A 72089-nucleotide genomic window follows, 5' to 3' on the forward strand; every position below is an offset into this window, starting at 1 on the left:
GCTTTGACATGTACTTAGAAATCAGCTGACTTTCTTACCAAAGTTCAGATTTCTGATACTAGATTGTTTTGATAAAACTTTATCAAAATCATACACCTTCCCTTAGATAGCACACTTGTGTGTCTAAACAATTATGAAGAGGGATGCCGTAATCATAATGGTTAGACCTTTTTGCCACTTCTCATAAGTCCAGGTTAGTGTGCCGGTAAACCACACACGCTCCACTAACGACTTTGAGAATGCAAATATCACAGTTGCTATCTAGATAAAAATCTACTTAGTGAAAGTGTTTCCTCACCATCATTTTCATGAATCGGAGAGAAACCTTATGACACTTAGATTTAATGGTGTATGTGTTCTTATCCATGTGAATTGTCAAAACCATAGTCACAAGACAAGGATAATGACAAATCCAAACTCATATGGATTTAACTCAATCTTAATTTCTTGCCACCTGGCAGCTCAAGGGCCTGCCATTGCTTCCAAGTTTTTGTGCAACACATTGAGAACTCTAAGAACTCATATGCAAAGCCAACTTTAACTGGAATGGGCACAGAATATTTCATCACGATAGGTTATAAACCTCAAGTCGTGTGCTAGTGAAGAACTTCAGGTTCTCTTCTTGATTAGTTCTTGAGACTTTCAAGACCTTTAAGACTCCCACTGTCCTCTTGACCTATAAGACTCACTTGTCAAATATCCAAGAGATAGTGTGGATTCTAATCAAGACAAACACTTCACACAATCGGCCTTAGTTGGTCTTTGTTTTATCCAAAACATCACAACTTACCAATTTCAAATGTACAAGAGTAGAAAACTTTTACTCTTACATTTGACTTGTGTTTTTAAACCTTCTCTAAGACATGTCACTCAAGTTACAATCTTGGAGTATGACTCTAAGACTTGTATTGGAACGAAGTATGACTCATCTTCTTGATTTAACCACTTCAACAATTCAAGTTCCTCTTCTTAGTCATAAGAATGCACTAAGATTTTCCTTAGAGAACTAATTTTTGATATGGTTTCTTAATCATTAAGATGATCACAAAACTGATTCTAAAGTACTCTCCCATCTTTTCAAATTTGAGAAACTTCTATCCTTCTGCCTAATTTGATTCTTCTTATTCGCTCTGCCATACATTGGAACCTTTTCCAATGTCTCAGAGTTACACTTAAGCTTGTAAGTATAATCATATTTACTGAGCTTTAGTAAACTATGACGAATAGTCTTATCAATCTTTTGTGGTGGACTTGACCAGTGCACAAGAATGTGTACTCGATCCCTTAGTCCTTCACTTGACTCACACATCAATGTGAACAAGTAATTAGTCTTAATTTTCCAATACTTGAAAGTTCTCATTTATCATGCTATACAACTTGCATGATTCCAAGTTCCGGTCCAATTGAAACTTGGGTGATGGGAATCTTTTCTTACTTGGTAAATTTAGACATTACCACAAATGAAAGAATCAATTTCATATTTCCACTCTTGCTATTAATGGAATCATATAAGCAACAATTTTTCCTCAAATGTCATTGTAAGGATATTTTAAAATAAATAAAATCAAAAAAATTTCTTTTATTTTAAAACTTTGCGGAAAAACTTATCCTTACAATCCATATGAAACTTGTTGTTATCTATTCCTAAGCAATATCTCGTAACTCCTAATAAGTAGCTCAAGAATCCGATCTTCAAACTATGCGATAGAAATCCATCTACGCCATCATATTCAGCATATTCTTTCTTTAAGTTTCTTCACTTTTATTTGATTCTTAAAACATCACCATGTGACCCAGTCACATCATGTATCAAGAATCTCATATTAGAAACTTAGCAGAGTTAGATAGTGGACTTTACCTGAAGTAGAGTCAAACTTATTGACTTCAACATCCTTAGGTAAATTTGGCAGATTCGTAACCAATGTCCCTTCCTTTGGCAATATAAACATATGGACCCTTTGATAATGGTACACGGGACTATCACAGACTTAGCTTTTCTCTTTACCATTTGGTCAACCCAGTTGACTATGGTCGATCCCTTTCCATTGGGAAGAGAGAGTTTTACTAGATATCCAATGTCATCATTGTCAATGTCTATAAAGTTTTAGGAAGTTGATCTTATCAAATAGATAAGATCATTAAGGGTCTTGTCATAGTCTATTTCATAGGTGTCCCAAAGGAACTCACTATGTGACTTAGAAAGTGATTGAACCACCAACTTTCTCAAGACTTTGACACCCAACTCTCCCGGCTTGTCAATATGTGACTACATCTCCAAGATGTGACCACACCTAGACCTTACCTTGCCAATAGGGCTTGAGTGACCTTGAACTTGTGGGTTAGGGAGAATAATTGAAGGAGGTGAAAGAAGTATGATTTCCATGGGACATTATCTTCATTTAGGAAAGCTTGTTTCAAGAGATTTGGGAAGATCATAAGTGTCTAAACCAGATATCTTTTGGGAGATATTCAAGATAGTTGATCTTAAGTCCTTAATATGACACCCAATATGAAATATTAAGGCTAGGACCCAACAAACTATTTTATAACTTAGAAGAGGTATGCCGTAATCCAAGCTATAAAATATTTGAAGGTAGGTGAATGACGATTCACCAATTTCCACCAAGATAAACGAAATGTATTATTAGGTTTTAATTGGTTTTGAAACTCCTAGATCTTTTGAGATTCATTGAACTGTTCAATGGCATGTTTCAATCTCGAGTGTGCCCTTCAGGTTTTGTGACTGGGATGCCGAGGATCACAAAACAAGGTGTGAAGTAACCGTGCAAATTACTTGGTACCCTTAAGTGTTTTACCCTCAATCGATGTGCCAGTTAACCACACACGCTCCATCGATACTATGATAAACATCAAGTTACCCTTTGCCTACCTTGTTAAATACGAGTTAGTGTGCCGGTTAACCACACACGCTCCACTAACCGACTTAAACAAAGTGCAAAGTGTAATTTCATGGATTAGCACCTTATTCACATTTTCCTAAGTAACTAAGATTGGGTATTTATAAGAGTTTAGTTACTTAGTATTTATCATTAATACTTTTAATGAAGGGAGAATTCTAGTCCTGTCAAACCCGTTCGGCTAACGACCCTCCACCAGTCAAGCAAGCGGTGGGTGAGAGTGGACACCCATTAAGTTGCCATTTTATAGGCAACAACCTTATACCCACCTTATAGACCGGCTTCGTGAATGAGGCGTACTAGCGGTAAGACTGACTTTACTCTTATACATATATATATTATTAACTTATCATATTATAAAGTATAAGGGTTGAATTTTAACTTTTAAAATTCTAAGGTCTAACTTGGAATTAAAGTATTCATAAGTGAAAACTTTTCAAATTCCAAAACTTGAGGGCAAGTTTTGAAACTATTCAAAACTAATTAATTCCATAACTTATGTGTTTAAAGTAGTTTTAATCCAAAAACTCTTCAAGTTCCATAACTTGAGGACAAGTTATGGAAGACTTTAAACTAATAAAAGAATTAACTTTTCTTTATTTTATAACTTACGGAATTAATTAAGGTTACACTTTTTTATTTATTTATTATTTAATGAAGAGACTCTTGGTCCTCCATAACTTGAGGACAAGTTATGGAGTCATAAAACCATTTAATTAGAACTAGACTCTTCATTTTGTAACCTTTGCCAACTTTTATGAGTTTTATGAAACTTAAGTGTGACTTTTCATATAACTTGAGGACAAGTTACAAAAACACATTTTAGAATCAACTCTTAGATTAATTTGGATTGAAAACAACTATTTCACTTAACTTTTCTATTAATCTAAGCAACTCATAAGAACAAGATAATTCAAATCAAACTTTTTCATGTAATTAGTCTAAACCTTAAACTAATACAAAACATGAATCTATTGACAATTATCTTTGAAATTGGATTAGCATGAACATTACCACATCAAAAACAAGTTTATAAGTTCAAAAACATCTTAGGGTGATGTTCCTAGTCCAATTCCAGCCAAAAAAGTCGAATTTATGCTGTCTGGGGTCCCAACTCGTCGAGTGCACGAACCAACTCGGCGAGTTGGATGCTTTTTGCCTTGGACTCGGCGAGTCCATTCATGGACTCGGCGAGTCTGCTGGGCAGACAGCATCAAAACTCGATTTTCCAGCTTCTTTTGCAAGTATAACAAGAAAACAAGCCTTGGCTCTGATACCGCTGTTGGGTTTTGAGCATTCTAACACTCCTATGGTGTACATGCAACCCTATAAACCTTGGATCTATGTTTTCTCTATAATACATGCAAATAAGAACTTTCCAAGGCTTTAATCCTAACTAGCATATTATGATATTCTTAATCTACAAAGTACTAGTTAGAAGACATACCTTTTGATGTAGCTTGATGTCTTCAAGCTTTAAGAACTTAGCCCCAATAGTGTGGAAGCCTCAAGTGGAATCACAAATCACCAAGACACCTTGGAAGACTTTAGAGAATATGAATACTTGGTTCTCTCTTAGTGAAATCGGCTAGCCCTCTTAGTGTATCCACACTAGTGCCAATTTCACCAACCAAGGACATCTTTATATAGTGTGGAGGATTAGGGTTAAACCCTAATACCCATGACCTTTCATTTCCTAGGATCCATGGGTTAAACACTCCATGGACTATCCATGAAAGCTTAGCCCAACCTAAATGAACTTGGCCCATTCCATATAAGAGTCCATATTTAATTAGTTCCTTTTGATCACTTAATTAATTATAAATTAATTCTTGATCAATACTAATTAAATAATATGATTCCATATTAATATATTATAACTTATAATATATTAATATTAATCATAAACATACTATTCTCAAAAGATTATCCATATAAATTGTGTCGGTGAAGTGCAACCCAAATGGACCATGTCGGGTCGGGTCAAGTACATACCAAATATAGTTATGGATTTAGACATTAATCCAACAAGAAATGCTTGAAAGCTGGAACAGTCAGCAGGTGCCCCAGGGCACGACAGAGTAGTTCGAAACCCACTATCTTGTTTATAGCGATAGGGGTCAACTCTCTCACCGAAAACACGTATTCCCGGATGATCAGGTTGAAGAAATCAATTGTGGGCAAGCACAGACCTGCCTCGAACAAGGTGATTGGGATGACGACTTTGCCTTCAGGCGGATTGTAGAGTGAAGCATCAGGCAGAGGGATTTGCAGTCCGTGTTCGGGAACGAACCCGAACCGGAACTCAAAAGATTCCCATTCTTCGGAGTTCATATCTCTCCCCAAAGCGCAAGTGGCAACCATGGAAAAAATATGAAGAAGGGGTTGAAAGGGTTTTTTCTCACAAATAGGAAGTAAAGAGGAAACGTCATGAAGAACAGAGCCTTAAATACCACAAAAGGGGCAGCGAACCGTTTCATGATGAAAACGCGTAATGAACGACGATTTCGTCATGCCAATCGCGTAAGCTGTCAATAGCAGCCTGCCACGTGCCTGTGAATAGTCCAGAACAACTCTGCTACGTCACGAACGCAAAAGCCTACTGGCCTAAGGGACTTGTTAACGTTACCATAAATGGTTCCGTTAAATGTAATGGACATCATAAATGAGATGTTATCTCGTCAAGACTTTGGCCAAGGTCGGCCTTGGCCAAGGCAGTCTAACACCGGTGTGGCAGCTCGTTTCCCTCCGTGAAGGACGAATATCCCCCGCAATCTACTCATACACTCACGACCAATCAGAACGTGACAGAAAGCTTAGGTGATGCTCAAAGTTGACGTCACCAGGCAGTTAGTTAACATGGGCATGATTCTCCCAGTCAGAGGAGGCCACGTTTCACGCTCATCGGACGAGGTCCCCACGATCCGTTAAAAGCAGGTATAAAAGGATCTCTTCCGCCTCAAGTAAGGGATCCCATCTTCTTTCTCAAAAAGATTATCCTAAAATTACATGTCTCATAAATCTAACTTGATCGTCGGAGCGACGTCCTGGAAGAACACCCGGACGTCCTCTAACAATTCTTCTATGTGTTGTGTTCTCAGGAAAACTCTCAAGGCATCACAATAATATATATATATATATATATATATATATATATATATATATATATAGAGAGAGAGAGAGAGAGAGAGAGAAAGAAAGAAAGAAAGAAAGAAAGAGGTTCCGTTGAGATTAAAAAAAAAAAGAAATTAAATATTCTCCTACCTTTTCTTCCTACTTATCTTCCTACCAACATGAAATTGTGACAAATGTCATATTTAGATAAAACTAATGATATTTTAGGACATTTGTCATCATTTCAAATAGGTAGGAAGATAATTAGGAAGAAAAGTAGGAAGATATTTAATTTCTCTAAAAAAATAGAGATCTTGTGATTCAACCTCATCCAAATATTTCACATATGTCGCTCTAACACTTTGGCATACCGGTACGACAGGTCTGTTATAATCATAAATAATTATATAGCGTCGTCTGTTCCTTTTCTCCTCCACCACCACAACTGCCACTGCAACCACCACTATCACCATCTCTGATACCAGTCGGCCCCACCATTGACACCTCCATCACTTATACCACCACCACCTCTTCTGCCACCAACTGTTATTACCATATATGATTACTCAATCTATAAACAGACATATATGTATAATCATTTACATATATGTATAAACATGTATAATCATATATGATTATACCTCTTTGTCATATAATAATTTATGATTAGTCATACCTCACTGTTGTCGGTATGCTGGAGCATTAGAGCGGCAAATGAGAAATATGTGGTTGAGGTTGAATCTTAAGATCTCTATTCTTTTAATCTCAAGTAGCATGTATTTGGTTTCAAAAAAGAAATTGATTATGGTATAGGGAAAAATCCTAGAACAATTGACTATTAGGCTGGTGTATAGCGAAAAAACGATAATGTGAACTAAAGAGATCGAACAATAAGGTTTTTGAAGGAACACAAGTATATGTTTTATGAAGGAAAACATGTATATGTTTTGATCTTTAAACCATCCTATGATGCCTGTTATGAAATTATAAACGTGCAACAAACACAAAGATTGCCAACAATATATATGATGATGCTTAGAATGCATGAAATTAACACGAAGAACATTTGAACACCGCGATATAAGTGGTAACCTAAAATCGTAAAATAAAATATGAAACAGTCACTACTTATTGAACAGTTACGTTGCTAATAAAAATCCAAGGAGAGAGAAGTGAAAGAAAATTATAACCAATTTAATTATGACAATGTAGAAAATGACAGCACATTTTATTCATGCTACTAATATAGATAATGTTTTATTTTTTATTCATACTAACAAGTACTTATACCTTTTTACCAAATATTTTTCCCAACGTGCTTTCATTTTTTAGAATAGCAACATGTTACACAAAAATTGTAAAATTATTATAAGTTGTGTTAATGTGTTCTCAGTTTTTAGTTTAATCTTCTGTCGTGTGGATGTGTGTGTGAGTCACCATATATTGGTGTTGGTTGGATCTTTTGGTGGGCCTCCTAAAGGTTGGTGTGTGTTCATTATAACTAGGAAATGCCCAGTCGCGCCAAATGCGCGTTTTTTATTTGTAATAGTAAAAGGTCACAACGTCATTGGCGTGGGTTCGAATAAATTTCTTTCACAACTAAAGCAATTGTTGTTTGAACCTCGAGAAGCTTTTGTTTGTGGTGATGGTCAGACTAATCCAATCAGTGGAAACCATATCCAAAGGCATGTCTGCAATGCGTTCGACATTCCTCCAATCCCAAGTAGCTCCTTTGTCACTCTACAATCCTCCTAACTTTGGTTATCCAATATTCGCCTTCATAAATCAACAGCAATCCCCTTCCAACGTTAAAAGTTTTTGTTATGCAAACTTGTAACAAAATAAGAACTATTAAATAGTTTTGATTCTTATAATTCACAAAATTATGGAATTCTAAATAAAATTGAAACTCGCTTGAACATAATGGTAAATAGAACATAAAGGTGAAGATTCTACTTAAACCTTGATTGATTAGTTTTAAACTAAATAAATTTTTTGATAAGCTTGAAATTGGTAATGCCAAGCAACTTTTTATAATGAATATCATATGATATAATAAAAACATGACAATAAGTCAATAATTTGTATGTCATTATTTTAGAGATAATTAAAAGATTTGATAAAAATGTATAATAATAATTAAACTAAAGTTCTAAATATCTATAATGACTTTTAAGAAACATAAAATGACAATTTTTTAAAACATTATAAAGACAACTGTGTGGGACATAGAGGCGTGTAGTGATAATAATAATAATAATAATAATCATAATAATAAATTATGAAATATATAGTCCAGGGACTGTATTGTAATTTTCATAAAATAAGTTTTAATAAAGGAAATTGTGTTTATGGTTAAAATCGGCAACATGTCAAACCTAACGGACAAAAACTGACAATTTTTGAAAGTCTTAATTTTCTTCCCCATGTAAAACTGGAAAAACTTACGTGGCAAATTTGTAAAGACAAAAAACTCATAAAACAACAAATTTTAAAACACTATAAAGACGAATGTGTGGGACATAGACGTGTGTAGTGAAATAGTAATAATAATAATAATAATAATAATAATAATAATAATAATAATAATAAATTATGAAATATATAGTCCATGGACTGTATTGTAATTTTCATAAAATCAGTTTTAATAAGGAAGATGTGTTTATGGTTAAAACCGACAACATATCAAATCTAACGGATCAAAACTGACAACTTTCGAAAGTGTTATTCTTTCCAAAACTGGAAAAACTTATGTGGCAAATTTGTAAAGACAAAAAAATTTATGTGGCAAATTTATAAAGACAAAAAAATATATTGTTCTCTAAACCTCAGGAAAAAAAAATTAGAAAAAATATTATTAAGAATTTAATCCACATAACAATGACAATGGTGGTAAAAACTCAAAAACTCTAAACTTCCGCCACAAGAACAAAAGAAAAAAAAATATTGTGGCGAAAACAATAAGTAAGAAAAGTTCATTGTTCCCTTAACCCTTTGGGAATTAATTGTGGCAAAAGTCTAAACCCCACATGAAAGAGGAGTAAAAGCGACAATCTCTACAAAATTTTGTGCCAAAACTTTGAAGCTAATAAAGTATAATGTTCCCTAAACTCTTTGAGAATTAATATATATATATATATATATATATATATATATATATATATATATATATATATATATATATATATATATATATATATGAATTTTCCTCTTTCATGGTGTGAATCTTGGTGGAAAATTTGTTGGTCTTGTGTTTGGAGTTATGTTCCTTAAAGGTATATTTAAAAAAAAATAAATAAAAAATAACTCCTAAAAAACTAATCTAAATGACTTTTTAAAAAACCAACTTATAGGATATTTTTGGTTTATCAAACATTACAACTTAATAAAATTCGAAAAATAAGTTAGCTTATCAGCTAGCCGTAACAAACCAAACACAGCCTAAATTTTCACCCGGACTGTCCCTAGGGTTTGGCTTTGTTTTGGTTGTGGTCCCTCACATACATAAAATATCTATTTTACCTTTATCTAAATAAATTTAATGGGTTGAAATTGTTTTTTGCCAAAATCTACTAATGTACATCACTAAACTGCCAATCTCACTTTTTGTGTCTGATCATGTAATCAACAAATTTCAATCAACAGTCTCTCTTTGACTAATGAGTGATTTCAATCTCTTACAACAAAAATTCATGGTATATTGGTATCGAGTTTGAAACTAGTGTGATGCATTTGCATACGTTTCTCTTTTTCGTCTCTTGTTTTTCGTCAACAATCCTTTATCAGCCAAACTCTTCATCTTCTGTGCTTTTCTTGCTTTCGCCTTTTCTTCAAAACCATCATCCATCATTTTCATTGTCGCCACACGTTTTGCTTTATAAACCTGTAAATTAACACAATTCAATTCAATTGGATACATATTTCAAAGTATAATAATGCCCTAATATAAAAAAGCTTCAAAAGTGCAATTTCTTTCATAAATGATAATACAGTGAACATGTTTGAAGAGAAGAATGAAAACTTACCTTTGTAATATCTTCAAGCACCTCATTCTCTTTACACTCAAACTTTTCCAATTTTTTTCCAAGATCTGCTTCTATCTCATGAATAAGATCTATGTCATTCTGCCAAATATCAACTTTAAATATAAATAAATTGTGCATTTTATACAAAAAAAAAATCATGCAATTTCTTTCCAATGTCAGTTTCTATATCATAAATAAAGATATCATGCAAAGTTATCAACTCATAATTTCTTGAATAAACTACATTTTTTGCCCATGTCTTATGAGTGTTATTTTATTTGCTACAAAAAGGAATCTTGTTACTTTATTAGTCCCTGTGGCAACATTTTTTTCACGTTTTGGTCCTTGAGACTCCGTAATGGACGGAGGGCAAAAAGGTCATTTGACATGGTTTAACCGCCGAAAACAGACCATGAACATGAGAATTTGGTGCTACATGGATCAAAAAAGAAACAAGAAAAAATCACTATGCCACATGGGCAAAAATGTAATTTACTCTAGTTTTTATTCAAATGGGTTTGTTTAAAGACGCTCATTGTTGTTCAAACCTGGGTGATGAAACTTATTGCTAATCCTCCTCTACCAGCTCTAGCTGTTCTTCCAACACGATGAACGTAGTCCCTTGGATATCTGAAATAGTTTATCAACTTTTTTATCAATTAAATTAAAATATATTACATATTTTGTAGGGTTTAGGGTTTAGGGTTTAGGGTTACCTTGGAATATCATAATTAATGACAAGATCAACAGTAGGAATGTCCAAACCCCTACTAGCAACATCAGTTGCAAGCAACACAGGGACTTTCCCAGATTTGAATCTATGAAGAGCAGAAAGCCTTAAAGACTGTGATTTAAATGAATGTAATGCAGCCACTTCCTGATCAAGCTCTTCCATCAATAATCCCAAAAGATGACAGCTCCTGAGAAATTACTACACTTTATTCTCTTTACTTTTAAATTAAAAAAAAAATTCGAATTTGAAGGAATCATAATACCTGCATGTGGAAACAAAAATTATGGCAGATCGGATCCCCATATCTTCCATTCGTGACAAAATATGAAGAAGATAAACATCCTTCACATTTTTAGGAATAAATATATACTGCTGTTTGAGAGTATCCACTGTTTGAAACCCTTCATAAGCCTCATAAAAGTACGCTTTATTTGCAGAAACCTCAAGTAATGATTGAAGGTTGCTTGTCATTGTTGCAGAAAATAACAAAGTCTGTCTGTTTTTCGGTAAGCAGTTGAACACCACTCTTAACTCATCTTCAAATCCAGTATCCAAAACCCTATCTGCTTCATCCAACACTAAGAACTGAAATTATGTTAAACTTAACTTCCATATCACATCACATATTAAACAAACGGTATGTTTTGTTGGATGGAATGGAATGGAATGAACCATTCCATTCCCTTATACCTTGGTGTTAGAAAAGACAGGAGGAATATCGGGATTCTGCTCGATAAGAACTTTAATTCTTCCAGGAGTTGCAATTACAACATGAGGGCGTTGCATCAAGGTCTGTGATTGGCTAATCATATCCATCCCACCAACTATAACAGCACATCTTAAATTCAAGCATGATCCAAGGGCCCGAAATTGTTCTGCCAGCTGGTATGCCAGCTCACGGGTGGGAGTCACCACCAGACAAAACACACCAAAAGGATCCTCTGCAAGGCGGTGTAGGATAGGCAATGCAAAAGCTGCGGTTTTACCACTTCCAGTCTGAGCTATACCTAATACATCTTCACCAGAAAGGATACGAGGGATGCAGTGTTGTTGAACAGGGGTAGGTTTTTTCATGCCCAATTCTTTGCAGGTTTGAAGGGCCCAATCGGAAAGATTTAGGTCAGAAAAAGTGAGGCGAGTAGTGTTGGGGTTGGGGTTGGATGATGTGTCTTTGACCAATTCGTGGTGGGTGGGGGGAGGGGTATCAGCAATGGTGGTGACAGGTTTGGAGGATCTTTTGATTGGTTTTTGAGAAAATAAGGGGAAGTTTTCATCAATGAGAGCTTCTTGTTCAGCCATGGTCGCTGCAGTTAAAATAATTTCATGCTACTATTACAATAATAGAATTAACATCTAGGTTTTTGATAATTGAAGCACAAACACATACACAATTGCCGTTTGTAATTAGTTCTCATTTCACATTCAAAGGTAAACTACAAATTTAAAGATATTTCATTCGAAATCAGTTCTGATGTGAGGTAAACTACACCTTTAAATCAAAAAAATCGACAGCAACACAAAATTCAGATCAGATACGAGTTCAAATCAGTATAGTCGATGGCAGCACAAAAAAAATCGACGGCAGCACCAAAAAAATCGACATCAGCACAAACAAATCCACAATTTTTGCGTTCCAATTACCAGGAAACAAAGGGAAAAAGAAAGAAGAATGCAGAAGAATGAAAGCAGACAGCAGGAAAAAGAAAGAAGAATGCAGAAGCAGGAACAAACACGAACCTTAGCTGTGGGGTCGAAGGTCTTCGATGTTGCTGTGGGCGGCTGTGACGATATCCGACCGGTGGGGAGGAGATGGCTACCGGCGGTGGCTTCACAGGGGAGAACTTGAGGAGGCAACGATGGAGAGACCAGCAATGGAGTATGGAGGCGTTTGCTGTTTTTGTGTCGATGTATAAGGGTTAGGTTATGGGTATATTTGTCGATTCTTTTAATAGTGAAATAATGAGTGTAATAGTGAAATTACTAGTTTTCGGTATTGGGTCTATTTTCGCTATAATCCAACAATGTTTTTGTATATTTGTTTAAATGGTTTCTCGTGATTTTTTTGTATTTAAAGGGTACGAACTTGTGTTTTTATGTTTTAAAAGATCATTATGAAAATTTTGAAGGGGTCACCCGGTGACCCCATCCTAATCATCATGTTTGTAAGTGTCACCTATTTGCCACGAAGGATTTTGAGTGACAGCTTGCAATTATATTCATTAAATTGTCTAATGGCTTCATACAAAGCTTTGAATTTCCAACGAAGGATATTTTGTTTTGATTGAAGAAAATACTGGATTTCGGGATTTATCCAGTAATATTTATAAACGACAAATCAACGGTTGCATTTGTCAAAATTTTGTTCGTGAATTCTGGCGGAATCTTCCCAGAGATATTATTGTGTGAAACGTTAAAGTAAACATGATCTAAACAAGATCATCACTCCCAAAATCTTTAGGTAATGACCCACTGATGAAATTCGCAGACAGATCTAGAAATTTCAACGAATCAAATCCAATCGTAATCTTCTCATGAAGATAATTATTCTTCAAAGAAACCACCGTTAAGTTCCAAAGACCACCAAGACTCTCCGGCAACTCCCCCGTAAACAAATCCCCAAACCATTAAGAAACTGTAACCCCACCCACCATCTAACAAGCTCCTGAAGCGTGCCACAAATCAAATTATTCGAAAAATCAAGAAATGTAAGCTATGAATCATTATACAACGACAAAATAAACCCATTGATGGAATTATTTGACAAATCAAGGTTCCTCAAGTACTCAATCAATCCAAGATCGGCGGTGGAATCGTCGACATTCCCACAACATACAACTTTCCATGAACATGGTGAGTCATCAGAGTAATTTCCATGTGTCTAAAACACCTAAAGGATCATTGAAAACAGAGTAATTGAAAGAAAGCAAAAGAACCCCATTTGTAGTTATCGGTTAACAAGAAACAACACAATAATCGAAAGGCATAAATGGAGTTTGACCTTGGAGATTATGGCGATTTACTATAAATGTTGGGTAGTGTGGAAGCAGAGGAAGGGATTACAACTTCTATAGATCGTGGATCGGAGGTTACAATATTGATGGCGCCGGAAATTGGTGCAGATGGTGGATCAGAGGAACACAACAACATGAAACCTTCTCCTCCAAGGGTTCTAGTGTTCTTGGGTGTTCTTGATTTTGTGCCGATTTTCTCTCCAATGAAGAATACAAAGGAACCAAAGGTTTGGGTATTATTTCTTTTCTCTCTGATGAAGAACAGTGAGTCGACTCACCGAGCCATTGTTAACTCACCAGCTTAGTTGGCAGTTGACAAGGCAGTGTAACCTTCAAAATGGGTAAAGGTATGAAATTAACCGGTAAAACACAAGTTTAAACTCTTTAAATGCAAAAAAAAAAAAAAAAAAAAAAAAAAGATCGCAAGGGACCATTTAAACAAATATACAAAACATTGTTGGGCTACAGTGACAATAACCCTAAGTTAAATTTTGATAAATTGTATCGATAAACTAGGCGAATGCCTGCGCGTTGCACATAAACACCTATATAGTTGAAATCTTTATAAATATATGTTTTTTTAATATAATAATAATGTTGTTGTTAAATTTGATAAAATAATTTAGTATACTAAATTGATATAATATATTGATTATTTTGAATTATATGATAATATATACATCTATTATAATTGCATAATCTCAATCGTTTGAATGACTTCTACCCGCGAGTTACTCATGAATAAAATTAAATATAATATATGATTTAATGTTATTTATAGTTGTTGTTATTGTTAATTAATTTTTTGAAATTTATTTGTTTATCGTTTTAATTTCTATCATAACAATTATTTAAAATATCAAACATTGTCTTTTGATTTTAAAGGTAACAATATAATCATTTATATAGAGTTGTATTTAACTATTGTTATTGTAAGTTATTTTAAACTACTTGTTTGAAAACTTTTAACGATTATACAAATATTTTTAGGAAATATTTTAGTTAAATCGAGATTATAATTCAGTTTTTGCATTTGGCACTACAATTTATCACTTTTAACTATTCACAAAATATCCATTGGGTTTTTTAAGTGGAACTGAAATTTATATTTAAGTTGACACTGTAATGTTATCTTAAAAATTAACAATTTAAGTATTTTGTCAAAACCGTTTAAAAGTTGTAGCTTTAAATTAATAATGGTTTACATACAACAACATCTTAATCTAATAAATTAAGTATAATATGTTAAAAATTAAAGACATAACTTTATAAGTAGAAGTAAATATGTTATTTTAATATTGAAATTTAGTTTATTTTTTGTTACACTTTAGGTTTGATATTTATTTAACCTTATTAACCAACTTATAATCATTATTAAAAAGACACTAAAATTTATCAGTTTTAACTATTTACAAAATATTATTTGGGTTATTTAAGTTAAACTAAAATTTATATTTAAGTTGGTCATGTAATGTTATATTTAAATTTATAATTTAAGTATTCTACACAAATTGTTCAAAAGTTGTAGCTTTAAAATGATAATGGTTTACACCCAACAATATATTAGAACTAATAAATTAAGTATAATATATTAAAAGTTAATAAACATAACTTTATAAGTAGAAGTAAAGATATTCTTTTAATATTGAAATTTAGTTTGTATATGATTACACTTTATGTTTGATATTTATTTAATATTATTAACCAACTTATAACCATTATTATGAAGAAATTGAAAAGTCATGGGAGTTTCAAATGAATGTGGTGAAAGAAAAAATGCATGGGAGTTTCAAATGAATATGGTGAAAGAAAAAATGTTAGTTTTATAAGATATACTAGGCGAATCCCCGCGCGTTGAGCGAGAATAGAATTATATAGTTAAAATAATAACTTTTACCAAATTATTATTTATATTTCTACTTTGAAACAAAATGTTAGTAGTAAAGCAAACATATAGTTAACATATTAGTTTTATTAAACATTATAGTTTAATTTTTAATTCATTGTGATATATACAATTATTTAATAATTTTATAAACCGTTTAAAATTGTGTAAATTATATATCAAATGAATGATAATATAAAGGGTAACAAAACGTATAAACAAAAATATGAACTACAACTTTTAGTAACATAAAAATAGAAAAACATATATTATAATATTTATATTAAAAAAGATATATATACAACGAATAATAAAAAATATGAAAAATAAACACTATAACTTTTAATAACATAAAAACACTAAAACATCTATTATAACATTTATATTAACTCTTCATATTTAAATCACAAATCTCTTCAAATACATTAATGTTTATAATGAGCAAAATTTTACAACCTTATAAAAGAAAGGCAAGTAAAAAGTTATTATTAGTGATTACTAATTAATAATCATAAGTTAAAAACTCTTGAGTTGTAACTAATAAATATACATAAATTATAAAACTCTTGAGTTGTAGTGTGAGTTTCAAATGAATGCGGTACATCGAAATGTATTATTATTATTATTATTATTATTATTATTATTATTATTATATTCTTCTAAACAATTGGTTTTGATGCATCATTTTAACCCCTTCAATTATTAAATATAAAGATATTTAATTATAAATTTATAACATACATAGGTGTATATACATGTTAAACAAATCACATATAATATATATATATATATATATATATATATATATATATATATATATATATTCGTAAATATCATATGTAATTATTGTCGTAGTAACATGGATAAATTACTTTTATATGAAGAACATATCATGATAAGTCTATCATAATTACATATCAAATATTCAAAATTATGTTATCTTTTAAATATGTTGTGCAGGATAACACAACAAAAAAGTAATATAAAATAAACATAATCAAAATAGAAAAACTACGATCAAATAAATAAGAGCATTGGGTGGTTGAATATATAAATAAAGATGTTACATAAACATACATTTAAATCAAAAGAAAAAACCAACATTCGTCAACTTTTCTCAAACAAAAAAATCTATATCCATTTTATGAATTTTCTTTCTTCATTTAACACCATTCAACCATAAAAACTTGATGACAAATCTTCACTAACCTGCAATCAAAATATTTTTCTTGAAAAAGAAGAAGCAGAAAGATATTCCAAGCAAAACATTGATATTTGGAGAGTCACATTCAAGATTGAGTAATACACACAAATCACATATAAATATTAAATGAAAAACTGAATATAAAGAAATAATATAAAAGTTTCATTTGTTTTGGTTAAAAAAATCATATTTTAATTACCATCAATGCGACATAACCTATTTCTTCAAATCATCATATTTGGATCGTGAATGTTTCAACTATATGAAAACTTTTGAATCACAATATCTTTAAATTTTTATTACATGTAAGATTTTATATAGCACAAAAGACACAAAAGATTGGTCTTTTTATAGTAAACTTTTCACTAAATGCTAATTAAACATAATATAAGTTATAAAACTTTTGAGTGTTAAATCATAATTAAGAAAATTTTTGAGTTGCGTTAGTTAAAAAAAGGGGTTCCAAATGAATGTGGCTTGAGAAAGTTTAAAAAATGGGGTTTTAAATGCATGAGATTGAATAAAAAATGCTAGTTTTATAAGTATGTATGATATATGATAGATAGATATAGATAGATAAATAGATAGATATATAGATAGATATAAATATAGATATAGATATAGATATAGATATAGATAGATATAGATAGATATAAATATAGATAGAAGTTAGATATTATTACATTTGTTGGTAGATTAATATAGCAGGTCCGTATCATTGAATAACTTCAGTTTATAGTATATGTGACCGAACTCATACATAGGAAACGTACATAAAAATAATCACGGAAATGTATAAAAAAGTTACATCAAAACGTAAAGAAACTTGAATTTATATAGACACATATATAAAAGGAAGCAAGTAAGACTATTTTATTAAGTTAACGCATGTAAGTTCAAATTTAAAATTAAAAAAAAAAAGAAAAAGAAAAAGAAACGTATTATATGTGATAAAATGATACGTAAGAAACATATATAAAAATAAGCATGAAAAAAAAGTTAGGTCAAAATATAGACAAACTCAAATTTATACTAATACGTACATAAAAAACAAATATGATCTCTCTAATAGACAAAAGTTTTTTTGTCACTTGTCGCACCCTCATTCAATTTGTCAAATGTCATTTTATGGTTATTTTGAATTAATTTTTATTCCACATATTATTTTATGGTTTTTCTATTTTATTAATTTTACATAACATTTAAATGCATATTAATTTCTTTAATGAACTTTTCTTTTAATTTAAAAATTACTAAATTAAAACTTCATTAATTTCCTTTATTTATTTATCTAAATTATTTGTTTAAATGTAGAGAACAAAACACTTTAATTCCTATAATTCAATATTTTCTTATAAATTTAAACTTTTTCAAATGTTTAGAATTTTATATTTAGTTTTTTTCTTTTAAATAAACTCATGTAACACATGGGTCTCATACCTAGTTGGCTTATAAAAAAATAATTTATAGGTTTTAAGAAAAAATAGACAAAAAGGAAGTCGCAAGAAAAAACGAAATGTTGGAGTCTTGATTAGGTTACACTACCCGTCGCCAAAGTAAGAAAGAAATAAAAAAAGCTTCACATAGGCTACAAAATAGCGGGCTGGCCCATAAGAAAGAATTGGATTTTATTTTAGAATACCGAGAACCATTTCATATTTTTAAATTCGGTATCGGTTCTGGTACGGAATCGGAATTTAGTACAAACTGTTTATCCCTACAATTAGCAATATGCAGTTTGGGACCCCCATTTTGGTACAATTAGAACTAAGGAGTCGTTTGATAGTTACTAACTGGGTTAGAGTTGACTAAGTTATAAGTTGACTAGGTTAAAAGTTCTTACTAATTTTATGTTGTTTGATTATTTCTCTAACTGACTATGATTAATAATGAAAAATGACCATATTACCCTTATATCCTATTTCATTCCTAATGTCCTATTTTTTAGTTTAACCAGTTTTATACGATTGAAAAACCATTTTGAGTATATACCTTAATTTGCATATTTTAACTTGTTTGATTGTGAAATTTGAATAGGTTAGACAAAAATATAACGAATCAAATTGTAGTTATTGTGATTTTGCTTCTGTGTGGTTTATTCTAGTGTATTATTCATAAATCAATTTAATCACAACTCACATAATTTTTTAGCTTTGATCATTAAAGAAGTAACAAATCTAATTCACAGTTCAACTGTTTCAACCAAACTATACCAAATTGGCCTCATCAATCGATTTTAATTTGGTTTGTGTTTTTAAGTTATCGAATACATTGACATTGTGTTTCAAGTTTCAACTGAAAACATCCCCATAGTCGTATGAATTTACTCCAAAATTGATTTCAGTCATAACATAACATTTAGATAAACTCGTATAGATTAGGAACGACTTATCAAATATTCGATCAAGAACAGAACAAATTATGTATATGTATATTACTCAATAGCAAATTCATAAGATATTACTGAAAAAATGCATAACACCGATCCATTGTCAAGTATCAGCTCTCCTATAGGTTGTCAACATCAGTCTGTGAATGAAAACAAACCATGTATACAAACTCAAACTACATCATTTTACATTTATGTCTAAAAGATTTCAACTGAATGAAAATTGTGACAACATGAATCTTTTTAGTCAGCAATAGTCATATCCCGTTAAATAAAATTTTGAATTTTATTTGTTCCGTTAAATTCTTGTGGATTAGAAATCATTTAAATTATATAAATAAAAAATATATAAGATTCGGAACCAAAAGCGCACAAAAAAAACAAGTTTTCCTTCAAAAATCAACAAAATCTCGTCCAGCCTTGCATTTACGGCCGTAAACGCCTAGCCGTAAACCCTAGGCGGTAAACTTGTTTACAGCCGAGTGATGGGTTTTGGTCCTAAGAACATCCTATGTGCTTATACAAACTTTAATGCTTGGATCTAGGTTTCTCTATTGTACATGCAAGTTATCCAAGACTATAAACCCTAATTATAGCATACAAGTAATCATATTAACATAAGAATAGGTTTAAGATATTACCTTGATTGTTATGTAGCAATAACAATCCCAAATCTCCTTGTATTGACTTTAGAAAGCATAGAGTCACAATTGTCACTCATCTAATGGTTCACAAACACCATAAGCAAGAGGATGAAGAGGAGAGAGGATGAAGGCTGCCCAAAAACGTCTACAAACCCTAAAGGAGTCTTATCCACGTTTTTGGTCCTTAAGGGATCTATTTATAGTGAGACTATTAGGGTTATCTAACAAGGAAACCCTAATTTGGATGCTTAAACCCTAAGCAACCCATGGACGCCTTTAATTAGGGCCTTGGACGATTTCCTTATGGGTTTCCCCATAGAATTCGTCCACTCCTTAATTTAAGACAATCCATGGCCCAAATTGCAATTATCTTATAATTACAATTCCAGTCCCTTAAGTTTAATTAATCTCTTTTTAGTCACAAAACTAATTACCAATTAATTATTGACTAATATTAATTAAACAATATGATTTCTCCTTTAATATATTATTCTTATAATATATTAACAAATCATATTTAATCCTTTCTCTCCATAATTCATCCTATCAAGTTGCTTTGGTGAAGGCAACCCAAAAGGACCATGCATCATCGGGTCAAGTACATACCAAAATAGTTATGGACTTAGACACTAATCCAATAGTCTCCCACGTGGATAAGTCTAATAACTATTATGTGTATGACTTCAGATCCTGATCTGCAATTGTAGCTTTCCAAAGCCGCTGTCAACTCTGATCCTATCAGATACGTGTGTCCTTTAGATAAAGGATCATATATTCCTCCATTCTAGACATCATATGAGATATGATTTCAAATCATTCTCTTTGTACTATATCTCGATTCCCGATTTATGACGACTGACTAATTGAACAAATCAAATTAGCCCTAGATTTGGGCCATCGGGTTTTGGGTTGATATTTATTTGTGGAGGCCGACTATAGATTTGGGCCTAATTTTGGAGGATCGGGCCTTGGGTAGTTTTTGGTATTTGGGCCTTGTGGACTATTAGGTTTGGGACTAAGTTTTGAACCAAGTTAGGTTAGAGGTAAAAAGGTCCATTTACCCCAAGTGTGGATTTAAGGTTATGCATTGAAACCCAAATGATTAATTGGGTTTTGTCTTGATGATTAACAGTTCAGGGATCGGTTAGCCAGTAGCCAGAGATTTATTCGCAGGACTTTAGTAGTGTGAGGTGAGTCTCCTCGCCATACCAATGGGTTGAAGGCACCAAGGCCAACCCATTATCTGCTATGTGGCATGTTAGTTGATTATGTGGTATGTCGTATGCTAGTTGTATTTGTGATGCTTGCATGAAAGACCTTGGGGGTTCCTGAGGCACTTGGGTGTAAGACCTTGGAGGGTTTCCATGACATCCTACCTGAGGCACTTGGGTGTAAGACCTTAGAGGGTTTCCATGACATCCTTAGTCAAGACCTCGGGGGTTCCCGAGGCATTGGGCTAAGACCATGTAGGGGTTCTCATGGCACTCGGAGTAAGACACTAGAGGGTTTCCAGGGCATCCTTATATGTTTGTATGTATGATTTATATGACATTGGACTAAGACCATGTGGGGGTTCCCATGGCACCCGGAGTAAGACCCTAAAGGGTTTCCAGGGCATCCTTATATGTTTATATGCATGACTTATGTGACTGATATGATTTATGTGATTATGTGGATTATGTGGGGCATGCTTTGGGGAACTCATTAAGCTTAGTGCTTACAGTTTTGTTTATGGTTTCAGGTATCATTGGTTTGGAAAGGAAGGGCCCAACTTAATCGCAACAAACACACCCGTGTTTCCGCAATATGGGATTTGGGGATGAACTATGATGAATGTTTTTAATTAGCAATGTTTTTGGAATGCTTGGATTTAAAAGATATTTGTATTTTGACTATAATAAAAATAAATTTTTTACCCTTGATTTTTGGGTCATTACAACAATATTACCTCAACCTAACTATACTATTGATGGGTTTTGAGCATAATAACATCCTATGTGATCATGCAACCCTAATTGTTTTGGATTTAAGTTTTCACTAGTTATACATGGAAATAGAATTTCCAAAGCAATAACCCCAATACTAACATACAATTTCGAAATCTATATGAAAACTAAGGTTAGAAGATTACCTTGCTTGCTATCTAGTAATAATAAGAATTCCTTGGATGATCTTGACTCTTTAAAGCTTTAGTGCCTCAAGTGTTGCACCTCTAATGGAGTCACAAACACCAATAGCAAAGGATGAGAGGAGAGACGCGGAAAAGCTATTCAATTTTCAGCTAGGGTTTCTTCTGGAGGCATTGGCCAAAAATCCTAATTTGTGGTGTCTTTATATAGCTGATGGCTGCTAGGGTTTCTGGAGGAAACCCTAATTTCCTGCTTAAGGCTTAAGCAACCCATGCACTCCTACTAAGAAGCATTGGACGAAATCTATAGGGCCTCCTATATTTCGTCCACTCCCTTCTAAAGGAGTCCATCAGCCTAACTCCACAGCTATCATTGATTTGCAAAATAGCCCATGTTCTTTTAATCAGTTCCTTTAATCCTAAAATTAATTCCAAATTAATTTTTGATTAAATACTAATTAAATAACATGATTTCTAATTAATATATTATTTTTATAATACATTAATAAATAACTTATTATTCCAAATAATAAATCCAACCTCTCTCTCCAAAAGCTATCATGTCAAGTTGCTATGGTGAAGGCAACCCAAAAGAAATATGCTACTATCAAATAAAGTACATACCAATTATAATTATGATCTTAGACATCTAATCCAATAGTCTCCCACTTGGATAAGTCTAATAACTATAATTTCAAGTATGTCTTCAAAATTTGACCAGCAATCGTAGCTTTCAAAATCCGCTGTCAAACTCTGACCCAATTACTTGTGTGTCCTTAAGATAAGAGATCACAAACGGATGGTGCCAAATGATGCGACCTGGGATCCAGCCACTTGGGCTACTAGCTCTGATGGGCGGAAGGAGACTTGAGAGGTCAAAAGAAAAGGAAAATCGTCAGCCGCTCTCCGGGAGGAGGTCCCAGAAAAACGCTCCGACGATCAAGTCAGTAGGGAGAATAAGTGTAGAGGCTAAGGATTCGGGAATGGATAGCTTACCCATCAAGGCAAATATGAACGTCCTTTTATACCGAGGATCCTCCTCGATCCGCATGAGGGATAAGAGTCTGCAATCCCGATAAGATTCGTCGTCCTTATTGGTGGATCGTGTTCCTCATAGTGTTAGAGCTCATGATTAGCTTAGGCGATAATGCTCTGGATGTGCCTCTTGCTTCTTGGATCCGTTATCTTTGGACCGTAGCGAAGGACAACGTTTGGCGAGGGTGGGGCTCCAGCGTGGTCGCGCCGCTAGAGTCCCTGGTGGCCAGGGTTGCCGAGTCGGGCTTGGTCAGGCCTCGCTGGGAATTCCTCGCAGGGGACTCTCTTACTTCTGGCCCACTCTGAGGGGCGTGTCATCACTATGTATATATGTGATTATTGCATGTGCATGTGTTTATTTGATATATGTTATATGCATGCTGGACGGGGCCCAATCTATTACCAAGCTCAACTCGATGCCGGACGGGGCCCACTATATGTTTATTGTATGTATGGTATGTGGTAGTTTGGGGGGGACTCGCTAAGTTTTGTGCTTACAGTTTCTAGTTTGTGTTTCAGTTACTTCTGGTTCCAAGGGGAATAGCTCGAGCTGACTGCATCACACACACCATTGGAGTTCCGCATTTGACATTCACTCTGATTTTGATAACACTTGATACACTGGTTTTGTTGTGATGAATGTTTGATATTTGAAAATACTATTTTATCTATTATACGAAAATGAAATTTTTGGGACCATATTTTTAGATGTTACAATTATCACGAATTCTTTTTACCCCACATTCCTTGTACATGTAAGATGTTTCCAAAATATTTTTTTGGGAATTTGGCTTTTAGATTGGATTATTGCCATTGTCCAATTTAATATAAAACTCTTGACTCCAAGTTTATTCATTAGGTTTACCAACCCTAACATTACTATCTTGACATATGCTTAAAATAGAAGATTGAAATTTTGGTTAATGAAGCTAACATGGATTTTTAGAAGGTCACATTACTTGTAGTGGTTATTCCTTGACTTGTATTTTGGTATTATTGTACATCCTCGTATATTCGAATATTCAAATTTGAATTGTTTAACTTGGACTTTTAAGACCTAATTTGACAACTATTTTAAATGATTAATTGTTTTTGAAAGATAACCTAAATATCTATAGCCCATACGAGAGTGTTTTATTATTTTTTCTCAATAAACTTAGTGAATTCTTCACCTTAAAACAATCGTATTGAGAAAATCATTGGATGACCAACTTCACAAGGAAAATATGTAAGTTAATTACTTTATATATTTACAATGAAGAAGAAAGTAGAAAGAATACAACTTGCATTATCATAATAACATCTTATATCTATCTCATTCGTGTTCGCACATACCCTCGAAGGCTCCAGCCCACCATTGTTTGTGTTAAGAACAAAATCAAGTTTCTCAAGAAACTCAGGTGTAATGATTGGGGATGAGGTATGCAACGTTTCGTTATACCCCAATGTCACCATATAATCCTTCACAAACACATACATAAAAAAAATTAAAATATCATTGCCTGCGAGACATGTGTCGTATGTTAACGGAAAAACCAAACGACTAATAGAGATATGGACGGAACACATAAATTAAACTAAATGAGGATACTCTCAGTAGAAAAAACAAAAGATCTAGATAAACCACACAAAAAGTCTAAAATTAACTGAAATTTTTTAAGTTATAATAGTTTGAGATAAAATATCGGGTAGCGATTTGTACACAACATTTTTTATTTATATACAACAATCTATGCATTAGACGGTTGTAATAGACAATTATATAAAACATAAATTGTTGTGTATGACTAAAAATATTATATACAAATTATCTTCCTAAAATATTTATATTTATTTATAAAACATAGTAAAAGATATATGAGCGTGTTTGACAAAAGTAGCTATTAGCTGGAAGCGGGTAGCGGTTAGCTGGTAGCTGGTAGCGGGAAACTGTAGCTTTTTATTTGTTATAGGAATGTTTGGCAAAGTAGCCGGAAGCTTTTGAAATATATAAAATTACATAAAAGGACAATTGATTAAAAATAAATAAATATATAAATATATTTTTAAGGGTAATTATGGAAATTGATTTCAAAAGCTCAGGAGCGTTTTGTTAAACGCTACATGAAATAACTTTTAGAATCAAAACGTTTTGTTAATACTAAAAGCTTTACGTCCTGCCAAACGAAGCTTTTTGTTTAAACTAAAACGTTTTATGAAAAAATAAAAGCTAGAAGCTCCAAAACGCTTTCAAAAGCTCCGTGCCAAACACGACCATAAAGATAGTGATCCACACATAAAGGTTTGTTATTTTTTTAATCATATTATATAAAACATTTAAAGTAAGGTTAATCGTTTCTATCAAAACCCTCCATATCCTTTTTTGAACGGAGTATTATTTACAAGATCTGATTTAATTGGGAAAGGTTACTCCGATCGACATTCAACACTCCTACGTGACCTACTGTTGCCTGCCTACCTCTCTCCCTCTCCCTCTCCCTCTGCCGCTGCCGCTGCCAGTTCCGGACTGACTTCCTGACTGACTCAGGAACTCAGCTACTCCGGCATCCGCCGCTGTTTGCTGCTTCTTCCTACATCCGACTGTTGACTGTCTTCTCCTTTTCGTCCATTGAAATATTCGAGTAAGTCGGTTTAATACTAGTTTCAATCCATTAATTGTTAATTTGTCGTGGTACTAAAATCAAGACTCTCCAGTAGCTTTTTGTGTGATGGAAACTTGAAATCCATCTAACGGCCTACTAACCCTATGTATCTTGCCAAGGGTAGACTGGTAGAGTATATGAATGGACCTAGGGCATGCCAAAACTTCATAAAAAATCGATTTAAGTTTCTGCATTTGCCAAACACACTAACAATGAAGAAACAATGTGTCTAGCGTTTCCAACCGTTCTTTGGGAAGAAGCTTAGTTTGGTTTTCGCTCGAGGGGGATTAGTTGAATGGTAACTAAGGGGTTAATCGTGGAGGGGGAGAAGTATAAACTAGAGGGTACATCAAATAAGGGTTACGCCCTTGCTGTAAAGACAATGGAAGAACCTTGTGCCATGAGACTGACTAGCATATTCATTCATATTCATTAGAAGCCAGTGTGAGCAGTGATTGATGATTTTATATTGCAAAATAGAGTTCATACTAAGATAGATTCTGGTGGTTTGTGTGTTTAGTTGCCATCATAAGGTGTGCGTCATGCCATGGTCTTCTATTGAAACGATAGAGTTCAGATAGTGTCCTAATTTAGATGATCATACACTATGATCCTTCATCATCAGCAATTCAGCATCTTCAAGGGAGAGTCTAAACTTCAATATGTTACAGAGAGGCAATATATTACCCCTTTTCCTATAAAACTGGCATGTTTGTCTTTCCATGCTGATTTTATAAATTGATTGACCATCAACCAACTATGCAATGGACCCCTGCAATAACAAGTTAACAAAGATAATTATGTGGACGATTAATCACAACTAATTTGTAGTGATGACAACGAAGACAAATCTGTAGTTCAACAGATTCTTTTTCCTATAGAAAACTTGTAATTCTGTTTGGAATGAGGGAGCAACATAATAGGAAACTAGAATGTGCATGAATTCTAAAGGGCAAGAAACATTATCTATGTGGCTTCTGACTTTCTATTTGTCTGATATATGCAAGAAACATTATCCATCTGGCTTCTGACACTCTATTTGTTTGATATATGTACTTCCACAGGTAATATAAGATCGTTATAGACTTGTGTAAAGATGGCAAATTCATCCATACCTGGTATCCTGGAGAAGGTAAGAAGCTATGGACTTCTATTCTTCTTTTGTGGAGATTTTTTCTTTGTGTTATATTTATACCATATTTAGCACGTATTGAGGTGTTCATGTTTGAATTTGCAGATGACTGGGAAGGACAAAGATTATAGATATATGGCAACTTCAGACCTATTAAATGAATTAAACAAAGAGGGGTTTAAACTTGATAGCGACCTTGAGTTGAGATTGTCCAATATTGTTCTACAACAGCTTGATGATGCAGCTGGTGATGTGTCTGGATTAGCTGTTAAATGTCTTGCTCCTCTGGTGAAGAAAATTCATGAGGCACAGGTACTGGAGATGACTCACAAGCTATGTGATAAACTACTGAATGGGAAAGATCAGCATCGTGACATTGCAAGCATAGCTCTCAAGACAATTTTTTCTGAAGTCCCTACATCATCTGTTGCTCAATCAGTTCTTGTTTCAGTTTCTCCCAAGTTGATAGGAGGAATTACAAGCCCTGTGAGTTACTAAAACATTTCCAATTCACACTTCACAGTAATTGGGCGATATATTTAGTAAGATGTTCATATGCTTTTTGTTTTTGTTTCTATCCAGGCAATGAAGACAGACATAAAGTGTGAATGCCTTGATATCTTATGTGACATTCTTCATAAATTTGGAAATCTGATGACATCAGATCATGAAATGCTGTTAGCTGCGCTATTGCCTCAGCTAAGCTCCAATCAAGCTAGTGTTAGAAAGAAAACTGTGTCTTGTATTGGTATGTAAAATCCCTTTTAATATAAAAGTATTTTATTAAAGTATTAAACTAATTCTCCTTTCATCACAGCTTCTCTTGCTTCAAGTCTGTCAGATGACTTGTTAGCAAAGGCTACAATTGAAGTTGTTAGGCTGCTGAAGAACAAGGGAATAAAACCTGAAATGACACGTACAAACATTCAAATGATTGGGGCTTTAAGGTTTGTCTGTGTATACATATATGACCTTTTCTTTTAATTGTTAAAAGTCGATTGCTGTTATTTGACTAACACATTACATTGTTGACTAATCATGGATTTTTTTAATACTCTAGTCGTGCTGTGGGTTATCGATTTGGTCCACATCTTGGAGATACAGTTCCAATTCTAATTCAATATTGCAAGAATGCATCTGAAAACGATGAGGAGCTTCGTGAATATAGCTTACAGGTATGATTGACTACTTTATCTTGTTATTTAAAACTTCTTCTAATTCAATGTGATTGACTTTTTTTTTATGTTACAATGTAAATATTGTGGTGCAGGCTTTGGAAAGTTTTCTACTTAGATGCCCGAGGGATATTTTCTCTTACTGTAATGAAATTTTACATCTTACTTTGGAATATCTTAGTTATGATCCCAATTTCACGGATAACATGGAAGAGGACACTGATGATGAAGTTCATGATGATGATGAGGATGAGTATGTTTTTTAGTGGTTTTTTTCTTTCAATATGGTATTATTATGACAAATAATAATCTAATTTATTGGTTCTTGTTTTGTTGATGGCAGTGATAGTGCCAATGAGTATACAGATGATGAGGATGTCAGTTGGAAAGTTCGAAGAGCTGCTGCAAAGTGTCTTGCTGCATTAATTGTTTCTCGTCCTGAGATGCTCTCAAATTTATATGATGAGGTGATTCTTTTTCTACCAATTACTGCAAAAATATTAACAACTAAACTAACATATGTTTTCGAATAAATTTGTTTTGATCTAATGTCATTATCTTTATTATTCTTCCCATTGTTTAAGAAAAAAACATGGAGTAGAGACCAAAACATGGGTCTTGTGTCAATATATGGTCAATGTTTTATATTGAAGTTGTCTCTTATGGAGTAGAGACCAAAAGATGGATCTTGTGGCAACATATGGTTTTAGTAAATCATGAATGTTAATAGTAATTCAATCATTTTAATAACTAATGTCAAATTGATAAGTATTTGTTGTTCAACAATCGAACAACATTAATGAAAGTGTATGCTTTTGTTGGGGTGAATGTAAGAAATAGATATGGACTTCCATTTCCTTCTATTGCAACATTGTACTTTTTTTTATCAAGGCATTTTAGTTTGTACTTTGAAAGATCTACCCAGTTATAGCATTGTGCTTCCAATTTGTTTCTTGCTAGGACATTTGACTTTGAAAATTTTATCAAATTACAGCAGTGAAAAATGCTTTGTATTTCAGTGACATTGCTATAGTTGATTAGATTTTTTAAAGTACAATTGTATATTAGGAAGAAATGAAAATAGGATGCTATAATTTCCAAAGGCAAACATGGGCAATAGATAGGGTTTACTTTAACCTGGAAGTGTCCCAAGGAAAATAGGCATGGAGCTATAGACATTGACCTAAAGGGTATAAAAGGAAATTATGAGAATGTATGCATATGCACATGACTTATGTTCTGAGTGCATGTCATGCAGGCTTGTCCAAAGTTGATTGACAGGTTTAAAGAGAGGGAGGAAAATGTCAAGGTACAGGGTAAACATACTTCCCTTATTTATCATGTAATGATTGGACTACTGACAGTTTATTCTGAAATGCTGCAGATGGATGTTTTTAACACTTTTATTGAGTTGCTGCGTCAAACAGGAAATGTTACAAAGGGGCAAATTGATATTGACAAATTAAGGTAAGCCTGCAAATTAGTAACCTTTCACCATGATGTACCTGCTGCTAATTGAAAAGACAACTGATTGCTATGTTTGAGAAATATGAGCTCAAAAATTAGTAACCTTTCTGAATAAAATGGATAAATGTTCCAGGCTTAGTGTGGGAATATTTTTTTGACAACTTCATGTAGTTGATCAATGTTGTGCTGAATATATAAAATATCTTTTGCATATAATGTAGAGATCCTAATGTAGTGTTTGGTATCATGGAATCAGGGAAGGAATGGAATGGTTCATTCCTGGAATGAAAAAAACTATTTATTTTGTCTGATGAAATGGACCATTCCTGAAGGAATCTGATTCCTTTTATTTTGTTAATTCTCATTCCTTAGGTAGGGGATGGTTATGTCATTCTGTCATAGAATGAAATGAAAAATTACAATGTAACCTGTTTTTATTGATGTAACTTTTAATAACCCTAATCTTTACTTTAATAATTTGACAGTTTTAATTAAATTACAATTTTATTTTCTAAAATTTACTAAAACAATAATCTTTTTTGTATTTTGATGAGGTTTTATTATGTTTATTTATCTTTATTCGTGTAAAATAAAATTTTCGTTAATTATAATAAAGTTTTGTATATAGTAGAGTTAACACAATGCATTGTATTTACAAATAATATACAAAATTCATATGAAAAGTCTTTCACTCCTACATGACAACCAAACTTGATCATGGAATGTATTGACTGATTCGAGTACCTTTCTGATTCCATTCCATTCCTCTGTCATTCCATTCCATCCAACCAAGCAGAATTGAGTTTCATGGTCATATGCAATGTGGATCCAGCCGAACCAAAAGTTACCTTTTTTTTTTTCTCTTCTATTTGTTCGTTTTTCTTATCAGTAAAATCTATGCAGCTAGAGTGTAGTTCTTAAATGTACAAAGTAAACGACTCAAGCATGATGCTTATTTTTATAGCTTTGGGTGTCTTGATTAAACTTGAAGGTCACTGTGAATATTTTTCAAAATTTGTTATTCAAGTTAAACAGTATTGTCATCCACTTACTCATCACTTCAGGCAGAATTCAATTGTCAGCTGTTATGATTTTAGCTTGAGTTCGATTTTTTATTTTATTTATTTTTCATATTTTGTAGTCCCAGATGGTCACTGAAGCAGGAAGTACCAAAAGTAGTTAAATCTGTTAACAGACAGCTGCGTGAAAAGTCTATCAAGACAAAGGTAGTCTTATTGAAACTGCTGTGTTTTCATAAACATTTCTTTTTTCTTCTAATTTTTTAATCCCTGTCATAATGCTTTATTTTTAGATTGGCGCCTTTTCTGTTCTGAAAGAACTTGTTGTCGTTTTGCCTGACTGTCTTGCTGACCACATAGGATCGCTCATTCCTGGAATAGAGAAAGCACTTTGTGTAAGCGAATTTGTACAATTATATGTTTCATCTTTTTGCATTTATATATGGTTATTTAACTTTAATCCGACTTATCCTTTTCTCCAGGAAAAATCTTCAACCTCAAATCTGAAGATCGAGGCACTTATATTTACAAGATTAGTTTTAGCTTCCCATTCTCCAGCTGTTTTTCACCCATACATCAAGGTAATGTTACAAAAATTCTTTTGGTTTCTGCATATATTTCCAACAAAGCTCAAACTATGCTTTCTGTCATAGGATCACTTGGTAGGACTGTATTTGTTCTTTGGTAAAAGTTATTTCATTTCAACTTTTACCCTTGTGAATGAAAATGAGAATGTTGAATGTTGATTGATTCTTCGATGAATTTGACTGCAATGTTCATGTCTCAATAGATTCATGGATCTTTAATGAACGGATGCGCGTATATTGACAATCACATAGACATAGACTATGCATTTCAGATGCTTTAGGGAATTATTTAAAGAGTAAATTACACTTTTGGTCCCTGTGCTATGTTGATTTTTTTTGGATTCAGTCCAAAAGGGAATCTTTTGCATTTTTGTCCCTACTGAACTGTTTCTTAATGTTATTCGTCTCTGGGTTATGTAAGTTAACGACCTAGCTGCTTGTTTATGAAAATGACCATTATGCCCTTGTCCATTTCATGTTCTTAATCTCCTTCATCTTCCTCTCCTCCACAAGACACCTGAAACAAAACCAAAAAACATCAGAACAAGAAATACTCAAATTTCAAAATGAAAAACATAAAAACAACAAAAACAAATGAAATTGGGATTTGTTTTTGAACAAAAACTACTGAAATGTATAAAATTACAAAAAGAAGTAAACAAGATGAATTCTGAATGGACGGATAAAAGACTATGTAGCTGGTATCTTAGTGCAATTACCAGCTTGAAGTGTCTAGTTTTAGAGACTATTGTTATGGAATGGATAATTATGTTGCATTATATTCTAAAAGGCACTTTATGATACACCTGCCTATTATAACTTTTTCATAGTAGTTTCTTGAGAGCAATAATGTTTTGCATGTGAGTAAATATTATCAGTCCCTTATAATGTATCCATATAAAGGGTCCCACTATTTTTTTGGTTTCTACTTTAGGATTTTTAGATTTTAATATTACTGTTATTTTAACATCTTCTTTTAGGCTATTTCTGCTCCTGTTTTATCTGCTGTTGGTGAACGCTATTACAAAGTTACTGCAGAGGCATTAAGAGTATGCGGGGAACTTGTTCGAGTTGTGCGCCCAAACATTGAGGTTTTTATCCCTTTCTATTTCATCTATTCCAAAAATTTCTTGTATTTATCTATTTTTCTGCTCTGATATTACTTTATTGATTTGTTTAGGTTTCTGATTTTGATTTCAAACCTTATGTCCATCCAATATATAATGCCATCTTGTCGCGATTGACAAACCAAGATCAAGACCAGGTTAGTACTTTCTTTGTGAACTTGTATTGGGAATTTGGGATAACATTTAATTGTCTTTCTCCAGGAGGTTAAGGAATGTGCTATTTCTTGTATGGGGCTTGTTGTTTCAACATTTGGTGATCATCTCACAGCAGAATTACTGGCATGCCTTCCTGTTCTTGTAGATCGAATGGGAAATGAGATAACCCGACTTACTGCTGTTAAGGTTTGTTTATATACTTTCTTTGGGTTTCCTTATTGAATGCTCAAGCTTTTACCAAGTCAAGTTCGAATGTGTTTAGTTTGTGGATTCTGGTGGAATTGGAATTCAATATTCCATTCCATTGCGTGTTTGGTTCCAAATGGACATAACTAATTCCATCAGATACCTTCACTTTTCCATGTTTGATGGATTTTACCATTCCTAGGAATGGGTAGAAGGAATACAATTTCATACTATATATAACTAGAAAAATTATTTATAAGTGAAAATCTTGAACTATTCATTTTTCGTTTTAATATTCCATTCCACTTTTTGTCAACCAGCAGTTTACAATCTGTTAGATTCCCATTCTCTTAGATTTTGATTCCTTTGAGAAATTCCAATTCCTTCCAAAACATTATGGAAACCAAATGTCCCGTTAGTATCATATACTCAGTAAACAAATATGTAATAAAGAGGAAAATGAATGAAAAACAAAAGGTTGGAAGGATTAAACTTGTATAAGATACAAAGTGGGCAATAACATATACTTATATCTCTGACCCTTGAATTTTTTTTTCAGGCTTTTGCAGTTATAGCTGCATCTTCACTGCACCTAGACCTTTCATGTGTCCTAGAACATGTAATTGTGGAGTTAACTGCATTCTTACGCAAGGTATAACCAACACCAACATTTAAGTATCATACAATAAGGGAATTCCTCCTTGTTACATTGAAAATTGAACCATTTTTGAAAACAGGCTAATCGAGCATTAAGGCAAGCAACACTTGGTACCTTGAATACACTAATTGTGGCATATGGTGATAAAATCGGTTCCACTGCTTATGAAGTTATCATTGTGGAACTTTCAACATTGATCAGGTTTCTCACTTGACCTTTGTATAAAATTTTCAAGTTATTGTGTTTCGGCATAATGTAAAATGTAATATTTATATTTTGTTGGTTTTGAACCTTAACAGTGATTCAGATTTGCATATGGCGGCTCTTGCCCTGGAACTCTGTTGTACCTTGATGTCAGACAGGAGGTCTGGTCCAACTGTTGGTTTGACTGTCAGAAATAAAGTTCTTCCACAGGCTTTGACTTTAGTCAAAAGCTCATTGCTTCAAGGACAGGCCCTTTCGGCTTTGCAAAACTTTTTTGCTACTTTGGTGTACTCTGCAAACACGAGTTTTGATGCTTTGTTGGAATCTCTTCTTTCAACTGCTAAACCTTCACCTCAGTCTGGTGGTATTGCAAAACAAGCTTTGTTTTCCATTGCACAATGTGTTGCTGTACTCTGTCTTGCTGCTGGTGATCATAAATGTTCATCTACAGTCAAGATGCTCACAGACATCTTGAAAGATGATAGCACTTCTAATTCTGTATGTTTCCAATCCCTAATTTCTTTCTTCTTATTTGATTGAATGGAGGGATTCAAGTGATGTACACTACTAATATCTAGGCACTGTGATTTGAAACATCAATCCAAATTTATACAAGTGAAATCTGACAACCCTAGAGTGTATTCAGATTGTCATGTGTTCATCTTTTTCAGGCCAAACAACACCTTGCGTTGCTATGTTTGGGTGAAATTGGGAGAAGAAAAGATTTGAGCTCACATGCGCACATAGAGAACATAGTTATTGAATCCTTTCAGTCTCCCTTTGAAGAGATAAAATCTGCAGCCTCTTATGCACTTGGCAACATTGCTGTTGGAAATCTTCCAAAGTACTTGCCATTTATCTTGAACCAGATCGATAATCAGCAGAAAAAACAATATCTCTTGCTTCACTCTTTGAAAGAGGTATCTCCAACTTTATATATATTTTTTTCTTTTAAATTCCATTTCGGATACCAATCATAATGACTTATGTAAATGGTTTAACTGCAATAATAGCAACACACTATCCATCCTACTTTTATTTCAATGCTACAATGGATAGATTTTCCAAAGTACAATGCCCTTATAAGAAAAAACTGAGTTTAAATGAAAGTATGTTGCTGTTTCTTGCATTTATCTAAAACGGAGATGATTTTAAACTTTTCAGGTGATAGTGAGACAATCTGTAGATAAAGCAGAATTTCAAGATTCTAGTGTTGAAAAGATACTAAACTTGCTATTCAACCACTGTGAAAGTGAGGAAGAAGGTGTCCGCAATGTAGTAGCTGAGTGCCTTGGAAAAATTGCCCTCATCAAGCCTTCAAAACTTGTCCCTGCCCTCAAGGTATATATATATTATATATATATATATATATATATATATATATATATATTTTTAACCTCCTTTAATATTTTTTAAATTAATTAATAAAATGTAATTGTTTCTAATATAAATTTTGTAGGAGCGAACAACTAGTCCTGCTGCATTCACCAGGGCAACGGTTGTTGTTGCGGTCAAGTATTCCATAGTTGAACGACCAGAGAAGATCGATGCCGTCCTCTACCCTGAAATTTCCTCATTTCTTATGCTTATCAAGGATCAGGACCGGGTAAGTCTCTCTCTCTCTCTCTCTCTATATATATATATATATATATATATATGTATGTATATGTATATGCTGGAATCAGGGAAGGAATGGAATATGGAAAGAAAACTTTTTGTTTTGTCTAATTCAATGGATTGGACTCAATGGACGTTCCAGAAAACCCTAATTCTTTTTTTTTTGTTCGAAAGGAATATCTATAGTCTATATGCATGACTTTTGAGTATGATCTCTTAAATTTGATAAACTTGGGCAGCATGTTAGGCGTGCAGCTGTTTTGGCTTTGAGTATAGCTGGCCACAACAAGCCAAATCTCATCAAGGGCCTTCTTCCAGAACTCTTGCCACTTCTGTATGATCAAACAGTTATTAAGGTAATTATCATATATATCCAATTGTAGTTATGAATGAAATTAAATATGTAGTGATTAAATTGATGTGTATAATCGACAGAAAGAACTGATACGAACGGTGGATCTTGGACCTTTTAAGCATACAGTTGATGATGGTCTTGAGTTGAGGAAAGCAGCTTTTGAATGTGTAGATACATTGCTTGATAATTGTCTTGACCAGTTGAACCCTTCTTCTTTCATTGTCCCTTACCTTAAATCTGGTCTTGATGGTAAGCAAGCAACCTCTCATAAATACTGTCTTCATTCACTCATGTCGATGGAACAAAAATTGCAAATTTTCTTGTTCCACCCAAAAAGACGAAGAAACAAGTTATATCTAATCTTGTTAGTGAAAAAGACTTAAATACCCTCCTTATCGGAAATAACCCTATAAATCTTGTCTAGTACAATATAACAAACGTAGTGTGAATCTACGTTTGTTGTTTGTTACTGGACTGGATATGCTTTCCAGGGCTATTTTTGATAAGGAGGGCATTTACGTCTTTTTCTCTAACAAGAATAGATATAACTTGTTTGGGTGGAACATGAACTTGTAGTTTTAGTCCCATTGACATTGGCCTGGCCTTGGTCTGCTCTGTAATTTGGTCAACTGTTGTTAAATCATATATTCAATAATATATACTACTCTTATTTGTTCATTCTAGATCATTATGATGTTAAGATGCCTTGCCATCTCATCCTCTCCAAACTTGCTGACAAGTGTCCTTCGGCTGTCTTAGCAGGTTGTTATTTTTTCTTTATTATTATTATTATTTTTTTTGGAAGTTTAGCAACTAATAATTCATGGTAACTAACTTATAATATATTCTTCAACATTTATTACACAGTTCTAGATTCATTGGTGGATCCTCTCCAGAAAACAGTCAACTTTAAGCCCAAACAAGATGCTGTAAAACAAGAAGTTGATCGCAATGAAGACATGATTCGAAGTGCCCTTAGAGCTGTTGCATCTTTGAATCGTATCAGGTATGTGTTTTTTTTTTAATATATTTAGAACATTATATTTTCAAAATACCTAACCAGTTATAGGTTTATTTGTTTATTTGTTTGGACAAGGTATTTTTTCAAAGTATAATGGTGTAATAGGAAAGAATGAAAGTGTAATTGTATTGTTGTTTTTTGTAGTGGAGGAGATTGTAGCCATAAGTTCAAGAATTTAATGGCTGAAATGGGGAAATCACAGTCGATGTGGGAGAAATTCTGTTCTATCCGCAATGAGTGAAAACATTGGTTCCTTTCGTATAGGGTAGGTGTTAGATTTTATTCATGGTTTTGTGGTTTTATAACCTTTTATAACCAATAGCATCTTTTTTTGTCATTCATTTTTTAGAAGTTGTAAACTCGCTTTCTGTAATGGAACAACAAAATAAGAAACCCACAACTTATTTTGTGCTACATAACTCCCATTCTCCACATATCCTCATAAGTATCTTATTTTCACCTGTCCTACGTAACTAAATGACTAATCTTAGGGTAAAATACAACCACATTTTTTTCTTGCCTTCTACATTTAGAGTACATTTCTATCGTGTAATTATACCATATAAGATGTCACTGGATGCAATGTCAATTGCAAATAGACGAAAATGAATATGGTTCACCATCTTCAATGTCATAGTGGACGTCATGTAGTAGAATTTTAGTACTAGTTTAGCCGGTTAATTGTACTCCAATGATGTAATGAAAAAGAAAAAAAACTTAGGCGATATATTAAATACAATTAAAAGACAGATGATCTCTAAAGCAAATTGTATACTATGATTATCATTTTATGTCATTAGCTCTCAATTTTACTAGAAAAATAAAATAAACCTTTTATAGACATTCTCAAATTAATTCCTATGATCTAACAACATCAAACATTACAAGTCTTCCAATTAATTTGGTATTTTATACCCTTTAACATATCTAACTAAATGTGTTCTACTTTAGTATTTTGTACCCTTTAAACATACTTACCAAAATGGCCTTAACGCCATCCTATATCCACGTAAGGAGAATAAAATATTCGAACAATCTACAGATAGCAATAGATGAATTCAATTACTTGCAAAGTGAGATAGTCATCAATGCGATAATCACTTAATCTTGTCAATATGATCCTTGGATGATTTTGTGTGAAATAGGAACTTGTATGTGTAACACACTAAGGTAAAAATGTTTTTAAAGTTCTTTGTCCTTCATAGAAATGCTGGACAATTTTTTTTCACTACTTTGGGGTCATTGATGGAGTTGGTTCGCCAGCCATGAAACAAAAATTCAAGTGAACACACTCTTCTTCAGATGTTGGCTGATATTCCATATTTGGTTTTGAAAACCATTTTACTTCTTTTTCTTCTACAGTCGATTCTCTAGTTCCTTGATTCTTTGCAAGTAGTAAGCTATATCTTTGATAATTTCTTTGTTTTTCGGGTTGAGTCCTTTTCATAGAGGTTTGTTCGTTGACATTTGTGGCATACAATATCTTCCTCTACATGATTGTCGACCTTTTGTTTCTGAACAACTCCTTTAGTGGGTTTCGTAACAATGTTTGTGTCAGATTGTCATTGAATCGATTACCATGTTGAGTTTGTTGAAAACTTGTTTGTTGATTTTGAAAACCATTTTATCTGTTTTGAAAACTAGATTGTTCTCTCTAAAATTTTGTTCGAGGATTATTAGACTAAAAGCTTATATTCTAAAAGTTTTGTCTAGAGAATGGTCTAGGTTGGCATTGTCCCCTCGGTTTTTAAGATTGTCCTCTTTAATTTGAGATCTGAAATTGCTTTGATTTGGTGGTGGCAAAAAGTGTTAGATACTAAAGCACAAAGTTTGCGATAATATGCTTCCTCATCATGATTAGGAAAATATATGGTATTACTCGAAAGGCTTGTTCCTCTTTTACTATAAAATCCTGATTAGGATGATGAAGACTTTAATTTTGAAAAGATGCATGATTGGATGAAAGCCTTGATTATAACTTTGATTGAATCCTTGATTTTTTGAAACTTTTTGGTTTGTGAGTGGACTTGTAGTCATTAAAGCCAAGGTTCCAACAAAATCTTGAGTGGGCGGAGGAATCGAAGATTCATATGATTACAACAGTGGCGGAGCCGGTCACGGGTAGCACATATAAAATTTTGGGGTAACACATCGAAAAAATTACACTACACCAAAAAATTCTCAAAAGATTTCTATTGTGCCTGAAAATTTGAGGGGTATTATGAGCAACCCCGAACACCTACACAAATCCTCTCCTGATTACAATTCTCCATACAACTCGTATAAAGAAGCAATATGAATACCTAGTGATCCTTGTAGACCGTTTAAAAACTTAATGTTTATCTCATGTTAATTTTTTTGAATATTTAAATCTTTGAGCTTTAAGTGAGGCTAAAACATGAAGTTTTATTTATTTTATTTTATTTTTATTTCCCATATTTCACTCGTTTCTTTTAAAATTTCATTTAGAGTCATCCAAACATCGGAAGCAGAAAGGTTTTGATGTTGGGCATTTGACTTAAAATACTATTTGTGATAAGAGACACCAATTCATGTTTTTCATACGTGGATCGTCTTTCACTTATATTAGTAACCTAATCATGATTCGGTCATTTATGTTGCTTCCCTAGTTTTCTCTAAGAAGAAAATGTCTTAGGCTTCTGTTTGTATCTCTATAACATACAACAAGATTCTTGTGATTGCTTCCTCCTAACTCAAATTTGCACTTCTAAGAAAAAAGAACACCCTGCCAAAAAGTTTAGATTCGTCACAATTTTGTTCTTTTCAATCTAACCTTCTTTCTTACATGCTTAATTTTTTTTAACCGAAGAAACTAGGTAAAAAACAAGGTTCTAAAAAGCTCGCCATGACTCCAAGGCTTGTGCCTGCCGCCAAGTTTTACCAAAACGGCGCCTTAACTCATATATGTGCATAAAATAGAATAATAGTTGAAAATACATATAAAAATATTAATTATATACAAAATTGCCGCCTTAAGTCACGCTTTACAAACGACGTAACTCACCAAGGCTCGGAAAAACTTGAAGTTTGACATTGTCGTCAAGGCACGCCTTACGTTATTTAAAATCTTGGTAAAAAGTATAAGTTTTTGCAGTGGGTAGATGAAGAACATATCTAATTGAATCCCAAGTTTTAAGATGAGCTTGTAGTTGTTAAAGAGGAGGTTTCATGTCTCAAAAAAGAAATGAATGAGTTGAATAAGAATTCACGTAGTGATTAGGTTAAAAAAACATGAAATCTTCTATAATAATATTAAATGATATTATATGATCCCACTACCAAACCAAAATCAAGAAAAGTGAAACATGATTCCATCGTCCAAACAAACCACATATGAGAACACTTCATTATTGATCATTCTATGTATGATGCTATGTGAACAAAACCTAAAAAAAACTAGTCATAAAGACTGAATATGTATAAAAACAAAACTTATTTTGCAAAGAAACATTAAAAACTAAATATGTTCAAATTGATAATTTAACCATTAGTAGCCGGTCATAAAAACTAAATATGTATAAAAACAACAAGTTTAATCACTTATTTTGCAAAAATAAAACAACAAAACTAAATAGATACGAGCTAGAAAATATATTATCTTATTAAGTCATTTCTTTTACGCACAAAATGTTTTATAAATGATAACATTTTTTAACTTATTTATGGTTCTGGTCGAGTGACACATTGTTTCATTATTGTTGGAGTCTAAATATTTTAATACGAACATCATAGTTTTTTGACAAAACTGCACAAATGGTCCCTGTGGTTTACACAAAATTGCCACTTTGGTCCAAAAAAGTTTTGGCTAGCACCACAAGTCCAAAGTTTTCATTTTCTTGCATATTTGGTCCAATGGGTTAACTTCCGTCTATTTCCCTCTGTTAAGTTATGTTTGACTAGTCAAATCAGGGGTATTTTGGTCATTCCCTATTTATGCCCCTTATTTTATATTAATAAAGGAGAGTTCGTATGTATGCATCGCCATACGGATAATATCGAGCCTAATTCACATTTATAGTCCTTAAAAACCGTGAGTCGATACAATTTCCCTCCTCATTGACTGAGGATCAAGAACCCTAAACTGATTACAAAGGTTGATAGCTTTGATCAGGCGAGTTTCGTAGTGAATGCATATACCAATGTGACACTTAAGGTTGTCAAGCACGTCATTCGACCCAAGGGTGGTTTATGGTACGTAATTTTGTTTTTGATCATTTTCTTGATTTGCTTACAAGAAATCATACCTTCTGAAGTTTTTTTTTTTTGCTCTTGTTTTGAAGATGGACACCCAACATTGTTTACCATCAAGCTACATCATGGAGGTGAGTTCACAAAGTTTCCAAATGTCAACTACATTGAGGGTACTGTGACGTACGTAAATATGGTGGATATAGAAGAGTTTTCTATTCGCGAGATGGATGTGATTATGAAAGGGTTAGGATACTCAGTTCCTCTAGTTATCTACTATAATTTTCGAGTGCCAAAGGGAGACATGCATTTTGGGCTACGGGCCCTAGGAAATGATGAAGATGTCCTCAATCTTGCCCAATATGTGAAGGAGCATAAACTGATAAGGGTTTACACCGAACATGGTATTACTAACTTGCTTACTTACTTTATGGATCTTAAACCTATAAGAAAAGTTATTATTGAGCAATTAGAGGAGACTGATGAACATCAAACCCCCCCAATTAATAACCAACCCAGTGGCATGCCACAAACATGCATACCACCTGTGATAGCAAATGAAGCTGCTTTAGCCTTGTCGATATCCCCTGAATATACTAAGAAAAGGGAATTTATCAAGGACAAACCATTGTCATCATGTATTAAGAAATTGGTGATGGATGATGTTGGTGTTGATATGATTGGTGGGAATAAGGATGATGCAGCTAATGAATTTGACCACGGATTTAATGAATTTGATGAGGCATGTAATGATATTAACCGGGATTTTAATGAATTTCATGAGGCATGTAATGATATTGACCAGGGATTTAATGAATTTGATGAGGCAGCTAATGACTTTGATATTGGGTTGTACCAACAGATTTTACAGTCTAATGAACAAAATGTAGATGATGAGGTTCATGAAGGTGAGGAAAATGCAGTTAATAAGGAAGTCACTGAAGATAACAAAGAGACTGATGAAGAGAATCATGACAGAAATGAAATTAATGATGAGAATGTAGAGATGAGAGATTTTGCAGTTGATGATGGAAGTGAAGATAACATAGAGACTGATGAAGAGAATCATGACATAAATGAAATGAATGATGAGAATGTAGAGATGAGAGATTTTGCAGTTGATGATGGAAGTGAAGATAACATAGAGACTGATGAAGAGAATCATGAAAGAAGTAATGAGAGTGAGGACAGTGATAGTGATTTCTGGGTGGATGAAGACAACATAATCCCTGATGTAGAAGTAGATATGAGGGATTTTTACATGAATATAGATCTTGAAGCAGAATTTCTTGAAAAAATATTATCAAAGCATAGAGAGAATGAGAGTGATGAAGTCAATGAAGAGTTGGATGTTATAGATAATGATCAATGAGATTCATTGGATGAGGGTTCTGATATAGATAGGAAAAGAAGAGTTGTAATAAAGGAATTGGGGAAAGAGACTAGGTGTTCTCAAGGTGAGATACACAAGGTAACTTTTAGGATAGGACAAAAATATAAAAATAAGAAGGAGTTAAAGGAAAAGATACAATTGCATGCACTGGAAACAAGAAGGAATATATTCTTTGTGAAAAATGAAAAAATGAGGTTAAGGGCAATCTGTAAAGGAACTGTAGCCTTTAATGATGGTCATGTGGGTGAACCTACCCCTTGTCCTTGGGTGATACAAGGTTCTAGGTCAGATGTAAATAGTAATTGGTTCATAAAAACTTACAACCACAAACATAAATGCCTCCAGACAAGAAAAGTTAGATATGCAACAACAAAGTTTATCTCTAAGCAAATAATGGACCAGATTGAATCCAACCCAACAATCCCAGTCAGAGCTCTTTAAGAACAACTTCAAAAGGATTATCAAGTTGGATTCTCTATTCACAAGGTATTCAGGGCCAAATCTACTGCAAAAAAACTTGTCCAGGGTGATTACAAAAAACAATATGATGTTCTTAGAGATTACATCCTGGATTTGCAGTCTACTAATCCAGAAACCACTGTGAAGTTAGAGTTTGATTCAGAACCCAACCTAAGTGCTACCTCAAGAAGGTTTAAAAGGATGTATGTGTGTTTGGGTGGAATGAAGAAGGGATTTAGAGCTTGCCTGAGGGATTTTCTAGGTTTTGATGGGGCATTTATGAAGGGCCCTTTCCCAGGACAAATTTTAACTATAGTTGGGGTAGACTCCAACAATGGAATATACCCCCTAGCTTATGCCATTGTTGAGACTGAGAACACTGACAGTTGGAAGTGGTTTCTAGAGTGTATTGCAGATGATCTGGACCTATATGCAAACTCAAACTTCACATTTATAAGTGACAGACAAAAGGTTTGTAATTTGTTGTTTATATTTAACATATTTGGATGTACTATATTAACTATGTTTTAATTCCTTTACAGGGATTGCAGGCTGCCATTTCTTAGTTGTTCCCATGTGCCGAGCATAGGTTTTGTCTCAGGCATATACATGACAATATGAGAAAAACATGGAGAACTAATGAGTACAAAGAACACTTGTGGAATTGTGCTACAGCTACAACAGTACCAGAGCTTAATCATAGGATGCAGCAATTCAGCTCATATGATATAGAAGCAGATTCCCCCACAACACTGGGCAAGAAGCCACTTCACAGGTATATGTTTGATCCTTTTGTGTTGGTATATGTTTGATCCTTTTGTGTTATTATATGTTTGATCCTGATATTATTGTGGATTTATTGTGGTGTTTTCAGGTAGAGCAGTTTCAGATATGCTTCTGAATAATCTTTGTGAAGTTTTTAATAGCAAATTGATTGAGGGAAGGGACAAACCACTGATAACCTGCTTGGAGTACATTAGGGAGTATATGATGAAAAGAATATGCAATGTCATAAAGGTGAAAAAGAAGTGTGTTGGTCCACTAACCCCATCTGCAACAAAGATCATGGAAAAGAATATGAATTGGGAATCTCAGTACACAGTTAGGTGAAATGGGTCAGATAAATACCAAGTGCAAGGGCCATGGCAGGATCAACATGTTGTTGACATGGTTGAAAGAGTATGCAGTTGTAGGAAGTGGGAATTAACAGGACTCCCTTGTAAGCATGTCATTGCAGTCCTAAATGACAAAGCAGATAATGGTGAGGAAGTTGGAGAGCTGCACACTTATGCCCACAGGGTACATTGGCTAGAAACATGGAAAACAGCTTATGTGTACAAGGTAGAGCCTATTAAAGGTCGATCAATGTGGCCTATAAGTGAATGCCCAATTAAAATCACCCTTCCTCTACACAAAAATCAGCATGGAAGGCCCAAGAAAAAGAGGAGGCAATCTGCGGAGGAAAAAAGCCAGAAGAAAGGAGACAATGTTGTTAGTGGTAGTGGGAGTCAAAGCCATATTGCTAGTGGGAGTGGAAAGCTTACATGAAAGTTTATCCAAGTAACTTGCAGCAAGTGTAAAATTAAAGGGCACAATGCTAGAACTTGCAAAGGTCAAGGGGGTAAGTGATTGGATTTCAAGGGATTTTGATGTATGTAGGGGTATAAGTGGCTTTTTGGGATAATGTTATGTTTATGTGTATTGTATGTGTAGTACTTTATGTGTTATGGGGTTTAAGCATTTTGGATGTTATTTTTGGTACTTGATAGTGTACTCTTGTGATGTATGGGAACAATTTACACTGGATTTGATGTAATGGCTTATGTTATGTTTAATGTCTTGATGTTATTCTCATATATAACTTTTTGTTGTAGAACTTGACCAATATGCCCTTTTAAACAAAACATACAATTGTCATTCATAATGTGTAAACCACAAACTAAATAAATTGATCAATATGCCCTTTTAAACAAAACATACATTTGTCATTGATAATGTGTAAACCACATACAAAATAAATTGACCAATATGCCCTTTTAAACAAAACATACAATTGTCATTCATAATGTGTAAACCACAAACTAAATAAATTGATCAATATGCCCTTTTAAACAAAACATACATTTGTCAATTATAATGTGTAAACCACATACAAAATAAATTGACCAATATTCCCTTTTAAACAAAACATACAATTGTCATTCATAATGTGTAAACCACAAACTAAATAAATCGATCAATATGCCCTTTTAAACAAAACATACATTTGTCATTGATAATGTGTAAACCACATACAAAATAAATTGACCAATATGCCCTTTTCAACAAAACCACAAACAAAATAAATTAGTCAAAATGTACATACCAAATATAATCACCACTGACAAATTCTTGCAAAACATGTCTTACATTGCTTACATTTTAACCACAAAAGACTACCACAAAGTATTGCCCAAAAGATTACATTGCTTAAACAAAATACTACCAAAAACATTAAAACACTACCTAAACCATTACACTTCAATATACTGCTTAGAAACCACCCAAACCATTACATTTCAATCTACTTCTTATAAACCAGAACAAACACGAACAACACCCAACTGCATAAGAGGTAACACTTGAGTCTTGTGTTTTGTCACTTCAATTTGTTGATTGACCTCAGTAGACCCGGTATAATAGTTTTTGAATGTTCACAAATTGGACCATCAAACCACCCAATAAATCGACATTTGGATCCCTTCAAAATTTAAGAAACAAAAGAAGATCGTAACATGTAATGGGAGATTTATGCTGAAATCCAAAAAAAAAAAACATTTGCCTATCTCAGTAGGGCATCCCCAGAAGCGTCTACCTGGATTTTTATCAGTCCATGCTGTGCGAACTATGGCCATTTTACCACAAAAACAAAGCACCATTTTTGATTTTGATTTCTTGAAGAAATCGATCGCAGAGTTGAAGAAGACCAAAATGAGAACGACAACAAAGAAGAGGGATTGGGATTCGTTCTTATAGCTCTCCTTTATTAATATAAAATAAGGGGCATAAATAGGGAATGACCAAAATACCCCTGATTTGACTAGTCAAACATAACTTAACAGAGAGAAATAGACGGAAGTTAACCCATTGGACCAAATATACAAGAAAATGAAAACTTTGGACTTGTGGTGCTAGCCAAAACTTTTTTGGACCAAAGTGGCAATTTTGTGTAAACCACAGGGACCATTTGTGCAGTTTTGTCTAGTTTTTTGGTTAACATTGTTGATACCAAATGTTTGTAGGGGACAATTGAGAACAAATGTTTCTCTAAGGGGCACATGAGAAAAATATTAGTTTGTCTAGGGGCCATATGTGTATTTCTACTATTTAGCCAATCGAAGTTTGTCAGAATAAAGATCACTGAAATATCAATTAGGGTTCCCGTTCGTCATATTCTTGTTCTCCTCGATAAATATTGTTAGGGTTTTATCTTACGAGCATCTTAAATCACAGTACTAATCGAATTCGTACTGTTATTGCGTATTTGGATGCACTAAACCAAGGAATCCAACCGCAAAAGAAAGAAAAAAAGAAATAAAAACACAAAGGAGAAGCATGGAGGGAGGGGGCGAGGAGGTCAGCATAGAGGAGCTCTCTTCAAATCTCTCTACTTACAGACAACAGCTTCAAGAGGTACTTGCAATTTGGCTTATGTGCATATAATGATCATTCATTTTCGCTGGAATTATACTTTTTTTTTTTTTTTTTTCTGATATAATTAGATTTTTTTGTCTTGCGTTTTGGGCAGTTGAATGAACTTGATTAGAGAATAGAATTTAGAGTTTTGTTTGAATCCTAATTTTTGTTGTCCCTTGTGGGTATGTTTGTTGTCGTCGACTGTATGATGTAGGGTTGATTTTCCGTCATGCTTACGAGTGAAGTGGAATCTTTCTGATATCTTGTCATCCACACTATTTGATTTTTGAAAGTGCAAGCCTATCTCCATACTATTGATGAACATACATAAATGCTTGTTGATAAGTATCAACAACGGACATAGGTAAACTATCTTTAGATAATCGATACAATTGAATGACTATGTTGCTGTATCAATCTAAGCTTTTGGATGAGTACTTATGTCAATTGAGGACTCAACTGCTCAACATGCTCCAGTGATCTTATTAGACAGTAATTTCCTCTGATACAGAATGCAAGTAGATAGATATTCAGTTATTTAAAATGTTCAGGCTGCAGTTTCTTTGGGCCTCTTTAGAAATGCATAGGCTAGTTCTCCCCAGCTGAAAAAGGGGTAGTTGATCTGTATTAGGTTTGTAGCTAATGTTATTTGATAGGATTTTTTCCCTTCGATTTGGAACTTGGAAATATGTTTTTCTCAATCCACATTTCATCCAGTTTATATCTTATTAACTATCTGAAACCTATAGGTTGTTGTTCCAAGCTCAATACTAACAAAAGCTATGTATATTTTCTTTGTTTTTAGTTTCTTCCTCAAGAAAACAAACATCATTTTTCATTTTTATTCTGTATAAATGTAATACACTGTGTACTAACTTGCAAGAACTCCTTGTTAACAATCAGGTCAGGAAGCTTTTGAAGGATGACCCTGGAAATTCTGAGTATGCTGATGTGGAGAAAGAGCTTGTGGAGGTGATCCAACATAAATTTGTCACATTTTACCAATTTGAATTGTTTGTTGCTTTGACTTTGAGTATGGTTTGACTTGGCATTTAACTTTCCTCTACATCTCTATCTGTTTGTGTTGAACACAGTAAACAGAACAAAAACAATGATGTTCATCATGTTGTATGTAGCATTGTTTCGACACAATAAACCGATTTAAAACTAATTATAATATCTTTAAAATTATGTTATTTGAAGTGTAGTATGTATTTAAGTGACAAGAGAGAGCCCTGATGATCTTGGGTTTAGAAGGTGAATAGAAAAATATTTGGATTTGGAAACTCCATCAAAGATGTCCATCACTTCTTGTATCTTGATTTCTGTGCAGGTGTCTGCTATGTGTTGTGATGGCCAATCTACTTCTACCTCTGTCTCCTGATTTCAGATGTTCACTAAGATTATGAGTTTGAAACAACACCATTTTTATCTTACTGATGTGGAAACAAAAACTACAAAGCGTTTTAAGGTTTGACTTTTTTTTTTTTTTTTTTGATGCAGGTGATTGCTTTGACTGAAGAACTTTTAGCAACTGCACATGAAGAAGCTGGGAATTCTGAAGTGGGAATTGGGACAAGTGCTGATTTATCCCCTGGTTTTCACCATTCTGGAGGTACCTTTCAGAATGATGCTGTAAGTTTCTTCACTCAGTTGTTATGTTCTCTATTTTAAACCCTTTTTTAATCAACTTCACATTTTTTTTTTTATTATTTTCGTTAAGGTCTCAAGTGGAATGTATGATGGTCACAAGCTTCCTATTGGTGCTCAAGTTCAAGCTGTTTATAGTGAAGATGGCGAATGGTATGTCTTTTGTCTTTTTAAAAACCAAACATTTTTTTTTTCACAAAGAAAAGTTGTTTTTTCCTATTTGAACATAAAAATCTATTTTTTGGTTTTGCCACCAATTGTTTTATTTTTTCTGTCTTATCTATGTTTGATTCAGTTGAATATGCAGGTATGATGCAACGATTGAGGCGTTTACACCAAATGGATATTTAGTTGCTTACAGTGGGTGGGGAAATAAGGAAGAGGTATCAATCTGTTTTTACTTTTCTGCAAAATGGAAAGAAAAAAAAGTGATAATAAAGAAATATTTATTGAAATATATATATGTTCAGGTTGATCCTGCTAATGTTAGGGCTATAGAAGAAGGTATTGTTGATCCTCTTGTGGAAGCTGAAAAGGAAGCAGAAGCCACTAAGCTAGCTCTTAAACGCAAGATTGCCCAAGCAGCTACTGCTGACGTGGACTTCCAGTCAAAAAGCTTACCCGCAAAACTTCGGATCGAACCCGAAGATCCCGAGGATGTGGTACAAAATAACAACCAACCTATCTTTTTTTTTTTTGTTACTTTCATTAATTATTTTTTAATAATTAGTAAACAAATAAATAATGATTTTTGATTAATGTGCAGAAAGCTGCTAAGCGGAAGAAGATACATGCTTTCAAGTCAAAGATGCGAAAGGAACAAATTGAGGTTACACAAAATAAGAGACAAAATGCATGGCAACAATTTCAAACCACCAAAGGTCGTGCTAAGAAGGTATAATTGGTTTTTTTTTTTTTTTTTTTTTTTTTTTTTTTTTTTTTTATATAATATATGTAATGATAATAATTAATAAGTGGTTGACAGATTGGGTTCTTTTCGGGGCGGAAGAAGGAAAGCATATTTAAATCTCCTGATGATCCTTTTGGGAAGGTGGGTGTGACTGGAAGTGGGAAAGGTCTGACGGATTTCCAAAAAAGGGAAAAACATTTACATCTCAAGGGAGCTAATGCTGAAAACACCGAAGAGTAACTAGAATTTAGAATCAATCCCATTATATAATTGCTTGTACAACTTTCCAGATATGTTGGCTCATATTTTCACTTTGTTTTAGATGGTTAAATCATTATATATTCTAGCTTTTCTTCCCTTTCTCTAGAGTTTGAATCAACATATTACTTTCGTTAACTGAAATAAATATATTATAGTAAGACTTATAATGTGGAATGATGTGTCAATCAATTAGAGCACTAACTCTACTTAAAAAGAATTAGCTCCAAAGAGGCTTTGAATGGGGCGGATAAATAATGAACACACTCCAAATTCTGCTATATCACTGAGAAGAGAATGCACAATTTTTCACGCGTTAGATGCTTCTGGGGATTAATCAAAATTTACCAAACTCAAATATGACCAATATCAACGCAAGTACAATGTTTTGAGACACGTACACATTTTCAATAACAAATACCAAATAAATATTGTTGCCACCACCAGAACCGTTTCACAACTGTGTCTAACATCTGATGCCCCATGTGATCTGGATTTGGATCTAAATCATTGTTTGAGTTTTTGTTTCTCTTTAAACCACCGGAACATGTTAGATCTAGATCTAACTAGCCGGATTATCTCAAAACTGTAGCCATCACTATTGCCGTTAACCACCAACACCATAGGAGTATCTCTATCTATCTGATAACTGATTTGGTATGGAGACAGGATGCACACAAGACGTTTGATGAAATGCTATATTGTGATATGTAAGTTTTAAGTTGTGAATGAATATCTCAAATGTTATATTAAGTTGTAAATTCTGTTTTTTATACAACTAACTAATGCATGAGAGAGAGAGAGAGAGAGAGAGAGAGAGAGAGAGAGAGAGAGAGAGAGAGAGAGACTTGAGCAATCCGCTGAAACAAGCAAATTGGCGATATCGATTTAGAACGGGCCATCATCTTGGAGGTACCCCGGTACTTCCAACCCAAAACCAAAAAAATAACCTCACTCCGTGCACCCTTAGAGTGTATGAGGTCCATATATGATAGTGGTAAGAGGTAGGAATGGTAGAGGCGGTAGTAGGTAACGATGGTGGTGATAGTGGTGAATTTGATGGTGGTAAGAGGTAATGATGTCGACAACTATATACTGATGGATGTGGTTGGTGGTTAAGCTGACGGGAAGCATAGGTAATGACCTTACCTCGCTACATCAGAGCACAACCTAGCCCTTGATTGGATGTATCACAGGAGACCACAAAGTCTTCCATTCATTCTGGGAGGGATAGTATCGGTGCGGAGCATAATGCCCGCTTCGGTTTTTTGGAACGCTTTCTCTTGCTTCTCTTCCCAGTCAAAGGCCACTCCCTTCTGGGTCAAAGTCGTAAGAGGTTTCACAATCCGAGAGAAGTTCTGAATGAACCTACGATAGTAGCCAACGAGGCCTAGAAATTGACGAATTTTGGTAGGCGTCTTCGGTCCTGACCAGTTCTCAATGGCTTTGATTTTTGGAAAGGCCCACATGAATTCCCTCTTTAATAACAACGTGACCCAGGAATTCTACTCTTCGAATCCAAAACTCGCATTTAGAGAACTTCGCGTAGAGCTTCTCTGATCGTAAAGTTTCCAAGATCTGACGTAGATGCTTACTATGATCTTCCTTACTACGAGAGTAGATAAGTATGTCATCTATGAAGGCAATGACGAACTGATCCAATTAAGGACGACATATCCTATTCATTAAGTCTATGAACACTGCGGGTGCATTGGTCAATCCGAATGGCACCACTACAAACTCGTAGTGTCCGTAACGAGTTCGGAAGGCCGTCTTTGGGACGTCTTCCTCTAGCACTCGTAATTGGTGACACCCGGATCTCAGATCTATCTTTGAAAAGTAATTCGCCCCTTGCAGTTGGTCAAATTAATCATCTATGCGAGGCAGAGGGTAACGATTCTTAACGGTAAGTTTGTTGAGCTCTCTATAGTCGATGTACATACAAAACGATCCGACATTCTTCTTGACGAACAAGACCGGAGCTCTCCAGGGTGAGAAGCTTTGTCTTACAAAGCCCTTGCTGAGCAATTCGTTAAGTTGACTAGACAGTTCTTGCATCTCTGCAGGTGCTAGACGATAGGGCGATTTGGCTACGGGGTAGCCCCTGGAACTAAGTTGATTCTGAACTCAACTTGATATTGTGGAGGAAATCCTGGGAGTTCTTATGGAAAGATGTCGGGAAGATTCAAAAGAAAGTACGATCACTCATGAAGTAAGGAAAATGATAGGTACTTCTGTTCTATCTGTATCTCTTGTCCCGATCGGCAGAAAAGGCACTTGATTGGATTCTAAGTTTATTTGCATGGCAGCACGATCACTCGTAGCCTTGAGTAGTCTCCGTCGTTAAGTTCATCTATCAGAAGTCATTTTTGGTTTATCAATCACAACTTCGCGTATACAAGTCGTATATAATTAAGATTGAAAAGGCAGTCGAATAAGTGATTCTTCTCTAAGCTCACATCCAAACAAGGAAAAGAAGTTAAAGCGGAATCATCAATCCTAATCCTGTAGAACCTTGATTATATACTACCCTTGCATATACCTTCCTCCACAATAGATTAACCGTATAGGTCTTTTGATTGAACTTGACGTATTGTACGAGTGGTATTCCGGGGAGGTTTGTTGAGGTTTCTTCGAGAAGGATACGAAACATAAGATACTCTATGCATGAGTACCTCGGAGTTTTGGAATGAAGGCTTCGCTATTAAGGAGATTACGGGGAAAATAAATTTGCACACGAAATTGGCATTGAGAGGATCGAATAGACTCAAGTCACATGGTAATGTCGGACTACTCGGAATAAAAGGCGTTAGACTAATTTAGGAAGGTGTTACAAAAACATAACGGTGCAACTTTGACAGAGTTTCAGTACTTTAGTTTTATCTATGAAACTACTGCTGCGAACAAGGTATACTACAAAAGCAAGTATACGCAGCACGTGAGTCCCTTGACTGACGGGATCTCGCAAAAGATAAGACTCGAGTTGCACTAGTTTTTAACAGTTTATAAGTATAATTAATTATTGCTGTTTGGAAGCGTACCTATATTATAGTAGGGCCCTTTGAGGCCTTTTGTTATTCTGAGGTCAAACTCCTCCTGTTCCCCCGTCGTTCTTCTCTGTTGGGCAGTCCCTCTTGACGTGTCCCATCACCCCACATAAATGACATATACGACTAATTTCGACGTTGGTGGTTGAAGTAATGTGATGGATATGTGCTCCGTAGAATCGGGTAGTGTGCCCGTTCTTGTTGCAATTCTCGCAATGCAACTTTCAGCAGGCACCCAGGTGATGAAAAGTGCACTTTTTGCACCTTGGTAGGTTTCCAGCATACCGCCTTTCCGGGATATGGGTAGCTGGAATTCTGGTACAAACGGTAGTAGGAGCAACCGATGTCGTGGCTTCAAAGGCTGCCGCTGGTTGCTGTGTCTTGGCCGATCTTTGGGATGATTTTCACTTCTTCTTATCCTAGAATATTCACTTCTTACTCTTTTGTTTCTGTGTTAAGGTGCCCTCGTGGGTTGGCGTTTGTTGGTTTCCTTGGTTGTTACTTTGGTCTGAAACATGGATGTTATTTCTACTTTCGTTTGGGTTGTTAGAATGGAATTGTGCCATGACAGCGGTCACAACAGCTGTTACGACAGCTTGGAATGTAGCGGAGTCTATATGAAGGATCGGGGTTTCGTCGTTCGACTGACCATTTCTGGATGATGACATGATTATGTTATATGAAAGAAAAGGAGTTCGTGAGTGATTATGGTTGGCACTAGATGTATTCTACTCTTTTACGTAAATGTAAATTTTCCATTTTGTTAAACTGCTCTCAATGGTTTGACCTACATTCCCATGATGCAGTACTGGTATAGAGTTGAAGTAAGTTCATAGAATGGTCACTAGACGATTTGATATTTAGAACTAGGCTATCATTGGTTGGTGGATAACATGATCCAACATTCGACAAGAATTGGAAGTGATCCTTGAGCTAAATTACCACCGCTCAATAATTTGACGAAAGTGAGGTTTAGATAGAATTCTAACGATAGTCGAATGAAATTATTTGAACAAGGATTGTCACAGGAATTAGCCGACCGCCAATATTATTGATATTGAAGATGTAATAAGTTCGGGAAAATTGACCTTGGAGTAGGTCTTACATCATATCCGAAGTAGAAAAGTTTTGACAAAATAAAGGACTAACTAAATAGCACTTACAGTACAGGGATAGTTACATAGAAAAGTGCTACTTGGAGCATAGATAGGAAGACGATTCCTTATATCAAAGAAAGAAAGGTAGGGTATCTCCTACTGGTGACGGTTATCCCTCGGGTGAACCCTTAGTTCAGCTAGCTGGCGCTCCATATCAAGCAGGTGCCTTTCGTACACCCTTTGGCATACTTGGAGCTGTATGACTTCCGCCCGAGTCACAGAAATATCTTGCTGTAGGGCCTCGTGGTCTCTCCTAGATCTCTTACGAGCATCTTCCAAATGAATGGTGCGGATGGTATGCATTCTCGCATTGGCATTAACTTCCGTGATTCGATGTAGAGCTGTCTTGCCATGGATTTCGTTTCGGGAAACTCTACGGACCAAGATTGGCAAGACTCTGTCTGCTGAGCCTCCTTCGCTCAGGTCATAAAGCTTCGGTCTCCATTGAATGGCATGGGCTGATTCTGCTATTGGCTCCATGTTTCCAAGCTTTCCACCCAAGGAGGTGTCGGGCCTTGAAAAGCCGGACGAGGGTTAGGATTTGGAATGGGAGCCACCGGGGGTAGGTTATTGACTTCAGGCTCGGAATTAGAACCATCAACAAAGCCTTCAACATGGGGATCATCTAAAGGGATTGGATGATCATCTTCTGGCTCTTCTTCAAGCCATCCAACATTGTGTAACACCCATAATCAGAAAGACCAAGAAAGGAAATCAAAACCCTAAGTTAAAGGGCCAACTCATTGAGTCCAAGGTGGAACTTGGCGAGTCGGAGCGGGATCCGGGGGATCGAGTAAGTAACCAATTCAGTGAGTCGGAAAAAGGGACTCGGCGAGTCCGGTCTGTATTGGGAAACCCTATATCTGGGACTTTGTGCACTATTTAAACATCACATTCTCCTTCTATCATCATCATTTGTAGCCCCCATTGTCCAGAAGTTAACCCACGAAACCCTAGTGCTCTCTTTGAGTGTGTGAGCCAATATTGAAGGATTTAAGTGTTCTTGAAGCCTAGAAGGAGAAGAAGGAGTTGAGGGTTCAAGAGGAAGGTTGTGGATCCAGAAGATTCATCTCTTTTTCTACTCATTTTGGTATTCAAGTTCCTTCCTTGTCTTGTTATTTGTTAGATCTCTTCATGTCCCTCTTTATGAGATTTTGGACCTAGTATGATGCATTTCGGGATTTGGACGTCCTCAAGATGGATCCCTTCAGATCTAAGTGTATTCTGGCCTAGAGAGTCTTAAAGTATCAGTTCTTGGTGTGTTGGTAAAGCATCTTTGCCCCAAGCCCTAGCCCTAAAGTGTTTTAAGCTCATATCTCTTTGGTTTCACGTAAAGTTTGCAACTTTACGTGAGGAATAGACTTGGGAAGAGTGGATCTACAGTTTGGAGCCCCAGCATGGCTCGAAAAGCCACTAAATGGATTAAGAACTGGAGCGACTCGGCGAGTCACATGGGTGGACTCAGTGAGTTGGTCAGGACATGACTCGAAAATCGGTGGACTCGGCGAGTCATGGTCTGACTCGGCGAGTCGAGTCGCGAATGGAAGGACTCTGAGCATGTGAACTCGGCGAGTCAGTAGGCAGACTCGGCGAGTAGGGTTAACCTGGAGGGTTGAATTTGACCAGAGTTGACTTAGTTGACTTTTGGAGATCAGTTAAGCTAAATGATATATGTTTTGATATTGGTAGCTCGGGGAGCTAGTGGAGCAGCGGTTCAGGGAATTGTCGGTCAGCATCCAGAGGGGTTACCAACAAGTTCAGTAGACCAGGTGAGTTTCCCTTTGTGTGAATGGGTCTAAGGCCACAATGCTGGCCCATGTAGATATTAGTAGGAAGACCCAGGGGTTAGCCCTAGGCACGGTATGTCAGTGTGATAATTAGGACCAATCTCCATCGATAGCGGGCGGGTGCCCAAGGAATGGTTTGCATGATAGAGTATACTTGTTGTCTGTGTGATACATGTATGTGTCTGGTAGGGAGGTGAGTGTGGGCGAGGTACCGTATCTCACCAATAGCAGAGTGTGGACGGTGTTCCACATCTCATTAGCAGCAGAACAGGGGCGAGGCCCAAGTTAGGGAAATAGTGAGTGTGGGCTGGTCCCGTATCTCATTATCAGTAGGAACTTGGACGGGGTTCCATGACTCATCAGTAGCAGAACAGGGGAGAGGCCCAAGATAGGCGAGGCCTCAGGATAGGATTTATTAGTATATGTTAGCTTATGTGCTGTGATGTGCCTATGTGTTAGTATATGTTAACGGGGGAGGCCCAGTGACAGGCGAGGCCTAAGTGAAACAGATCTGTATCCGAGCGGGGCTCGAAGCCAGGCGGGGCCTGGGGCGGTGGGGCCGTTGTAGTGGGCGAGGCCCGAAGTAGCGGGCGTGGCCCAGTATGTGCAGTATGTGTTTATGCATGGTATGTGGTAGGTTGGGGGAACTCACTAAGCTTCGTGCTTACGGTTTTCAGTTTTGGTTTTAGGTACTTCCAGTAGTGGAGGGAAGAGCTTGGGGTGATCGCATTGCACACACCATAGATTAGACAGCCTGGGATGTTTTACTCTGATAATGTGCATATGTTTTGAAAATTAATACTCTGAATTGTGATATGGTTTATGATATCTTTTATGAATATGGTTTTAGAAATGATTTATAAAAAATATTTTTAGTACGGATTTTTTGGACGTTACAAGTTGGTATCAGAGCCTTGGTTTGAGGGATTTGGACGTACTCTCGGGTGTATCTGAACTCAAACTAAGGAATTGGTATAGAAGTTTTCAAAATGAAAAGACAGTGTTGTAAAAAGAGTTTGAGAAAGAAAACAGTTTTAGAAAAGCAAAAAGAATTCCGAAAGAAAAGAATTTTGAAAAGAGAAAAGGGGTGTGGTGCATGCAATCAACCGAGCTCAAGTAAGTACCTCAAAATACCCATACAAGTTTATGTTATGATTATCAGTTGATAGAACAACATGCAAGATTAGGACTAAGGATCTAGGGAGGATGCCTTATGTGCCTGTTATATGTGCTTTTGAGCTGCATGATAGTGCTGGTTAGACAGTAGTAGGATAGCCTATTTAGGTTATGCATGAGTTTATGAGCTTGTGTTGCATGCTAGTACAGATTCTTGATATGAGATTATGATTGCTTGAGTATGTTATGGTTAGATTTTCCCTTGTCTGAATGCTGCTTGCTTTGTGCATTGTGGGACTCCGAGTGATGGGAGCTAGCCATTAGGTGGATACGTCATGTCACATGTGATCAGGGTTGAATAATCTCAGAGTGCTGGATTTGGCCCTATTGCGCAACTCTTGTTTGAGTCCAACTGTTGTAGGGACGAGCCTTTTACTCAAAGGATTATCTGAGCCTCGTCACATGTGATGGTATCCAGGTGATGGCTAATTGGCATCATAAGGAGGCCTTCAACGGCTGAGGATTGGTTTGATTTGAGTCAGAGGTTTCCCTAGGGTAAGCCTAGGATGAGGTAGTGCTGGGAGCAGTAGTAGTGGAAAAGGGACCTGGTGGAGTCGAAGCAGTTCTTGAGGAAAGTACGGATAGATGTGGAAGGTAGTATGGGCCCGTACTACTGAAAGCATAGGATCCGTACTCGATTCGGGAAAGGCCGAGACGAGACCGGGAAACTGGTAGTGCGTGTGTTTGGTCTCGCAACAGTGATAAGTATTCTGATAAGTGGATGTATTATATTTTCAGCATGGTGACATTGCGAGAGAAACCAGTGGGCGAATCAGGCGCCGGAGAGGGATCAGGCTCGGGTTCAGGAGCCGAGCAGCTCGAGGAGCGGATGAGGGAGTTGATATCAGCTGAGGTTACGCGCAACATACTAGACCAGACTCCTGTGATCTTTGGCACGGTCAAGGAGGGTATACTGGAGATCTTGGATGAGAGGCTGGGAGCCTTCTGTACCGAGATGATGGCTTTGATGGGAGCGCGTACTTTGACATTCCGAGAGTTTAGGGCTTGCGGGGCACCAAATTATCATGGGGCTAGGGACCCCATTGCTAGCATCAGGTGGTTGGCTGATGTTTCCAACACGTTCGGTACGAGCCGGTGCCCCGAGGGGGACAAGGTTAGACTCGCCTCCTGCCTTCTGAAGGACAGAGCGAGGGATTGGTGGGAGGAGATTGGTCATGCCATTGGTGATGATGCCGCGTTGGACGCGATGACATGGAGCGATTTCTCAGCCAGTTTTAGGGCTGAGTTTTCACCGATTATTGAGGTGCAGCAGTTGGCACAGGAGTTTCAGGATTTGACGCAGACTGCTGAGACTGTGGCGGAGATCACCGCCAAGTTCAGGGAGAGGGCTTTTCTTGTACCGCAATATGTCGCGGATGAGGAGATGAAGAAGGCTCGATATCACAAGATGTTGAGGGTTGACATCAGGGAGTTCGTGAGCAGGTCCGGCTGTAAGGCGCTGGAAGATATGATTTCTCAGGCCAGAGAGAGGGAAATCGATTTGGAGCAGATCCGGAAGAGGAAGCCGGATGAGGTTCAGGTAGCCACAGGCTCGGGCAAAAGGCCCAAGGGATCGGATTCGAGATCGAGGGATTATCAGGACCACAGCCGGTGCGGGAAGTGTGGCAGGGCGCACGTGAGCGCGTGCAGGAGTGGTAGCGGTGGTGAGTCTGGCTGCTTCAAGTGCGGTCGGACTGGTCATTTTAGCAGGGACTGTACTGTTACCACCACACATGGATCATACTTGATATGTTTTCACTGCAATCAGCGGGGCCACAAGAAGGCCCAATGCCCCAGTTTGCTTCCGGCAGGACGGGTGATGGCACCTGCCCCTGCAACTTTGAGGATCACAGACGACCGTCAGGGCCGTGCAGAGGCACCTGCGGTAGGAGGCAGGGATTTTCAGATGACTACCTTGGAGACGCGAGTAGCGTCGGATGTTGCAGGTATGCGACTTCCGTTTTCAGTTCTTTTATTTGTGCATGATTATATTGTTATGGTTCTGCATCATTATCGGTATGCGTATTTTAATTTTGTGCGACTTGCTTGTGATCGAGTTATATGCCATCTGCATACCTTGGATATTTGAATGGTAGTTAAGGGATGGGCTCTATTGGAGAAGGTTACATAGGATGCAGTAACTGTAGCATGCGTGGGAGGGACTTGGTATGTCTCACAAGTTTAGAGCTGTATAGTTTTAGAAATGGACTGGTTAGATCCCTAGCTATGGTAAGCTTGGGGTTCCTCAGCAGATTGATTATGGAATGGTAGCAAGGAATGGGATTTCTTTTTGAGCATTGAGTAGCGAGGTGTAAGCAGGATCGAAGTGGGGGAGAATCCTCCGAGTGTACAAAGGTAAGAGCACGCATATCCAGAATGAGTACGCGGTCTATGAGAAGGAAAGGGAGTGGCACAACGTTTGATGGATTGAGGAGTTCAGGGTTGGGAGTTTGAGAAACTCCCCATCAGTTAGTGCGTGTAAGGGTGATGGTTAGTACGTGGTTGGGAATTCTGGTTGGAGGATCACCTGTAGGACTCGAGTGAGTCGGAATGAAGATCTTGAGGACAGATAACATGGGATGCTTTCGCGTTATTAGTCAGCGGCAGAGACAACATGTATAGCATGGTGGAGCGGCGGGGGAGCCGCATCATTTTCCAGCAGCAGTCAGAGATGGAAGATGTTGTAAGACTACAGTGTAGCCGTTGCATTCCCTAGTAGCTTCGTTAGCGGAGTTGGGGCGAGGCCCTTATCTCCTAGTGATTAGATACGGATCAGGAATGGGTAGTGGATGAAAATAGTACGGAGCTGCCTGCATAGCCCTAGAGAGGTGAGACCTTGGGAGAGGCCGCTCCAGGATGTAGTTGGGTGAGACCCGTGGGCGAGGCCCGTATGAGAGTAGCAGTATAGGTGAGACCTGAGAGTAGGGTTGCTCAGTAGTATAGTCGGGTGAGACCCGTGGGCGAGGCTCGTGAGTTTTAGTAACACAGGTGGGACCTGGTAAGGACCTTAGGGTCAAGTTAGGGGGATCGAGGATCCCAGGACTTGTAGCGCCTGAATGGCAGAGTAGAGGGGGCGGTACTAGGTAGCCTAAGTTTCCTCGGAAGTCGCTGGGAGCGACAAGAAGTTATGTTGGGGCTAGCGATCGGTGGGAGCCGGTAATCCAGATATTGATAGATCAGTAAGGACCAGGGTGGTCTCGGTTCATTCGGAAGGCATATAAGGAATAGCAGAAATTTTCAGTCAGTAGCAGTGCTGGTAAGCAGTCTATGGTGGAATTCAGTTAGTTAATCGTGGGGTGCTCGACACCAAATTATAGTAGAGAGAAATGTCCAGTGGATACTGGCGGTAATGACCCGTACTGGAGGTAGCGGGAGTAATGGATTTGGTGAAGGATAGGACCTTCAAAGTGACAAAGGAAATAGTTGGTTATGGAACATTGCCTTGGGAAGGTAAGAAAACGCACAAGGAAAGGGAGGGGGGGGGTGAACCCCTATGGGTTCAGTTGCAGTACTCGGAGAGTACCAGAAGGATTGTCAGTTGAGTAAGTTGTGTTTCCAAAATGTTCAGGGTCAGGGTTGACCCGAGATTATTATCCGCAAGGATTAATGTTAGTCAGAATGACCGGGCGGAAGGCCAACGAAGGTAGTCAGCAGATGTTAGGTCTACCAAGCGGAGTGTTGAAAGCAAATTGCAGTGCGATTGGCCGTCGAGAAACTTCGAGGACGAAGTTTAGTTTCAGTGGGGGAGAGTTGTAACACCCATAATCAGAAAGACCAAGAAAGGAAAGGAAAACCCTAAGTTAAAGGGCCAACTCGTCGAGTCCAAGGAGGAACTCGGCGAGTCGGAGCGGGATCCGGGGGACCGAGTAAGTAACCGACTCGGCGAGTCGGAAAAGGGGACTCGGTGAGTCCAGTCTGTATTGGGAAACCCTATATCCGGGACTTTGTGCACTATTTAAACATCTCATTCTCTTTCTATCAGCCTCATTTGTAGCCCCCATTGTCCAGAAGTTAACCTACGAAACCCTAGTGCTCTTTTTGAGTGTATGAGCCAATATTGAAGGATTTAAGTGTTCTTGAAGCCTAGAAGGAGAAGAAGGAGTTGAGGGTTCAAGAGGAAGGTTGTGGATCCAAAAGATTCATCTCTTTTGCTACTCATTTTGGTATTCAAGTTCCTTCCTTGTCTTGTTATTTGTTAGATCTCTTCATGTCCCTCTTTATGAGATTTTGGACCTAGTATGATGCATTTCAGGATTTGGACGTCCTCAAAATGGATCCCTTCAGATCTAAGTGTATTCTGGCCTAGAGAGTCTTAAAGTATCAGTTCTTGGTGTGTTGGTAAAGCATCTTTGCCCCAAGCCCTAGCCCTAAAGTGTTTTAAGCTCATATCTCTTTGGTTTCACGTAAAGTTTGCAACTTTACGTGAGGAATAGACTTGGGAAGAGTGGATCTACAGTTTGGAGCCCCAACATGGCTCAAAAAGCCACTAAATGGATTAAGAACTGGAGCGACTCGGCGAGTCACATGGGTGGACTCAGCGAGTTGGATGAAGTTGGGTAGGAACTCGACGAGTTGGAAGAACAGCTCGGCGAGTCTGTTGAAGTTTGCCTTGGACTCGGTGAGTCTGTTCTTGGACTCGGCGAGTCAGGTCGTGAAAACCTGAACCCTTCGAGGTAAGACTCGAATCAGTGAGTCGGGTGGAGACTCAGTGAGTTGGTCAGGACATGACTCGGAAATCGGTGGACTCGGCGAGTCATGGTCTGACTCGGAGAGTCGAGTCGCGAATGGAAGGACTCTGAGCATGTGAACTCGGTGAGTTAGTAGGCAGACTCGGCGAGTAGGGTTGACCTGGAGGGTTGACTTTGACCAGAGTTGACTTAGTTGACTTTTGGAGATCAGTTAAGCTAAATGATATATGTTTTGATATTGGTAGCTCGGGGAGCTAGTGGAGCAGCGGTTCAGGGAATTGTCGGTCAGCATCCAGAGGGGTTACCAACAAGTTCAGCAGTACCAGGTGAGTTTCCCTTTGTGTGAATGGGTCTAAGGCCACAATGCCGGCCCATGTAGATATGAGTAGGAAGACCCAGGGGTTAGCCCTAGGTACGATATGCCAATGTGATAATTAGGACCAATCTCCATCGATAGCGGGCGGGTGCCCAAGGAATGGTTTGCATGATAGAGTATACTTGTTGTATGTGTGATACATGTATATGCCTGGTAGGGAGGTGAGTGTGGGCGAGGTCCCGTATCTCACCAATAGCAGAGTGTGGATGGTGTTCCACATCTTATTAGCAGCAGAACAAGGGCGATGCCCAAGTTAGGGAAATAGTGAGTGTGGGCTGGGCCCGTATCTCATTATCAGTAGGAACGTGGACGGGGTTCCATGACTCATCAGTAGTAGAATAGGGGCGAGGCCCAAGATAGGCGAGGCCTCAGGATAGGATTTATTAGTATATGTTAGCTTATGTGTTGTGATGTGCCTATGTGTTAGTATATGTTAGCGGGCGAGGCCTAGTGACAAGCGAGGCCTAAGTGAAACCGATCTATATCCGAGCGGGGCTCGAAGCCAAGCGGGGCCTGGGGCGGCGGGGCCGTTGTAGCGGGCGAGGATCGAAGTAGCGGGCGAGGCCCGAAGTAGCGGGCGTGGCCCAGTATGTGTTTATGCATGGTATGTGGGAGGTTGGGAGAACTCACTAAGCTTCGTGCTTATGGTTTTCAGTTTTGGTTTCAGGTACTTCCAGTAGCGGAGGGAAGCGCTTAGGGTGATCGTATGGCACACACCATAGATTAGACAGCCTGGGATGTTTTACTCTGATAATGAGCATATGTTTTGAAAATTAATACTCTGAATTGTGATATGGTTTATGATATCTTTTATGAATATGGTTTTAGAAATGATTTATAAAAGAAATTTTTAGTACGGATTTTTGGGACGTTACACATTGCCTTGGTTAGGGAAGTACAAGTCGTCGTGGGGATGGAATCCAACCATGTTATCTACGCGAGAATAGGGATAAAGAAATAATTAATGGACGTACTAACTAGATAGTTATAAGATGATCTTTATTAGTTACTTCAATATTTGTATAGTGCATACCAGTTATATGTAATCAAAACAGGATAGACCTTTGAATAAGTGACCCTAACTCTAAACCCACAACCAAACAATGAACAAGGAGTAAAGCAAAGATCACAGATTCTAAGTCTATGACATCTTAGTTACATATAACCTTAGCGTATCCACTTAGAAACTATTGACCCACCAATAAATACCTTTTTAGTTCTCAGATAAGAATTATGATAACACAAAATACTCCTATAGTATTTTAAGTTATTTGTTCTAAGGTTTTTGTTGTAGTATTGTTGGTAACTTTTTAGACTTGTTACCACATCATAAACATTCTCCGGCATATGCTAATCACTTCTCGGACTAGCATAGTTGATCAGGCTATGCCACTCCCAGAACTAACCAAAGATCCCCGAGTCTACTTGTGATGTTCAACAATCTTAATACTTTTGTTCTGTCCTAGTGACACTGATTTTAGTATGAATGCAGGTATGTATACTTCGTTAAATATTTTAGTATTTAAAGTATAACTCTTGATCAGAGTAATTTAATCCCGCTGTGTTTATAGTTTATATATCTTTTATGGGTTGATACACTCGATTCACTATAAACAATGCTCTGATACCAATCTGTCACACCCCAAAACCGGAACGGCGGAAACATTCTGCGGTGGAGGACGTCATGTACAGTATCACAACATAGAATAATAGTAAACAAGCAACAACATCATCCATTGTATTAATAATATAATTTAATACAAGTGTGTTCTATGAAGTTTATAAGACACAAAAATGTAAATCAAAATAAGAGATGAATCTTGAACGAGCTCCATCTTCTCAAAACCTGACATCGGTAACTGTCTACTGATGACCTGAGAATACAAGTTATTTTGAAAGAGTTTATCAACTTTAAAGCTGGTGAGTCCATAAGCATTTTAGTGTCGTTGTTTGTATCAAAATATTTGTAACAGTGTTTGAAGTATGAGTTTGTAAATTTTTGTAGTAAAAGTATGTGAATGTTTGTATCTCCTAGAAAATCCTGTATTTTCTACTAAAAGTAGCCTTCTACCAAGGCCTGACTGTTTTGTATGTTCGTTTTTTGTAAAAGTGTGTAATTTTTCCCAAGTGTGACTATCATTAACAAAATATAGTTTATACATTACCGTTTATGTGAAAAGATCACAAAGTGAATGCAATGGGAAAAATGATATAGTACTGTAGTTTGTATGCGGAAACTACCTTAATACTACTTATCTTAAAGCCAATGAATTATAAGATAACGTGAGATTTTGTAACCATATTGATTGACGGCTGTAAAACACGACGATGAAAGATGTCGAAATAATTGTGACATTTGTCACCCCTTGGCTTGGTCGGCCGAGGACTGTAGCTAACAGTCGGGGTGTGGGATAGTCTGTCCCGTATAGATCTATACACACAATGCCCGCTCTCCCTCCAGGAGACTCTGGTTACCAACATGACAATGGTGGAATCCGCGTCATGTAGAAGTAAATCTCATATTCTAATTGTTATGTTGGTGTATGTTCCTTCCTGGTTTACTTGTAAATGTATATGTATTGTATGTACTAGATTATTGTTTCTCGTTATAGTATTCTCTATCTGTTTCTCATCATAGTATGTTTGTATAGTTTCTCATAATAGTAAGTTCTCTTAGTTTCTCATCATAGTATGTCTGTATATTTTCTCATAATAGTAAGTATTGACTCATGAATGAACTGACCCTTTGTATGCTTCATTGAACTAGAAGTAATGAATAGTATCTTCCTAAACCATACCTATTATAGTTTACTAGTAGAATTGTTTGTATGACTGAATGTATTGAATTGAGATAAAAAGACTTTATATCTATACCTATATCATAATATATAATTAAGGATCAAACGACACTCGGACAAATAACAGGGTACTCTAAGTCTACAACCAAACAAGGAACAAGAAATAAAGTGAGTTATCAGTCCTAAGTCCTTAAAATCTTACTTATATAACTATATATGCATTAGACATGGTTTTGACAATATATAAGTTTAAAAAGCTGTAAAGGAAAAGGTTTGATTTATAAAATCAAGTTTGGTAAATAGTTTAACATGTAAAAGAGTTTGATAAACGGTTGAAGTATTTTGCTTGATGAAACAGTTAAAAGCATAGTAAATCCATTTTTTTGATAGTTATTAATCACATGCGATTGATATAATAACTATACCGTTTTAACATATATCCCCCCATATAAACATTTAAAATCATTTAAAAGGTTGATTAAGGGGTATGAACTCACCTGTAGTGAGTAATCTCGAATGAAAGATCGATATAAGATTGTTGGGTGTCAATTGGAGTCTTGAGCACAAACGAATCCTATTTAACATATAATGACACATATATGAATACATTTAATGTATTTAACCACTAATGGTGATAGGGACACGCCTTAGGGACATCAAATTGCTTAGAATTAAACGGTACTAACACCTATGGTTGCAGATAGGGGGTGTATGGCTATATAAGGGAGTGTATGGTCAAAATACACCACATTTGAGTGTGTGCTGCCAGGGTGCATGTGAGGCCGCACACTCCCTATGAAGTGTGTCCAAATGTATTTTAAGGCCTTAGGACTCATCTATAAAGGTTTCTTACTTCATGCTCTAGCCTTATATGAAGTTCTTGTCATTTTTGGACCTAAAAAGGGTATGTGCGGCCACCATGATGTGTGCGGCCGCACACTATTCATAAAGGTGTCAAAGTAGTGTTTTTCAAGCATATCATCAAGTGTTCTTGGCATATAACAAGTTATGATAAGTGTATACACGTTATAGAGGCTTGAAAAGGGTGATTAAGGTCCACAACTTAGTGTGTGTTCTTGGTGTTCTTGGTGTTTTTTGAAGATCTACACCAAAAAGGTGTTTTCATGGATCAAATCAAAGGGGAAGGCTAGTTATGGTCATGTAATAGCAAATCAAGGGATGAAACACTTACTCGTTTGAAGATTGGAGTGAAAAGTTGGATGATACTTGAGAGGATTTCGAGTTCTAGCCTTGAAGAAGTGGGAAAAGTGTTCAAAATGACTAAGTGTGGTATATATAGGTGGGAGTGTGTGGCTGGAATGGGTGTGCGGCCGCACACACTTGTGTGTGGCCGTACACTCAAGTGTGCGGCCGCACACTCCATATGTTGGAGTGTTTGGTCCGAGTTTGCTTGATATGCATCTTGTTATCCCATTTCTAGGCTCCTACCTTGATTATACTAGGTCTAGAACTCTCAAATAGACCCTAAACAGTGTTAAAAGGTAGCAAAACGAGTTTAACTTTTATTGAATTTATCCATTGTACATGATAAAAATTTCGGGTTGTCACAAGTATAACGAGGAAAAACTCACCTCACAATGTCGAATAGAACTGAAAAGATAAAACTCCCGAAACACGACTCCAACCACCAACACCTATAACCACCATTGATCTAATTCCATAAATACCCAAATTACTAAAATATCCTCAGAAGTCAAACTTGGTCAACCCCTGGTCAAAGTCAAAGTCAACAGTCAAGGTCAACAGTCCATGTTGACCCAACTCGTCGAGTGCAGCTTACAGACTCGTCGAGTCCATTCAACATCCAGAATATCGGGAAAACCCTAACCAACTCATCGAGTCATCTCGCTAACTCGCTAAGTTCATGCAAAATCCAGAAATGGGAAACCCTCATCCAACTCGTCGAGTTCCTTCATCCCTTTTCCTATTCAAATGTTTTTAAGCTAAAACAAGGGTCCAAACTATAGATCTAGCCTCCTAGTGTATAGTTACCACGTAAAGTTGCTAACTTTACGTGCATGCAAGGCTTCAAGAAGCTAAAACACTCATAACTAGTCCTAGGAAGAGTTTTAGTGCATGTAGAAGGGCCAAAGCTTCATAAAGCTTGAGGCTTTATGTCCATAAGCGCCTTGAGGAGTACATATATGAAGTTACAACTTCAAATCGTGCTCAAAACCAGAAATGCTTCAAGAATAAGCTAGAAATGATCCTAACTCTAGAATGAAGAAATCTAACAACGAAATGATCAAGGTAATGACTTTTTACCTTCAAATGAATGCCAAGACGATGTAGATGCTGGATCTACAAGACCTTTTTCGTTTCAAGCTTCTAAATCTTCAAGTCTCTTCAAGAATACATCAAACACACACTTTTAGCCTCTCTCTCTCTCTCACACACACACACACACACACACTCAAAAGTAGGTTAACTCGATTAGGGTTTGATTCTAGTTGTGACAAGTGGTAAGGAGGCTGGAGGGAAGGACTTAAGGTCCTTTAAATAGGGTGCAAATCCTAAAAATTAGGATTTTCAAACACAACCTTTACTCATTGAGTAGGTCCTAAAGTTCGCGCGGGCTGACTAATCTCTACATGACGAGTTGGGGCAACCAACTTATCGAGTAGGTCCAAAAATGTGAATATTAAAGCTTCAAATTTATACCTGGGAGTTGGGATGTTACATAATAAATCTCATTTTTTGAAAGTAAAAGGTGATTATCCCATAATCTCAAAATAAAAGCAGTAAGAAATCATAAAAACAGGGTTCAATGGTGTGTTTATTTGCACAGTGAGTTTTAATATTTATAAAATCTAACTAATCTTAATCAGTTTAAACTGCAAATAGGCAATGTACCTAGTCACGAAATAGTATAGTAAAAGTAAGTAGGTTGTTGAACTCAGGGAAAAAAAACCTATTAATTAAACTAAAGAAAATACTATTAATTGGAGGGTTTTTATCTGATTTGTCAAGTTCAGGAAAACTTAAATTAAGCAAATTTAACTATCAATTAACTAAGATTAATTTAACTAAAGCAAACACATAGAAAACAATTTTGGATTCAAGATTAAAAACACTTTCGTTTAGCTTCAAATTTCCTTTTTTTTTTCTAAGGTTGATTTATAATACAATTGATTAATTAGGTTGGTTACCAAATTATAAAGTTACTAGTGATCTTGTTCCAATCTCCTCGTGTTGAATCAATTCATGAACCACTATTACAATGGTCATGCAACTAGTTGGACACTAAATTGATTTGAAGATTATTTGGACTATGAATGACAAGATTTAGTGACTACCTATCTCTGATCAAGACAAGCAATTCAAGCACATAATATGGGGTAGTTCATGCTCTTTAACATAGTTGAAATAACTAACTATTATCACCTAACCCTATGATATGTTCTATCTCTAGATCTAGCAATTCAATGATCATAAATAACTATATATAAAGTTCATGTAATAAGAATGACCATATAACCACACAAAACTTGTAGATAAGTGATAAAAAGTAGAACTTTAACATCCTAGGATATTGATAATTCAAAAAGCAAGTAAAAATCGACACAACTTAATTCATAAAACACAAAATCAATGCATAACATTAGGGTTCATCCAAACTAAATGAAACTTATGGTATTTAACCCATCACTAAATCAGAAAAACACAAAAAACATGTAGTAAATTAGAGTATACATGATATAAACTAGCAAACTGAATGAATTATGATGTTCATCACTCTAGAACTCTTCAAGCCTTGATCTCAAATAAAATTTTGGCCTTCTCATGATTTCATAGAAGGTTCTGGTCACTTTTTGTTACTGAAAATCACAATTCTTCCCGAAATTTGACCTAAAGGTAGTATTTATAACTTGCCATAATACAGCCGCCACTTCGTGGCATAATGCTCACCACGACATAGGAGAAACTTTTATTTTGTATGCTCCAAGCCTTCTATGTAGGTCATCAGGTAAGGTTCCATGTAAAACACGTCACCACATCATGGCATGTATGTGCCCATGATGTCTATTTTTTCATAAGCTTTCTTCTATTTACTTCATGTTGATTAATGCATTCAATCTCCAAATCTCCAAATATCCATTTTTGCTCCATTTCTTTTGAGAATGTCATTTTGGCTACAAAATATATTTCGTTCATAATAAGTACCGAATATCTTAGTAAATAACAAAAATATAGCTAAATGTACTTAAATATTGCTTAAAACATATGGCTAATTTTAGCAATATCAATCAACATAATAAAATATGCAAACCGAATGATTTCCACACGATTCACTCTTCAGTTATTCAATATTTTGCTTCAAGCATAATCCCCTAACTTCAAACTTGATCCAGAAGGGTTTATGATCGCTCAAAATTGTCTTTTACTTATTACACTAGGTTGCGTATCCTAGAAATTAATAGAACACATCTATTTATAAACTTCCAAATTGCCAGCCAGCCACGTCGCGAATGTTATGATTACACGTTGCATATCTAATTTCTTCCCCGACGAGTTCAACATTCTCAATATGCACATCACAGAAAAACATGTGAATGCATTGCATATATGTAAAATTATCTTGATCTTTATCCAAGCAATCAAACTAGAGGGTTTTGCACTTTTAGCTCCTCTAAGATCCATATATATCTTCTAGCTACAAAATAATATTTCTTGCATAAGCAATACGTTTTATTTTCTTTATATCAAAATATAGCATAATTGTATTCGACATAGCATCAATTAACTGTAAATTAATGATATCACCACCTAAATGATGAAGCCTTTAACCTTTTTAATATTTTATCGATGAAAAAGAATGTTGAATTCCAATTATGTCAGGAGAAAACTTTGCATGATGATTATGTTTTTTTTTCCGATTAATGAAGAAAAAGAATTGATGCATTCTTTTTCTTTTTGGAAGAAGACAAACTAATTATGTAATCTAATATTGATGCAACATACATTGATGATCTGACATAACCTTTTATGGACAAGTAGGAGAAAGTCAAATGAGACAAAAAGAGGCCCAACTTGAAATTGATATAACTTTTGATCCGTAAGAAATTTGGAGGCATGCAATATATCAACGAATAGGTAGTGTTGGGCCGGAGCTCTTGAGAAAGTCAATAACAAAGTCAACCCTCAAATTCCATTGTTTAGGTCCCCAAATCTCAGTTTTCCTTAACTTTCACATAATTTTTGTTTTTATTTCTAGCTCATTTTTACAACAGAAATTCGTTTTCTTTATTTTTTGAAATTATCTCTCTTATATAGGAGGTTATTTAGTTGAATTTATTGTTGATTTCGGTTTTCCAAATTGGCCTTACAGCCAAATTTAGTATTGTCTTTTACAAAGGGTCATTTGTAAGTTTTTAAGGACTCAGTAATAAAATAACCTTGAGTTTCTCTTTATATTTTTGCTTTTGTTCTTTGTCAAATATCCAGAAGATTTCATTTAGTTTTAAATAATTAGATCACATTATTACAAAATTTTCATATTAAAATTTTTGCTATCTCATTGTTAGATATCATTTTAGTTGTATGGCTTTTTTAGATGGTTGAGATTCGTTGTTTGTTGGTTAATATTTTTAGTGTTTATATATATATATATATATATATATATATATATATATATATATATATATATATATATATATATATATATATATATATATATATATATGAAATAAAAACTGTAAATATTATGAGAACGTAAAAATACTACTTTTATCTTATTATTCTACAATGAATTTTATATCAACAATTTTATATCATTATTCAGCAATGAATAAATTAATAGTCACAAGTTAAAATAAAATTAAAATTTATTATAAAAATGGACATACATAAATTTATAATCGAATAATAACATTAATGAATATATGAATAATCAAACGTTAATATTGATATTAGAACTATTTCAACAATATACATATACAACATTCATTGCAGAATAATAACATAAACATAATGTTTTTACATTTTCATACTATTTACTATTTTTATTTGAACTTACTTCTATGGGGATAGTCAAATCAAAACTGTAAATACTATGAAAAAGTAAAAACACTACTTTTTATGTTATTATTCTGTAATTATTTTATATGTACAGTTTTATGTTATTATTCCGCAATGCATAAATAAATATTCACAAGTTAAAAACTAAAATTAGAATTTACTATAAAAATGCAAATACATAAACTTATAATAGAATAATAACATTCTAATGAATATATGAATAATCAAATATTAACATTCACCTTAAAATGACTTTAACAATATACATATATAATATTTATTGTAGAATAATAACATAAACATAATGTTTTTACGCTGTCACACTATTAATAGTCTTATTTGAACTTACTTTATATATATATATATATATATATATATATATATATATATATATATATATATATATATATATATATATATATATATTTTGATCACACAAGTTGTATTTTTCTAGATTATTAGTCCACACTCTAAACAAAGCATTTCATCCTTGTTGTTTGATCCAGTACATTGTTTCATTCGAATAATAACATATATACTGATGTGGGGATAAATTATAGTCTTCAAGGATGTTGTTCCCCATCTTGTTTTTTCTGGGGGAAAAATTTGTAGATTAGCATCTCAAATAGTTAGATGATAATAAAACATATATAAGCAACCGTTTGTTTGTATGTTTTGACTAAAGAACGTTAGCGATGAAGTTTTATCGGCATTTCTCCCTTGCATTTCTTTGGTTTTTGATAGGTGGCAGTGAGACATTTTTGTTATCTAAAGGAGGGATTACTAGCACATTTATTAGAAATGAAGAAAAGAGCCTGGATATGCCTCTTGAGAGTGATGTTTTCCGAATTCCTTCTGGCTATAATGCTCCTCAACAGGTATTATCATGTCATCCTAGGAACTAGCTAGACTTTATTGGTTTTGATATATAGTATACAAGTGATTACGTGCTTTCCAATCTCAATATTAATTAGGTCCATATAACACAAGGAGATCATGTTGGCAAAGCGGTGATAGTATCATGGGTAACTGAAGATGAACCTGGTTCGAGCACTGTGCTTTATTGGCGTCATAACAGCAGCAATAAACAAACAGCCAACGGAAAAGTTTCTACTTACAAGTATTACAACTACACTTCTGGTTACATCCATCATTGCAACATCCATAATCTGGAGGTTAGTTTTCTATCCACTTATACTACCTTGAGCTCGATGAATATATAAATTTCTTAGTTTGAAATACTACTCTTTCCTTTCAGTTTAATACCAAATACTACTACAAGGTCGGGATTGGAAACACTACAAGGACTTTTTGGTTTATGATTCCTCCAAAAGTCGGCCCCAACGTCCCTTACACCTTCGGGATCATAGGTGAGCTATTCTTTTAAACGAATGATTTAGCACCTTTAAGAAATAACGGTTCTTCTTGATAAAGTGCAAAATGTATGTGCATGCAGGCGACCTTGGCCAAACATTCGATTCAAATCGTACGCTTAGCAATTATGAAATGAACCCAGTGAAAGGTGAAACTGTACTTTTTTTGGGGGATCTTTCATATGCAGATGAGTACCCGTTTCATGATAATGCAAGGTGGGATACGTGGGGAAGGTTTGTGGAAAGGAGTGTCGCTTATCAACCATGGATTTGGACTAGTGGAAACCATGAGCTTGATTATGAACCTAAAATCGTAAGAGAAACATATGCTTTACCTTTTTCCTCAAATTTAGTTGTTCATGTATTTATATGCTGTAATTTAATTTCCACTTGTTCATACTGATGTACATACGCAAATGATATATTTTATGCAGGGCGAAACAAAGCTATTTAAGCCCTTTCTAAATCGATACCATGTCCCATTCAAAGCATCAAAGAGCACACAGCCGCTTTGGTATTCTATCAAACGAGCTTCAGCATATATAATTATCTTGTCATCTTACTCGGCATATGGTAACGACTTAATAAAATTTCTTCATTACTTACTCGTGCCATTTCAGGCACAGCTATGTATGTTAATTAATCGGTGTTCAGTGACAAAC

The 72089-nt window shown here is 35.5% G+C and overlaps 5 protein-coding genes across 5 annotated transcripts in view; 4 read left to right on the forward strand and 1 right to left on the reverse strand.

Moving 5' to 3' along the window:
* Positions 1-9533: 9533 nt before the first annotated feature.
* On the reverse strand, positions 9534-12716 carry RH36 (RNA helicase 36). The gene is made up of 7 exons (XM_079019988.1): positions 12528-12716; positions 11481-12094; positions 11053-11375; positions 10774-10977; positions 10606-10687; positions 10058-10156; positions 9534-9915 (listed from the first exon to the last, which is right to left on the reverse strand). The coding sequence occupies exons 2-7, from the start codon at positions 12087-12089 to the stop codon at positions 9751-9753; spliced, it is 1482 nt and encodes a 493-aa protein (XP_078876114.1). The 5' UTR covers positions 12090-12094; positions 12528-12716; the 3' UTR covers positions 9534-9750.
* A 12738-nt stretch (positions 12717-25454) lies between these two features.
* On the forward strand, positions 25455-36851 carry CAND1 (cullin-associated and neddylation dissociated). Its single transcript, XM_079022975.1, has 27 exons — positions 25455-25707; positions 26793-26860; positions 26966-27346; positions 27443-27608; positions 27678-27807; positions 27921-28035; positions 28131-28288; positions 28379-28502; positions 29294-29344; positions 29420-29502; positions 30644-30728; positions 30815-30916; positions 31004-31102; positions 32089-32199; positions 32289-32372; positions 32437-32577; positions 33137-33229; positions 33315-33436; positions 33535-33937; positions 34111-34359; positions 34604-34780; positions 34899-35045; positions 35296-35412; positions 35492-35660; positions 36096-36173; positions 36279-36417; positions 36577-36851. Exons 2-27 carry the CDS (start codon positions 26825-26827, stop codon positions 36671-36673), a joined length of 3657 nt encoding a protein of 1218 aa, XP_078879101.1. The 5' UTR covers positions 25455-25707; positions 26793-26824; the 3' UTR covers positions 36674-36851.
* A 6259-nt stretch (positions 36852-43110) lies between these two features.
* Positions 43111-44041, forward strand: LOC145076134 (uncharacterized). Its single transcript, XM_079022120.1, has 3 exons — positions 43111-43249; positions 43368-43599; positions 43687-44041. The coding sequence occupies exons 1-3, from the start codon at positions 43111-43113 to the stop codon at positions 44039-44041; spliced, it is 726 nt and encodes a 241-aa protein (XP_078878246.1).
* A 1854-nt stretch (positions 44042-45895) lies between these two features.
* LOC145073934 (nucleic acid binding/RNA binding protein) lies at positions 45896-49094 on the forward strand. The gene is made up of 8 exons (XM_079020403.1): positions 45896-46165; positions 47072-47140; positions 47672-47803; positions 47892-47971; positions 48126-48201; positions 48289-48480; positions 48585-48713; positions 48804-49094. The coding sequence occupies exons 1-8, from the start codon at positions 46088-46090 to the stop codon at positions 48966-48968; spliced, it is 921 nt and encodes a 306-aa protein (XP_078876529.1). The 5' UTR covers positions 45896-46087; the 3' UTR covers positions 48969-49094.
* A 21655-nt stretch (positions 49095-70749) lies between these two features.
* The window catches only part of LOC145076136 (purple acid phosphatase 2-like), a 2287-nt gene continuing 947 nt past the window's right edge, over positions 70750-72089 (forward strand). Inside the window, exons 1-5 of the mRNA XM_079022121.1 lie at positions 70750-70932; positions 71029-71229; positions 71313-71424; positions 71511-71740; positions 71862-72000. Coding sequence (XP_078878247.1) covers positions 70750-70932; positions 71029-71229; positions 71313-71424; positions 71511-71740; positions 71862-72000 — 865 coding nt within the window. The remainder of the gene's footprint in view (positions 70933-71028; positions 71230-71312; positions 71425-71510; positions 71741-71861; positions 72001-72089) is intronic.

Source organism: Lactuca serriola, chromosome 9, assembly GCF_051521515.1.
Source record: "Lactuca serriola cultivar US96UC23 chromosome 9, Lser_US96UC23_V15, whole genome shotgun sequence".
NCBI lineage: Eukaryota > Viridiplantae > Streptophyta > Magnoliopsida > Asterales > Asteraceae > Lactuca > Lactuca serriola.

Bases quoted from the DNA above. Each gene is read 5' to 3' on its own strand.
- LOC145073934 (XM_079020403.1), top strand. From the start codon at position 46,088: ATGGAGGGAGGGGGCGAGGAGGTCAGCATAGAGGAGCTCTCTTCAAAT. The intron at 46,166-47,071 runs GTACTTGCAATT...GTTAACAATCAG, and splicing joins ACAGACAACAGCTTCAAGAG to GTCAGGAAGCTTTTGAAGGA. The intron at 47,972-48,125 runs GTATGTCTTTTG...TTGAATATGCAG, and splicing joins TATAGTGAAGATGGCGAATG to GTATGATGCAACGATTGAGG.
- LOC145076134 (XM_079022120.1), top strand. From the start codon at position 43,111: ATGAGAAAAACATGGAGAACTAATGAGTACAAAGAACACTTGTGGAAT. The intron at 43,250-43,367 runs GCAAGAAGCCAC...TGGTGTTTTCAG, and splicing joins AGATTCCCCCACAACACTGG to GTAGAGCAGTTTCAGATATG. The intron at 43,600-43,686 runs GTGAAATGGGTC...ATGCAGTTGTAG, and splicing joins GAATCTCAGTACACAGTTAG to GAAGTGGGAATTAACAGGAC.
- RH36 (XM_079019988.1), bottom strand. From the start codon at position 12,089: ATGGCTGAACAAGAAGCTCTCATTGATGAAAACTTCCCCTTATTTTCT. The intron at 10,978-11,052 runs GTATTATGATTC...GTAATTTCTCAG, and splicing joins ATTTTTGTTTCCACATGCAG to GAGCTGTCATCTTTTGGGAT. The intron at 10,688-10,773 runs GTAACCCTAAAC...AAACTATTTCAG, and splicing joins ATTAATTATGATATTCCAAG to ATATCCAAGGGACTACGTTC.
- CAND1 (XM_079022975.1), top strand. From the start codon at position 26,825: ATGGCAAATTCATCCATACCTGGTATCCTGGAGAAG. The intron at 32,200-32,288 runs GTTTTTATCCCT...TGATTTGTTTAG, and splicing joins TTGTGCGCCCAAACATTGAG to GTTTCTGATTTTGATTTCAA. The intron at 36,174-36,278 runs GTTGTTATTTTT...TTTATTACACAG, and splicing joins TCCTTCGGCTGTCTTAGCAG to TTCTAGATTCATTGGTGGAT.